At 37.9% G+C, this 72089-nt stretch overlaps 1 protein-coding gene and 1 long non-coding RNA gene across 2 annotated transcripts; one reads left to right on the forward strand and one right to left on the reverse strand.

Moving 5' to 3' along the window:
* Positions 1–8898: 8898 nt before the first annotated feature.
* Positions 8899–24313, forward strand: LOC132492003 (uncharacterized). The gene is made up of 3 exons (XR_009532775.1): positions 8899–9401; positions 22577–22660; positions 23848–24313. It is a non-coding gene; the product is annotated as an uncharacterized LOC132492003 (long non-coding RNA).
* A 5947-nt stretch (positions 24314–30260) lies between these two features.
* LOC132491680 (putative spermatogenesis-associated protein 31C1) lies at positions 30261–33780 on the reverse strand. The gene is made up of 3 exons (XM_060100513.1): positions 33684–33780; positions 32619–32679; positions 30261–32390 (listed from the first exon to the last, which is right to left on the reverse strand). The coding sequence occupies exons 1-3, from the start codon at positions 33778–33780 to the stop codon at positions 30368–30370; spliced, it is 2181 nt and encodes a 726-aa protein (XP_059956496.1). The 3' UTR covers positions 30261–30367.
* Positions 33781–72089: the final 38309 nt, after the last annotated feature.

Raw genomic sequence — 72089 nt, forward strand, 5'->3', positions numbered from 1 at the left:
TAAGAAGGAAGTCATTTATCCTTCTTTTTGAATCAGACATTTCTTTTCCTTAATGGTTAAAGCAGATGTGCTGTGTGTGTTTGACAGGCTCTTTCAGTTCACACAAAGTTTACACTGAACCATGTATAAGCCTAAATGACTTCCCCATACCTCATTACGTGAAAAGTTTCTCCCTCAACACTATAATTTGGGGCTTGACTAATCTTGGCGATAAACCAGACCCATAATACCCTCAGCTCTCTAGACCTCTCCACCTGCAGATCCTGCTGTATCCTCCCCCCAGGTCACAGCACCACAAGAGGGTGTCAGGTGAGGGGTTTGGGACTCAGAGAATTGACTCCCGAAAGTGTTTCTGTTTTCCAAGATAAATAACAATACAGTTTGGATTCTAAAAATCTTCCAAATAAGTGAAAAAAAAATGCTAGACCAACAGTGAATCACAGCGTTTTTCATAAGATAAATGAATGTTATATAATGAAAGAGTAAATAGAGCCCAGAGGCTTTAATATGCAAAATTAAAATGGAGTTCAGTAGTGTTTAAAACACATCCAAAGGTCATATTTATGAGCTGCACGTCCAGCTGTATTCCACAAGAATTTAGGCAAATGCATGAAAGATGAGTTATGAGTAAAGCACTATCCCCAAACCGTGGGTGTGGGGAAACTCATCCTAGCACTTTGTGCAGAACAAATACATTGCAACCATATCAGGTTTCAAAACTGATACTTTCTGCAACTAAAAAGGCAGAAATAAGCTAAATAAGCTACCTATCCCCCCTCTGTCCTTCAGTTATTAATTAAGACTCCTATTTCTTCCTCTCTTATCTATTTTTTAAATTCCAATTTCAAATGCCAAAATATTCAGCTATTATATATGTTATTGTTCTCTTAATTTAGTCTCTACACAGCCTGAAATTTCTTTTTAATTTCCCTATTATATAATTAGTTTTATATTCATCAATTATGTGATATTTCCAGCAGGTACTGAGATTTTATGCTCCAAATATATGCCCTTCCATACTTTAAGGCACATAAATATACTTTATACTTTACATCAATTTAAAAAGTAATCTATTGAGTGCAAATTCTGTCTTCACTATTTTGTTGGGGTCAGCAGTGGGGAGAGAAAATGTAGAAGAAGGAAAAGACATGGCTTATTGTTCTTAAAAGAAGTTACAGAGAAACCTCTGACTTCCTTATCAAAAGGAGGCCCATTTCTTTTTCAATGTCTTTTTTAAAATTTTTTTAAAATTAATTAATTTATTTATGGCTGCATTGGGTTTTCGTTGCTGCACGTGGGCTTTCTCTAGTTGCGGCAAGTGGGGGATTCTCTTTGTTGCGGTGTGAGGGCTTCTCATTGTGGTGGCTCCTCTTGTTGCACAGCACGGGCTCTAGGCTCATGGGCTTCAGTAGTTATAACATGCAGGCTCAGTAGTTGTGGCTCGCAGACTTAGTTGCTCCACGACATTTGGGATCTTCCTGGACCAGGGCTTGAACCCGTGTCCCCTGCACTGGCAGGCAGATTCTTAACCACTGTGCCACCAGGGAAGCCCTCAGTGTCTTTTCTATTGACTTCAAATCTATCGGGTTTTAAAATTATTTGTGTGTGTGTGCTCATATTCTGACTGTCTCTCATAGCAGATTGTGAGTTCTGTGAAAGTGAGGCAGGAGATAGATGGGCCCCAGGGTAAGCAGCAGGAGTTCATTCCCTCTGGACAGAAACTCCGAAATATCAATAACAGTGCAATCGAGAAAGGAGGCTGTGCCCTGCCCAGATAAGAGATAAAAGACTAGATGTTCCTCATTCTCGTAGTCAAGGAGACCTTCCCAGCTACACATGTGCAGAAGGGTTCCTTGGAGGTCAAAAAGGGAGAGGGCACCACCCCATATAAGTGATGTCAACTACCCATAGGCCTCTTCGCTAGAATCCATCTTGGCTAAGAGATGCACATGAACACGGGAGGAACCTGAGGTATACCAAATATGGACTCAGAACCAGGCAAAGCAAGATGATTGGTCAAAGGAAACCTGGAAGAAATTCCCCATAAAAGTGATTCAAACTACCAAGTGAGCGCAACTCTCTCTCTGAGCCCACCCATGTGTCTAGCCACATGTATTCTTTGTCCTCCTAATAAACACTTTACTTCTTTCACTACTTTCCATGTCTGTGGAAATTCATTTCTACACAGCAGACAGGCCAGGAACTTGTCACTGGTCACTAGTCCCTGGCGGTCTAGTGGCTAGGATTTAGTGCTTTCACTGCCCCAGCCTGACTTCAATCTCTGGCCAGGAACCAAAATCCTGCTTCAAGCAGCTGCAGGCTGAGGCCACCTGAGATGAAAACAGGGGCAATGTTTATCTTGTTTAAGATCATGTCTTGTTAAAAAACAAAGTTCAACTGAGTAAATTTGAAAATCTGATTGGCCTTATTTGATGCTTTATGAATTGGGCAGCATCTCATCTAGTAAATAGAAGGGCACTTTGAGAAGTTATACAGAGTGGAAGGTTTTTATAGAAAGGAGGGTGGGCAAGAAAGTCATTAGCAAAAGAAAAAAAGGTTATTTGGGACCAGTACTATCTTCTCTTTGTAGGGAAGGGAAGCCTTGAGTTTATCATGCAGATTGCCTCTTCTTCTTGGTTTGGGGGAGATGGAGAGGGCCCCTGTGATAGATTACCACATTGGTGCTGACCAGAAAATTCCAGATTTCTGAATTAAGATAACATTTCTGGTGAAGGTCGAAATTGCAAGTAGGTTAGGTATTAAATATATGCGTGGTATCGTGGGCTTCAGCACAAATGAAACCATTTTGTGTCAGTGGTTTTCCTCCTTAATAGTCCCTAATGCAGAACTAGCAGAAACACAACAAAGATTTGTGAAAAAGGAAATGAGTGCCTAACTCAATTGGTCAACTTGTGTAAAGAATGTGGCATAAGAATAAAAAGATCTAGAGAGCAGATGAAAGAAGCTTTTGTTTATATTTTTAAAAGGAATGTCTTCTGTGTTTTCAAATTACTGCAAATCTAATCAGCAATGTTGATGTGACTTAAAAATGATGCTTTTTGAGAGGTTAGAGAAAGGAAAAACAAGAAAAAAATAAGGATATTTGGCATTCTGGATGTTGGCTAAATGGCAATTTAATCACTAAGAACATATTTTATTCTATTGTCATGATATATATGTAATATATGTAAACATATATTTATATGTCATACATAATATATATTTCCTTTTAATCACCCCTATTGGGGTACAATTTACATACAACTAATAGCACTCATGTTAAATGTATAGCACAGTTAGATAAATTTTGACAAATATGTACAGTTGTGTAATCACTACCACAATCATGATACAGAAAATTTCCATTACCCAGAAAGTTTCCTTAGGCTGCTTTGTGGTCAATCCTCACCTTCCTACAAAAGTGATATGATGATTTGCTTTCAGTGACTATAGTTTTCCCATTCTCAAATTTCCAAAAGTAGAATCTAACAGTGTGTATTTGGTTCCTGTTTTCTTTCACTCAGCATGTTTTGAGATTCATCCATGTTATGTATATTAATATTTCATTCCCCTTTATTGCTGATGTGAATTACTCATTCACTTGATGATGAACATTTGAGCTGTTTACAGTTTGCAGCCTTAACCTTTATGAAACCATCGGGATTTCCATTAGAATTCTTTAATTTCTTACCCAATTCAATGGTATGATTTGAAAGTTATCAGAAACCTGCACTTGTCAGAAAGTCTTTAGTATGAATCTTCCTGAAGATGAAGCATTTTTGCAAAAGCATCTATGAATGATAAAAAGACTTAAAAAGACACAGTTAAAGAGCTGGTTAAAATGCAATTGACAAAAAATTTGTTTACTTCTGTAACATACAAATTTGACATATTCAAATTTTAGAAATTTTATTTAATTTCATATAACATAAGAATATCTATATTAATGATATTTAGTATAATCTAAATGGATAACCTAAGAAGGTTGGAGATACATTTATCTCTAATCAATTGACAGTGCCTCCCATAACATACCAAATCATCCTAATTAGTTTAATATCTCTCTTTGAGATGACTTAGGGGTCCTCTGAAACATCCCAAAGGTATCTAGAGGTCAAAGTATCTTTCATTAGGATTCTATCCTTGAGAAGTTTATCCAAAATGTTAAAAAGTTTCAAGACACTTGGTCAAATAGGATTACAGACCACTGTGAAACAATGCTTATGCATTTAAGCAAAGTTACAATGAAAGATTTTAAAAGCAAGTACAGAAAGTTATAACAGATTATTTAAAAGGTAAAGAAAATTTACAATCTTAATCAAAAGCAAATCAATATTCCAAGAAAACGTTTTTCTCTTAAAAGAGAGAGAAAAAAATTTTAAGTTTTTGTACCACTTTACTTTTAATCTTAAAATTCATTTACTCAATTAAATTCATTCTAATCTTAGTGAGTCCTGACAACACATAGAATTTCTTTCTAAAGATTACTTTTTCCCCAGAAATCTACAACTTTCTATATTCATATTAACTTGCCCTTTATTTTATTTCCTCTTTAGAAATAACCAGCTTTAAGACAAAATTACTTCCTTTTCCTTTAACAAAATAAATTCCTATTCTTCATACCTTCTTTTAATGAAAACACACATCCTATTACCCTGTATACGAAAATGTTCTTATTATTTCTAGTGGCTTTAATTACATATTTAATTAGAATTCTCAAGTCTTAAAAACCTAAATTCCTAGTGAAAATTAAGAAGTAGGCAATTATGAGCTGTTCTTTACATTAGCATTCTGTAGATTGGCAAATTTATAAATAAATGCTATTTATAATTTCTAACATGTACTTTCTTATGGAAAATGTCTCAGTGTGACACCAAACATATTTATTAATAGTCTTAAATATCTTTACTTTCTCTGTAAAAGGAAGCCAATGTTTAGTAATTAATATTTCAGTATATTATTTTATTTGGAAAAGACCTTGATATTCAATGAATTCTCATCATTTAGCTTAATTTAGTTAAACTCTAAAATTTCAAGTTACTAAAACTTCCAGAAAAGCTATTTTTAAGTAGACATTCCTAAAACATAATTATTCCCAGAGTTCACCTAAAAACTCTTGTCTCATTTACCTCTATTTTATTCACTTGTTCTCAAAAATTATGTTTAGATTACCCAAGAAAACTTTATGAGACATTAGACCAAGTCAGCCATTATCCCAAATTTAATATTGAATATTTTTCAGATCACATGAATCTGAAATTCATTCAAGTTAGTTTCTTTTATATTTCTGAGAATTTCTGTAAGTGCTTAATTTCCTTTAAGCCAATTAAATAGAGCTCATTTACAAACTAACTTTGATAATACCATCCAAAGGAAAAGAGATATATTTATAATGTACACATGGACATACATACATTCCAGACAAACAGAGATCTCACAGTTTCCCTGCCTGAGTTTAAAAAGGACTCTTCTCCCTTTTTTTCCCCCCTCAGTCTCAGGAATTGGCGATGGTATAGACAAGAGTGAGTGAGAGTACATTAGAGCCCAGGGTAGAACATTTACATTTCAAAGGCACAGGGAGAAAAATGTAAGTTCCTCCTAGTAAGATTTGTTTCCTTCTGGTCAGAAGAGTGAAGAGATACTTTTAACAAGCCAGCTTTTTCGTATGCAAAAACAAGATTTAGAATGTCAAAAAGTGCCCCATCTGGGGCATTATTCTCCAGAGCCTAAAGAATACTGTGACCACATGATTTTAGAAAAAATATCACCTTCTCCTTTTCATGGGTATGAGCCCGTGAAAGTAAGACCTAAGAATTTCCCAATTCTGCAAAATACACCGTAGGGAATATAAGATGAAACAGAGCTCTGATTACCCCTTCTCAGTTGTTTATGGCTGGTAATCTTAAAATCTCAAACAAACAAACAAATGTAGTCTCTCAGGGTTTCAAACTCCTAAGCCCAAAAGGGAAAATCCCAACAAATGTTTAGCCACTGACAGACCCAAATGGCTAAGAGAATGAATACCCTGGTATTATCACACACAAGTTCCACTACTTACTAGAGAAATCTCAACCAGCAAAGCATGTGTCTTTTTCCCTTTACCACAGGAATCAAAAGTGCCATGGGCCAATGATGCCTGGTCAGTGGCAAGTGTTCAGGGCCATCTCTGAGACAAAGGTGCTCAAGCAGCTGCTGAGTAGTATCCATGAGCTGCCACTGGTCAGGGGCCAGTGTGCTATGGTTGAGATGCCCACTAGGGATGGTGGCCCCTTCATGGTTGCCCAAATTATTGCCAAACCAAACACAGATTCACTCACCCAATGTAGAGCAAAGCCAATCTACTGATACCAGTTGTGGTGAAGGAAAGTACAGTGTTTATTTGCAGGATGCGAAGCAAGGATAACAAGCAGCTAATGCTCAAAAGACCCAAACTCCCTGAAGACTTTTGGGCAAATGTTTCTAAAGACAACATTAGGAGTGAGGGTCTCAGGGTGAATTATCACTTCATGGACATTCTTTTGATTAGTTGGTGGAGAGGTGACAGGGTGATGTTTTGGGAACCTTAATCATCAGCCTTCTTGTTCCAACCAGTCTGGGACCTACATGCTTGTGATCAGCATGCAGTCAAATCCTCCATCAGGTGGAGAGCCTTAGTGCCTACAGAAAACGCTCAAGTGTCGTGGTCCATACGTGGGTTGGAAAAGAATTTCCAGACACAAGGCAGAACGTAAAGAAGATAGAATTTATTAGAGGAAAGTGTCTCTGCCAGAACAGCAGGCTGACTTTCTAGTAGTCTGGGGGAGTGGACCCCAAACATGTGCTATTGATCAGTTTTTATAGCCAGAAAACAAAGGAATGCTCCAAGGTGAAAATTTCGTTTACTAATTGGTCGAGGCACATATACTTTCCTTCTATAGAGTGGCAGTGGGACAGGGAAGATGCCTTTTCTTATTTGGGACAGGTCTCATCGCCCAGCTGGGCTCAGGAATTTCATAACCATCACAACATGGTGGGGAGGGCAATTAAGGGTCTGATAAGGGGTGTAACGCTGACACTTTTTCAGAGAGGGTTGTCCTTTGTCCTTGAAGCACCATTGTCCTTGGAGCACCACATCAAGGATATGTGTCAGACTGTTATCTATAGCCCTTGAGGAGAAAGGGATAGAGACAACACTGTTTTTCAATCTATTGTTACTTTTCTTGCTTGACTGCTTTTCCTTTGTTTCTGAATTTGGTCAGTTCTATAATCATTAACTGCACTTTGGAAATCAAGGGGGGCCTAGGAGACTAAAGCTTTGTTCTACAAACAAGAAGCAGGGAACACTGGGAGTCTGTCACTGGGAAGGCCCCACAGGATCCTACTCAGTTTCACAATCATGAATAAAGTTGTTTCTATGAACGTTCATGTACAAATTTTGTGTGGACATATTTTTCTCATTTAAATTCCTAGGGGGTGAAATTAGGGGGTTGTATTAATGCCAAACTGTTTTCCAAAGTAGTACATCATTTCACATTTTCTTCAGGAATGTATGAGACTTCTGGCTGTTCTCCATCCTTACTAACATTTGATGCTATCAATCTTTTTAATTTTAGTCATTCTAGTAGATGTGAAGTTATTTGCATTGTGGTTTTAATTTTTCTTTGATGACTAATAATGCTGAACATTTTAAAATGTTGCTTATTTACCATTCATGTATCTTCTTTGGTTAAGTGTCTTATTAAATTTTTTGCCTAATTTAAAATAAATTGTTTGTCTACTAAGTAGTGTTTTAGTAAAAGCTGCAGAAGAAGCAAGTTTGGCTGGATTACAGAAAACAAGGGGGAGAGTGGTAGGAATGAGGCCAAGAGAGACATGGGAGAAGGGGAGAACAGATCAAAAAGGACTTTGAGGCCTTGGTGAGAACTTTGGATTTATTGTAATTAAATTGAATTCACTGGACGATTTTGAGTATAGAGTGGCACAATCAGGCTTAAATTTTAAGGGACCACTTTGGCAGCTCTGTGAACAGGCCAGAGGAACAGGAGTAAACACAGGATAGACTAGGAGGTTATTGCAGCAGTCAGAAAGAGAGAAACTGGTTAGCTGCAGTTCTGAATGAGCTTTCCCCTCACTCTTGTTCCTGACATTCCAAACTGCATAATATCAGATGTGGAAGACTGAGAAATTTCCTGGCTTTTCTCAACAGAATATTGACTTACTCAAGGCCTTTAAGTGGAACACACTCTACTGAGGGTTGAGAGACAGCTGACAATAGTGGCTTGCTTAGCTTAACTCCGTGGTTATGGTTGTTAGTTGTGGTTGCAATATTATGGTTGTGTGACTCTTTGGTTAGTATTCACTTTCTCCATCTTGGAATATACGTTTGATGAGGATGGAAAAATGATCTCTGCTTTTAACTGTAGCCTCAGTTTGAGCACAGTGCCTGCCAATTAGCATTTAGTCAATGGGTTTTTTTGTAGGGGAGTGAATGTGTGTATGTGTGAGGGAGAGAGAGAAGAGGGGCAGAAACAGAGAGGGGAAGAGACAGCCATAGGGACAGGGGAACAAGTCCATATTGCAAAAGAACAGGACAATATTTTCTGTGAGTAGAATGCTCAGAGCCTGTGTACTGTGTTCTTTTCTACTTTCTCAGGTTAGATTTATCACTTCATACATTTTCTTTATCTTATCCAAAATGAATCTACATTTTTTTTTCTTATAAGTATAAAGAAAAAGATGTTTTGGGGGGGAAAATTTTTAATGTCTCACTACAATTCAAGTACCATACATGTCTCTTTCTATTATTTGTATATCTTGAAAATATACCAGCATTATTGTCTAACACAAAGGAGGCACTAAATAAAAGTTTTTCTTTGAAACATTGTTACTATAAATTATAAGAGACAGGAGCCATGTTTTCACAGCTCTGTTTCTTGAGCACCCAGCCCAACGGTATTGTGGAGATGGAATAACAATCACCATGAGCACAGGTCACTGCTGACAAAGGGACTTGCTTTCTCTCTAAACCATTTGACTTTGTTGGTGCCCAGGGCAGGATGCTCCAAAATATGCCTCAGTGGAATATTACTTTGAATTAAAGTTACTGAAGAAATGACTGATGCAAGAGAGACACACTGACCTTCCTATCTGTCTCCATGAAAGCAGGAAATTAATATCTCATGTGAATGGTGCCCTCCCTGTAGCAGGAGGTAGAAAGACATCATTAGCACCAGAGATAGGGAATGCAGGGTCAAGAAGGCTGTATAAACCTTGTTACTTCTTTAACTCAAGAAGGTTGGCAGGGACATTTCTTCCTCCTCAACAGCTGACAAGACAACCAGGAAGCTGGCTAAACCCTGCTTCCCACCACAAGACGGCTGCAGTTGAGAGATCCTAGGACACATGACAAAGGCCAGCAGAAGGTAAAATTTCTTATCTCCTCAACTTCCCAGGCCTGTAAGGTCTGGTGGGTGGGAAAGTGCTTAAGAGTCTCCTTTTCTCTATCTCTAAATTTAGATTAGCAGAAGAAAATACTTATGGAGCAAGATCCTTGTGACATAGAAAATCTGGTTTTTGGAAATGAGTAATCTCGTCTCAGTTTTTCTTAATCCTTTCCTCCCAGAGATAGTCACTGTTTTTCTTTGTCTCTGTCTCCTGAGTCATGTTTCATAAGAAGAAAGAACCATAGGGCAGAGTACAGGCATAGGCCCTATAAGTCTGCTGTTGGAGACAGCCTCACAGACTGGTGAGTTAACAGTTCTCTCCAGTCCAGTGCCTATTAAGACAAACTTTGCTGTCAGTCCTCTAGATAAAAACTGGATGAGATTTTTCCTTCTGTATTTTTCTATGTCCTGAGAGTTTGGCTTTTTGTCCAGTGAGAATATTCTCTCTGGTCTCCACCATCTGGATGGTGTATTTACTGGGGTGCATCTGGTAACCAGTTGAATTGACTGGGGTTCTGAGACGCAAAGTCATAAACAGCACACTCTAGTCTTGTCGTGCCAGCTGTCAGAGGAGTTTGTCCTAAGGGGACCCAGTCCATAAGGGGCCTTTGTTGTTTCAACCTTCATTACCTTGTAAGTGTTGGAAAAGTCCCATTCCAGCAGCATATGCCTGATGTCACAGATTAGTAGGTTTGGGATCAGAGGTGCCTCAAATTCCCAGGAGAGACCAGGGACACAGTTTGCATTATACCACCCTTACTGCCTGTGCAATGAAGGCCTTTGCTTTCTTAGATTATCCTTGGAAATGAATTTTCACATTATAGGGGCTATACCATCCGTGCCCTCTCCATCTGAAAGTATGCTTATTTCATCTATGGTAAGGATTTATTCTAAGCCTGAAAAGTTACCTCTGGGTCGTTCCATAAAAAGCCTTACTGATTTGAGTCACTATTTGAAATTAATGAAAGGTCTTACTCCTCAATGGCCAGATGATGGATCCTTTAAATATGCTGTATTTAAAAGATTACCTTTTTGAGAGCTCTCATCATAAACAGCTGTCATATTGGTATTTATGGAAGGATCAAATTGAAAGGAAAAATAATGTATAACAGCTAGCCTTAGGGAATCGTTATTAAGATGAAATAACAGAAATTAGACTTAAAGATCCAACGTGAATTCCCCTTTTTAAGAAAAATTTTAAAAATTGCCCCATCTCCTCAGCAATTCCTTAGGCCCTCCTACAAATAATTAGGAAAAGATCAGTTGGAAGCCAATATTCAAGAGCTAATAGAAACAATTATCTTTGTCTTCCAAATCTCTACAAAACCAGAAATGCAACTTAGGAACAAGTCAAGGCCCATTTATCTTCACCAACCCTGAAACCTATTCCTCTCAAATTCTTGTAGATATTATAAAAGTTGAGGATAATTGGAGCAAAATTGTCCTGTACTTAAGAAGAAAAAGTTTTTAAAATAATAATTACCCTGAGACTTATGATAATAGAAAAATACACTCCAAAACTCACAGAAGAAAATTTACATTTTTTTCTCTGTCCCTTAACGTTATAAATCTTACCATGTCTTTGAAATGTAAACACAGCCACATTGCCTGAGACTGAGCCCAGATTATCTCAATTGTTAGAACCTGAAACTAAAATTTAAAGAAAAAAAAGGAAAGAGGTTTTTTTTAAACAAAAACCACCAAAAAAAAACCCTCTCTTGCTCAAACTCTAAATCACAGTCTCCTTAAAATTGTTTATCAAGGGCAAGTACACTTAAAGGGCAAGAAGACTTAAAAGTCTTCTCCATAACTAATAAAAGACTGTAGCTATCTGAGTGAGTAAACTTAATTTATTCCAACAAGCAATCTAAAAATTCTCAAAAATATAACAAAAACGAATACAAATATTTTTCAAATTCACATGATCTTAGATAATTTTTGGTAAGCAAAATCTAGTTCAGGTTTAATGGTTTAATTAATACAGACATATCTTAAGAGTTATCAGCATTAAGTATAATAGCTTTATGCTATGTAGTTTTACTAAAAGTCAAATAAGCTCATGTTATCTCTTTTAGAAAATTTCTCAGAAAACAGTAATAATAATAATAATTTAAGATGATGGCTAACACTACTTTAACATCTTATGAAACTGTCATGAGTAATCTGAGTGATTGTTAAGAACAAATTAATTAAATAGACATAAGATAAGAATTCTTTTAGGTAAACTTTTTTTAGCAATAATTGTTTTTGCTATGTCAACTTAAATAGTTTTCTAAATGTCTTTGATAAATTGTACCCTTAGAGTTTTGCTAAGTTAAATTAAATGAATTGAATGTCTAGATCATTTCCAACTAAGACAAAATACTGAAATATTAATTGCTGCATGAGTCTAAGTTTACCTACTTTTGACCTCTTATTACACACTAAATATGTTTGGTTCTATTAGTAAACATGTCTTGTGCTTCATTAAAAGCTTGTACTATGGGGCTTCCCTGGTGGCACAGTGGTTGAGAATCTGCCTGCCAATGCAGGGGACACGGGTTCGAGCCCTGGTCTGGGAAGATCCCACATGCCGCAGAGCAACTGGGTCTGTGAGCCACAATTACTGAGCCTGCGCGTCTGGAGCCTGTGCTCTGCAACAAGAGAGGCCGTGATAGTGAGAGGCCCGTGCACCGAGATGAGGAGTGGCCCCCGCTTGCCACAACTAGAGAAAGCCCTCACACAGAAACAAAGACCCAACACAGCCATAAATAAATAAAAAAAAAAAAAAAAAAAAGCTTGTACTATGAAGTCGAATATGTTTCTAGAAATTATGAAATGTATTTATAAGTTTGCCAAGCCACAAAATACTTACACAGTTAATAATTTTTAACTTTATCTTTACAAAAAAATTAAAGCTTCAAAGGATTAAGAATTGTAAATAATATATGTGGTTAAAGCTACTAGGAATTATAAGGAAATTAGAATATGTTTTGGGGTAAGAAAAAGTGTAAGCTATGGAGATGTTTTTGTTCATGTAAAAACTTTGTTAAGTGATTTTTGTCCTAAAGCTGGTAACTTCTAAATGGGAAAGAGAACAAGGGACAAATCAAAATGGGCAGAGAAAGTTGTAAGAGGTTTGTTAAAAAGGAATCTTTAGAAAGGAATTTTATGTGTAGTCAGGTCTAAGATTGGAATGAATTTAATAAAGTGATTGAGTTTTAATATCCAAAGTAAGCTGGTAGAAAATTAAAATTTGTTTTTTCTCTCTTTTTGCAAAATTTTCTTAATTATTGGTCTGCTCTTAATGAGAAATTGTAAACAAAGACTTTTTTTTACATTTAATGTAATCTGTCTAGCAAAACAAATATTGCACATTTTGTCTTGATGAGTCTGATAATTTTGAAGAAAAACTGAGTGCTTTCAACATTAAAAGAGCTAAGTCTTTTTACACTATTTAACTATCTGTATTTACATGTGAATCTTTGTCACTTTGATTAAATTGATAACTAAATATTAATTCACAGTGACATATGATCATATTTGACAAAGTGTTTTAAAACATTTTTATTTTTGAAAAAGTAGATTTTCCCCCAAGTCAAATTCAAAATGAAGTCTTATTGACCTGGAAATAATGTTCAGGTTTTCCAGAGGCCCCTTGGAACACCCTCAAAGATTTGTTTTATCTTATTAGAAAAGAGAGCTATGAAACTCATTAGGCTTATTTGGTATGTTACTTACATGGGAAGCATTGCTAAATAAATGATCATAAACTCTAGGTTATATCATAAGGGTGAATGTTATTAATATAAATGTTCTAGAAAGTATATGAAATTCCTAAAATTGGATATGTCCTAGTATAATGTTATCAGTCATAATTCTAGTTATTATCTTAAATGTTTTGTGTCACAGAGATAAATTTTCTTGTCAATTCCATTAGAATGAATCAAATTTTTAGTAATGGATATTTGTCTTTTATTACTTAGACAATGGTTTTACTCAGATGCTTTTACAAAAGCTTACTGAAAATGTGTTTCATGTTCAGAGAAATTCATGGAAAAGGATCTAACAAGTATTCTGGAACACAAGTTTCTGATGAATTTCAAATCATTACACTGAACTGAGTAAGAATTTACAAAACCCTAATGGAGAAATTGACGGTTTCATAAAACTTCTAACAAAAGATCAAACAAAACAAGAAGTAATTACATGGGACTAAATAAACTGAAGAAGATGGTTATAATATTTTATGATTTTAAAAATAAATTTATTTAGTTTATTTATTTTTGGCTGCATTGGGTCTTTGTTGCTGTGTGGGGGCTTTCTCTAGTTGCAGCGAATGGCAGCTACTCTTCGTTGTGGTGCGTGGGCTTCTCATTGCAGTGGCTTCTCTTGTTGTAGAGCATGGGCTCTAGGTGCATGGGCTTCAGTAGTTGTGGCTCACGGGCTTTAGTAGTTGTGGCTCATGGGCTCTAGAATACAGGCTCAGTAGTTGTGGCACGTGGGCTTAGTTGCTCTGCGGCATGTGGGATCTTCCTGGACCAGGGTTTGAACCCATGTCCCTTGCACTGGCAGGCAGATTCTTAAACACTGTGCCACCAGGAAATCCCCATTTTATGATTTTTTTTCGTGGTACGCGGGCCTCTCACTGTTGTGGCCTCTCCCGTTGTGGAGCACAGGCTCCGGATGCGCAGGCTCAGCAGCCATGGTTCACAGGCCCAGCCGCTCCACGGTATGTGGGATCCTCCCAGACCGGGGCACGAACCCGGGTCCCCTGCATCACAGGCAGACTCTCAACCACTGCACCACCAGGGAAGCCCTATGATTTTTACATTTGAAACATTGCTGTGTTTTTTTTTTTAAGTTTTGTTTCTCCAAATGTCGGAAAATTTGTTTTTCTCTCTTAAGCTTAGAGCAGTTTGGTAAATTATACCCTTGTAAGCAAAATTGAATCATTTGTATTTTTCTCCCTACCCGATTCCTCCAGAATTCAGAAGCTTTCAGTGAACATTTTTATTTTCTTGGCAATATAGTTATTTGCATAATTTCAATAAGAATCTGTTCTCCTTATAATAGCACATAATTGCAAACATTGATTATATTACTAAAGTTCTGCCTAGAATGTCATAGTTGAGAGAGATATACATAAACTTAGGTTTGACCAAACAGCTTTAAGGAACTAAGGTTGACTTCATGGAGCCTATAAAGCCCCTTGGGAAAATAGTGTGGTACCTTGCTTAGAGTTCCCAGCAGCCTTACTAGCTGAGTAAGGAAGGTCACTTCCTGGCAAATGCAAGAACCTCAGAATATTTGGGGGACATTGAGGAGAAGAATTCACCCAAATCTATAGATGTCAAATGATTGGCTTGGCTTCTTAGCCTCAAGGGACTATTAAAAGTTTAATCTGGCGATTCCTTATAAAAAGTTCCAGCAAAGCAGATTGAAAAGAGCCTATATGGGAGATTTCCCTCTAACCTTGGAGATATTCTGCAGAGATAGTGGTTGACCAGAGGTAAAACCTGAAGTCCTTCATGAATTTCAATCAAAATTGAACTTTAAGAAGCCAGAACTCCTCACAGTGACATTCAGGAGAGAGGGTAGAGAGAAAGATGGCAGAGTAGAAGGACGTGAGCTCACCTCCTCTCATGAAACCACCCAAATCACAACGAACTGCTGAACAACCATCAACAAAAAAGACTTGAACATACAAAAAAGACACTCTACATCCAGAGACAAAGAAGAAGCTACAACTAGATGGTAGGAGGGGTGCTTTTGTGATATAATCAAATCTCATACCTGCTGGGTGGGTGACCCAGAAAGTGGAAAATAATCATCATATCACAGAGGTTTTCCCACAGGAGTGAGAGTTCTGAGACCCACGTGAGGCTCCTCAGCCTGGGGACATGGCAATGAGAGGAGGAGATCCCAGAGCATTTGATCTTGAAGGCCAGTGGGACTTGAGGGCAGGAGCTCCACAGGATTGGGGGAAAGAGACTCCACTTTTGGAGGGTGCACACAAGGTTTCATGTGTACTGGGACTCAGGGCAAAGCAGTAACTCCATAAAAGCTTGGGCCAGACCTACCTGAGGGTCTTGGAGGGTCTCCTGGGGAGGAAGAAGTTGGCTGTGGCTCACTGTGGGGGCAAGAACACTGGTGGCAGAGGACCCAGGGAATATTTTTTGGTGTGAGCTTTCCTGGAGGTCACCATTTGGGCACTGAGACCTGGCCCCACCCAATAGCCTGCAGTCTCCAGTTCTGGGATGCCTCAGGGCAAACAACCAACAGGGTGGGAACACAGACCCTCCCATGAGCAGACAGGCTGCCTAAATTTATTCTGATCGCACAGCCGCCTCTAAACACCACTTGACACAGCCCTGCCCACCAGAGGGAGAAAACCCAGCTCCACTCACCAGTGGGCAGGCACCAGTCCCTACCACCAGGAAGACTGCACAAGCTCCTGGACCAACCTCACCCATCAGGGGGCAGGCACCAGAAGTGAGAGGAGCCAAGATCCTGCAGCCTGAGGAAAGGAGGCTACAAACACAAAAGGCAGAGAAATGTGTTCCAGATGAAGGAACATCATCAAACTCTGGAAGAACACCTAAGTGAAGTGGAGATGATAGGCAATCTTCCTGAAAAAGAATTCAGAGTAATGATAGTAAAGATGATACAAGTAACTGGAAAAAGAATGGAGGCACAGACCAAGAACATAGATGAAAGTTTAAACAAAGAGCTAGAAGTTTTAAAAAACAGAGATAAACAATAACTGAAATGAAAAATACTCTACAAGTAATCAATAGCAGAATAAATGAGGCAGAAGAATAAATAAGTGAGCTGGTAGACAGATTGGTGAAAATCACTGCTTTGGAACCGAATAAAGAAAAAACATGAAAACAAATGAGGACAGTCTAAGAGACCTCTGGGACAACATTAAATGTGCCAACATTCACATTATAGGGGTCCCAGAAGGAGAAGAGAGAGACAGAGGGGCTGAAAAAATATTTGAAGAGATAATAGCCAAAAACTTCCCTAACATGGAAAAGGAACAGTCACTCAAGTCCAGGAAGCACAGAGAGTGAAATACAGGGCAAACCCAAAGAGGAACATGCCAACACACATGAATGAAATGGACAAAAATTAAAGACAAAGAAAACATTAAAAGCAACAAGAGAAAAACAACAAATAACATACAAGGAAACCCCAGTAAGCTTATCAGCTGATTTTTTCAGCAGAAACTCTGCAGGCCAGAAGGGAGTGGCCCAATATATTTACAGTGATGAAAGGCAAAAACCTATGACCAAAAGTACTCTACCCAGCAAGGCTCTTATTCAGACCTGACAGAGAAATCAAAAGCTTTATAGACAAACAAAAGCTAAGAGAATTCAGCACCATCAAACCAGCTTTACAACAAATGCTAAAGGAACTTCTCTAGATGAAAAAGAAAATGCCACAACTAGAAAAGAAGAAAATTATGAATGGGAAAGCTCACCATTAAAGGCAAACATACAGTAAAGGTAGGAAATCATCCACTCACAAATATGATATCAAAACAAGCAATCATGAGAAGAGGAGAGTACAAATGCAGGATATTGGAAATGCATTTGAAATTAAGAGACCAGCAACTTAAAGCAACTTTTCATATATATATATATATATATATATATATATATATATATATATACATTCTGCTATATCAAAACCTCATGGGAAATGCAAACCAGAAATCGACAATAGATACACAAAGAAAAAGCAACCCAAATGCAACACTAAAGATGGTCATCAAACCACAAGGGAAGAGAACAAAAGAGGAAGGGAAGAAAAAAGAGCTACAAAAACAAACCCAAAACAATGAACAAAATGACAGTAAGAACATACATATTGATAATTACATTAAAAGTAAAGAGACTAAATGCTCCAACCAAAAGACATAGACTGGCTGAACAGATACAAAAGCAAGAACCATATATATGCTGCCTACTAGAAACTCACTTTAGATCTAGACACCCACACAGACTGAAAGTGAGAGGGTAAAAGAAAGGTATTCCATACAAATGGAAATCAAAGGAAAGCCAGCGTAGCAATAGTCATATCAGACAAAATAGACTCTAAAATAAAGACTGTAACAAGGACCAAGAAGGACCAAGACACTGCATAATGATCAAGGAATCAATCCAAGAAGAAGATTCAACAATTGTAAATATATATTCACCCAACATAGGAACGCCTCAATATATAAGGCAAATGCTAATAGCCATAAAAGGAGAAATTGACAGTAACACAATAGTATTGGGGGATGTTAACACCCCACTTTCATCAATGCACAGATCATCCAGACAAAATCAATATGAAAACACAGGCCTTGAATGATACATTAGACCAGAAGGACTTAATTGATATTTAGAGAGCATTCCATCTGAAAGCAACAGAATACACATTCTCCTCAAGTGCACACGAAACATTCTCCAGGATAGATCACACGCTGCGCCACAAAGTGAGCCTTGGTAAATTTAAGAAAATTGAAATCATATGAAGCACCTATTCCAAACACAATGCTATGAGATTAGAAATCAACTACAAGAAAAAAAACTGTAAAAAACACAAATACATGGAGGCTAAACAATATGCTATAAGCAACCAATGTATCACTGAAGAAATCAAAGCAAAAATTAAAAAATACCTACGAATGAAAACAAAAACATGAAGATCCAAAACCTATGGGATGCAGCAGAAGCATTTCTAAGAGGGAAGTTTATAGTGATAAAATCTTACCTCAGGAAACAAGAAAAATCTCAAATAAACAGCCTAACGTTATACGTAAAGCAACTAGAGAAAGGAGAACAAACAAAACCCAAATCAAGTAGAAGGAAAGAAATCATATAGATCAGAGCAGAAATAAATGAGAGACAAAGAAAACAGTAGGAAAGATCAATGAAACTAGAAGCTGGTTCTTTGAAAAGATAAACAAAATTGATAAACCATTAGCCAGCATCATCAAGAAAAAAATGGGGAGAGCTCAAAGCGATAAAATTAGAAATACAAAAGAAGTTACAATGGACACCACAGAAATACAAAAGCTCATAAGAGACTACGACCAGAAACTATATGCCTGTAAAATGCACAACCTAGAAGAAATGGACAAATTCTTAGAAAGGTACAACCTTCGAAGACTGAACCAGGAAGAAATAGAAAATATGAACAGACAAATCACAAGTCCTGAAATTGAAACTGTGATGAAGAAACTCCAACAGGGCATCCCTGGTGGCGCAGTTGTTAAGAAACCACCTGCCAAGGCAGGGGACACGGGTTCGAACCCTGGTCCAGGAAGATCCCACATGTCACAGAGCAACTAAGCCCGTGGGTCACAACTACTAAGCCTGCTCTCTAGAGCCCACGAACCACAGCTGCTGAGCCTGCATGCCACAACTACTGAAGCTCACGTGCCTAGATCCCATGCTCTGCGACAAGAGAAGCCACCGCAATGAGTAGCCCATGCACCACAATGCAGAGTAGCCCCTGCTTGCCACAACTAAAAAAAGAAAGCCTACATACAACAACAAACACCCAATGCAGCCAAAAATAAAATAAATAAATAAATTTACTCTTTAAATTTATTAAAATTTATTTAAAAAAAAGAAGCTCCCAACAAACAAAAGTCCAAGATCAGATGGCTTCACAGGTGAATTCTATGAAGCATTTAGAGAACACTAAACACCTGTTCTTCTGAAACTATTCCATAAAATTTCAGAAGAAGAAACATTCCCAAACTCATCCTATGAGGCCATAATCACCCTGATACCAAAACCAAACAAAGGTACTACAAAAAAAGAAAAAATTAGTCAATATCACTGATGAACATAGACTCAAAAATCATTTACAAAATACTAGCAAAGTGAATCCAACAACGCATTAAAAGGCTCAGACACCATGATCAAGTGGGATTTATCCCAAGGATGCAAGGATTTTTCAATCTCCACATATCAATCAGTGTGATACACCACATCAATGAATTCAGTAAAGTCACAGAATACAAAATTAATACACAGAAATCTCTTTCATTCCTATACACCAAAAACAAAAGATCAGAAAGAGAAATTATGGAAGGAATCCCATTTACCATCACATCAAAGAGAATAAATACCTATAAATAAATCTACCTAAGGAGACAAAAGACCTGTACTCTGAAAACTCTAAGATGCTGATGAAAGAAATCGAAAGTGACACAAACAGATGGAGAGATATACCATGTGCTTGGATTGGAAGAATCAATACTGTCAAAATGACTATACTACTTAAGGCAATCTACAGATTCAATGCAATCCCTATTAAATTACCAGTGGAATTTTTTTTTTTAGATTTTTTTCATGTGGACCATTTTTAAAGTCTTTATTGAATTTGTTACAATATTGCTTCTGTTTTATGTTTTGGTTTTTGTTTTTTGTGTGTGTTTTTTTGGTTGCATGGCATGTGGGATCCCAACTCCCTGACCAGGGATCGAACCTGCATCCTCCTCATTGGAAGGTGAAGTCCCAACCACCGGACCGCCAGGAAAGCCCCCACCAATGGCATTTTTCACAGAACTAGAACAGAAAATTTTAAAATGTGTATAGAAACACAAACCCCCAAATAGCCAAAGCATACTATGAAAGCAAAATGGAGCTGGAGGAATCAGGCTCACTGTCTTCAGGCTATAATACAAAGCTACAGTAATCAGTATGGTACTTGCACAAAAACAGAAATATAGATCAATGGAACACAATAGAAAGCCCAGAAATAAACCCACACAACTATGGTCAATTAATCTATGACAAAGGAGGCAGGAATATACAATGGAGAAAAGACAGTCTCTTCCATAAGTGGTGCTGGGAAAACTGGACAGCTACATGTAAAAAAATGAAATTAGAACAATTTTCTAACATCACAGACAAAAATAAACTCAAAATGCATTAAAGACCTAAATGTAAGACTGGATATTATAAAACGCTTAGAGGAAAATCCAGGCAGAACACTCTTTCACAGCAGCAATATCTTTTTGGATCCACCTCCTAGAGGAAAGAAAACAAAAACTAAAATAAACAAATGGGACCTAATCAAACTTAAAAGCTTTTGCACAGCAAAGGAAACCATAAACAAAACAAAAAGACAACCTACAGAATGGGAGAAAATATTTGCAAATGATGAGACTGACAATGGAATAATCTCCAAAGTATACAAATAGCTCATGCAGCTCAATATCAAAAAAGCAAACAACCCAATCAAAAAATGGACAGAAGATCTAAATAGACATTTCTCCAAAGAAGACATACTGATGGGCAAAAAGCACATGAAAATCTGCTCAACATCGCTAATTATTAGAGAAATGCAAATCAAAACCACAATGAGGTATCACCTCACACCAGTCAGAGTAACCGTCATCAAAAAGTCTACAAACTGTAGACTACAAAAATGTTGGAGAGGGTGTGGAGAAAAGGAGTCCTCCTGCACTGTTGGTGGGAATGTAAATTGGTTCAACCACTATGGAGAATATTATGGGATTCCTTAAAAAACTAAAAATAGAACTACCATATGATCCATCAATCCTACTCTTAGGCATGTATCTGGAGAAAATTATACTTCCAAAAGATACATGCACCCCAGTGTTCAGTGCAGCACTATTCACAATAACCAGGATATGAAAGCAATTTAAATGTCCATTGACAGATGAATGGATAAAGAAGATGTGGTACATATATACAATGGAATATTACTCAGCCATAAAAATGAATGAAATAATGCCATTTGCAGTAACATGAATTGACATAGAGGTTATCATACTAAGTGAAGTAATTCAGAGAAAGACAAGTATCATATGATATCACTTATCTGTGGAATCTGAAAAAATGATACAAATGAACTTAATTACAAAAGAGAAACAAACTCACAGACTTAAAAAACAAACTTATGGTTACTAAAGGGAAAAGGTATGGGGAGGGATAAATTAGGAGTTTGGATTCACATATACACACTACTATATATAAAATAGATAATCAACAAGACCCTACTGTAGAGCAAAGGGAACTCTACTCACTATTCTGTAATAACCTATATGGCAAAAGAATCTGAAAAAGAATGGATATATGTATATGTATAACTGAATCATTTTGCTGTACACCTGAAACTAATTCAACATTGTAAATCAACTATACTTCAATATAAAATAAAAATTAAATTAAAAAAAGAGATGAACAAAAGAAGTGTCTTCCAATGCAAGGATCAGATCAAAGAACATGAATGGAATATTCCTACTGGGACGATTAGGAGGATAACACATCCTTGGTAGGTGCAGAGCCTGTTCACTTATCCTCTGACTTTCCTTGTTCCCTTTCTCCACTACATCCTATTAAGCAGATAAAAACTTTGAGAAAGCTGCCTCTTCCTTCACCAATGCCAAGAAGGACAAACTCAAAGAGCCATTTTCTGTCTGTCTTCCTCTGATGTTGCTTCTTCATGTTTGAGCTATTGGGAGGAGAGAGAGGCAATAAATTCTCTTAATAAAAGCAAAAAATAAAAATAAAAAATAAGCCTATATGGTCAGTCACAATCCTTGCTATACTTATATAAATAAGACCAAGTTTATTGAATCTAGACTTATTTTGCAAACAAATTTGTCTTAATTTGGCTATCTTTGATAGAAATGAGGGTGATTTTAGAGAGAAAAATTATCTTTCGATAGAAACCAAAATACGTATTGTGGATATTAGATTCTAGTGCTATTCATTTTCCTTGAAGTTTTGTTAATTACCTGAAAACTGGACTGTGTCCTGAATTTTTCTAGTTTCCTCCACTACCTGACTACAGCTCTCCAAACTAGCGTTTCCAAATTTTCTCCCACCCTTTTAACTTGGAAAAATTGAAACTAAAACTGCCTTTTTTTCTGAAGTCCTGCATACTGAAGGTAGATATCTTAATATAAACTTCAGAGAAATCTCCACAGCAGCTCATGTTTAGACAGTCTTCTTCGTTCCTGTTGCTATATGGACCACTCAGAAAGTTTACCTGAACATCTGATGGACATTCAAACTACAAAAGATGCTTTAACCCTGACATTTAGAGATCTTCTCAACTGTCTACCCTCAGAACTCAAAAACTGGTATGAAATTTGCCTCCATTATTAACCATTGTTTTTTTTGTCTCCATAGCAATGCCTCTTATTCAATACCTGATTGCTTGTACAGTCAGCTTAACTTCTACTTGGAAATACTGCTTTGGAAGAGAAAATTAAGGTAAAATGATCATATGGATGGACTCTAATCCAAGATGACTTGTATCTTTATAAGGGGGGAATACTAGAACACAGACATGCACAGACTGAGGGGCAACCATGTGAGGACACAGCGAGAAGGTAGCCATCAAAGGAGAGAGACCTCAAAGAAACTAAACTTGATACTTTGATCTTGGACTTCTAGCCTCTAGAGCTATGAGAAAATATATTTTTGTTGTTTAAGCCACCTAGTAGCCAGTGTGGTATTTTGTTATGGCAGCCCTAGCAAACAAATTCAATCACTATTAGGGAAAAAAAAAATCATGTGCTTTGTTATTCCAGTAGAATGATTTTAACACTGATTACTTCTTACCTTGAGATTATAAAAGACAGTGATAAACATTACTGTAGAGTATATATGAGTTGTGTCCTATGAAACAAAGGTAGTTAACAAACACCTCTCAGCTGTAGATGATGCCCTGTGTTCATCTGATCAGCAAGAGGACATGAGTGGAAGGGAGAACCTTTTCTGCTTCAGACAAGCAACTTCCTGGGTTACCCTGAGTATGACAAAGAGGGCCATTGCTTGGGGACCAGGTCTCCAAGCAGTCACAACAGGCCTCAGGAACCCACAAGAAAATTGTGAAGGAAGAATATTACTAGCCAGGCCCATATGAATCTTTTCCTCCGATCACTGCTCTTTTGTGAAAAGTTCTTCCAAATACACATTTTTGTCCCAAAATATCATGTTGGATGCTCGCTACTAGGAGCAAATTTTTCTAGCATCTCTGTTGGATGAATTTTCACACTTGCAAAATCACTCAGAAAAGAGTTCATCCTCCCAACACCTCCCCTGCACCAGTGTCCCCCTAAACAGCATCTGACCACAATATGAAGGAACTTACCTCCCAGGTAAACAGGTGCTTGAATGTGATTTAATTATCTCTGCATCCTCTCCCTGGTCTCCCTGTGAAATCTAGTCACCTCTTTGCATTAAAGCATTTCTGTGGGAAGACCTGTAAGGTGCTGGCTATTCTCAATTCTGTCCTGCTGGTTTCTCTGAAGTGCCTAGAAGCTGTCCTCTCCACACACAAACTGTTCTGACAAACTTCATTTGAATGATTTGGATTTTAATTCTCAATTTGCTTCTGTTCCTAAGCCTTAAGGTTTTTTTTTTTTTTTTTTTTTTTTTTTTTTTTACCAATTCAGAAAAAAGCATCATTAAAAAAAAGACAAGGTTGGGCTTCCCTGGTGGCGCAGTGGTTGAGAGTCCGCCTGCCGATGCAGGGGACACGGGTTCGTGCCCCGGTCCGGGAAGATCCCACATGCTGCGGAGCGGCTGGACCCGTGAGCCATGACCGCTGAGCCGGCGTGTCCGGAGCCTGTGCTCTGCAACGGGAGAGGCCACAACAGTGAGAGGCCTGCGTACCAAAAAAAAAAAAAAAAAAAAGACAAGGCTACTCGCAGATCTAACATGCTAAGCTTTAACTTAGTATGTTCTTAGGACTGATGTTTTCCAAGGAACAAACTTTCTTGTTTCCTGTGCAATAATAAAGGTTTGTTATAAAAGTTAAGTACAAAAAGTGAGAAAAAATAAAAATAGTGGTATCTTCACAGTTGAGTTCTTAACATATTTTCTGATATATGTAAAAAGAGAAAAATTGGCAAAATGAGTACCAACATTTTAAAAAATAATAATTAAGCCTAAATCCCTGGATTTACCAGTTTTATAAAATAAGAAAGTAACATTTTATAAAATACAATTTTATGAAATATGATTTTATAAAATTTGTTTAGCTAAGTAACAAATGATTTGCCCACAAAACAGATTTAGCAGGTGGAGTCCAGGGGGCACATTCTACAAAATAAATTTATTGACTCTGTAAAGGGTTACTAGCATAAAATTGTGGTGGGAATAAAAAGGGCAGTGACCTTCGTCCTGAAGTTTAGGAGTGATCCCTGAATTGAGAGATATCTGAGTTGAAGTGGTCACTGGAAACAAATGGTAGAGACAAATCACAGAGAGCACACTGTATCAATTCCAGCTTCTGGACTCAGAGAAGGAAGGAAGAGCTTCAGATTTCATTGCAGAGAATGAGGCTGAGAAACTTTAAAATCAGATGCTTTTTCCCAGATCCAGGGGGCCAGCTAATGCACAAAAATGCTTAAAGCCACATAGGTATGCCACCTTTATTTCCTAGAGAAGATGTTAGCATTTTCTAAATCCTCATCTACCGTGCCTGGCATGCATTATTTTATAGCTTTCTGGAAGTTTCATCAGCACCACTTGTATATTTGTAGTACGATGTGTCTGTGGAGAGTAGAGAATGCAGGTCCGGGCTGGGGGCAACGGACTCTTCTAGCTACCACAGTGAGTGGTGCCCCTGCAAACCTGAGTAAGGAAGACAACTTGCCTTTGGGTGGGTAGTGTTACAATCTGCATGTCTAGGGGCACAAATGTAAAGACCGACCCTGTTCTGGGAATGATTATGATTCTGACTGACCTCAAAGGGGTAATGATGAACCCCCTGGATCATCAGGATCTGGATGTTCCCTACTTTTTCCATGGTGTGATCATGACAGAAAGTGTGGCTGTAGATATCTGGGAACATTTCCAGAAATGGAACTCCTGTAGGAGTTAACTAACTCCTGTAGGAGTTAATTATAAAGTAAATGTGCATAAAAGAGAAAATAATATTGAAACCTATCAAGGGGAGTAGATCTTAAGGGTTAATATTGTAGATGGACTACTTTGGAAAAAATCTTTTTCCCTTGGAGTATTAAGAAGTCATCGCATAATTGCCATCTCTCCACATTTTGTTCTAGAGTGCCTGGTTTCTTGATATCAGTGTGAGACCTGTTTTAAATAAAAATCTATTTGTAAAAATCCAGATCTGTAATATGTTCTAAATATCATTATAGTGTCTTTTAACTATAGATTAAAAATCACTTCATTTTCAACAAAATATTTCGATGTAAACATCAAATGTTTTGAAAACAAAGGGGATCTGTTTTTGTTGTTTTCTCTTTTATCTAATTTTTGTATCCATTTTGTCTGGGCATATTAAATGGTAAAAATATTTATAAGATTTGCACTAGGTGAATCTTCTTAAAAAGAAAATACGGAAGGCCACAGAGTCTGGGAATATTAATATCTTTTTAATAGATTGATCCCCCTTGATTTCTTATTCTGGAGTAAAGGTACAAGTTTTTCCATGAAAATTAGACACACAAATCATCTGACACAATGTATGACAGATGGACAATGGTTGATGGGAATTTTGCTTTAATGCACATTGTTCATTGTAATTTTGCCCAGCTTAGTGAACTGTGAATTAATAATGAGGAGCAACACATTCAACGTATTATAGTAATAAAGTGCTTTTATGGACATTTTTCATGTTTCCAGACTTTCTTGGCCACCCTGAACAATTTTAACTCAAAGGATTAAAAAATAATCACTTATTTAACTGTGTTAAAATAGTCAACTTTGAAAAGGATATTTTCCTGTATGAACTTTTTCCTAATTGATTCCATTTTGTTCTGATCAGTAAACTTACCTGAGTAAGCTGCACTATTAAAAAAAAAGTGATCTGATAGAGTATTAGATGACATACATGACCATAGTCCATTGTTTTCTGATTCAATGACATAAAGGAGTAAAGGGAAAAATTAATAATTATACATTTTTTAATTAGGAGAATAGAAAAACGAACTTTCTTGTAGAAATAAGCCCAGAGTCCTCGTGTCAGCCCTGTTCCTCTTAAGACCGTGACGCTGTAATACTAATGGATAATCTGGGAGACAACCAGCTGTCATTAAGATAGATTTTACCAAGGCAAGGGCAATAGGTTGCTTATTAGCAGTGAGAAATCAGTAGTCTTTTAGAAGTGTACCCTTTGGAAAGTGTGAGATATATAATAAATGAAAACCTTTCATTATTCATTGTTATAAGCCAAATGTAGATTAAATGTACACTACCTTCAATTCAGATATTAAGATACCCTTCCCTCAGTAATTTTATGAGGTAACATGTAGAATGTCAAGCATAGGCTAAGTCATATATTTTATAATCTTTCAAAAATTTTTTAAGCAATGTGTTAACCCTATAATGAATATAAAGTGGATCCTAACTGCATGTCTTAGAAAATGTGCATTTCATAGAATTATTTAAGAATGAATCCTTAATAGCCCATCTTTTTAAGTATGTTAGCTGAACGTTATGATTGTGTAATATCATTTTAGGGCATTACCACATTTTAAGAAATAAAATAATATTCAGAAGCATAATTTTGCCAGAATGTAAAATTTAAAACCAGAAATTTGACTTGTGAAAAATCCTCACATGATTATTGGCCTGTTCAAAAATAAAGCAAACCCCACAAACCTGATGCAAGCTATTATGTGCAAAATAATGTGCTAGTTACACAGCCCTCTGGGGAGTGAATGTGAGTCCGGATGCTTCTTTCTTGGTTTATTTCATTCCTAGAGTACCTTTGTTGCAGGTTTTTCTTATGTTCCCAAAGGAAACAAGTAAGCCATCTCAAGTTTAAGTTCTGTCCTCAATAAAGTAAAAAATGTGCCAGATACCATTTGACTGGATGATAACTAAAACTGGACAAATATTTTCTCTCACTGGAGACTGACAGTGTTTTAGTTGTGCTTAAAATTTGTGATTCTCCTAAAAAAAGGGTACAAATGAAAACTTATGGTTACCAGGAGATAAGGGGGGAAGGATAAATTGGGAGATTGGGATTGACATATACACACGACTATATACAAAATAGATAATAATAACCTACTGTATAGCACGGGGAGCTCTACTCAATACTCTGTAATGGCCTCTATGGGAAAAGAATCTTTAAAAAAAGTGGACATATGTATATGTATAACTGGCTCCCTTTGCTGTACACCTGAAACTAACACAAATTTGTAACTCAACTATACTCCAATAAAAATCTTTTAAAATAAATAAAAATAAAATAATGTAATATGTGATTTTCAAGCTAATGAACACCTAAGAAAGAAATTTGAAAATCTACATTTGGAATGTATAATTCTTTTGTTCAGAGGCAGTGACATTCCAAAAGAACAAAACTTCTCAAACATGTCCCCAATTAGAGTAATGCTGACAGTGAGTGTCTGGTGGATCTCAGAGGGGCACAACTGATAATATATTTATCATGCTGCCAGTTTGCTAAGTGGTTTCATATTCACTAAGAAAGGCTTGTCAATGGATACTGAAGAATAGATGTGAGGTCTCTGTGAGGTCTTTGTGCCAAGTCTCTGTGTGTTGTCTCTGGGTGAGATCTCTGTGTGAAGTCTCTGTATGAGGTCCCTTTGGAAGGTAGCTCTGGGAAATCTGTTAAATCTGTGCTAGGTTTCTGTCTGAGGGTCTGTGAAGCAACATGAGGTCCCTGTGTGAGGTCTCAGTATGTGATCTCTGAGAAAGGTGTTTGTGTGAGAAGTCTCTCTTGAGAGGTGTGTCTGTGAAGTCTTTGTGTATTGTCTCTGGGTCTCTCCATTTCTTTTTTTCTTTTGGTCTCTCAATTTCTTGTCTTACTGTACCTTATGGAAGACGGAGCAGCAAGAGAAAGGCAAAGGGACTTGATTCTTTCTGTTTTCTTGCTGTTCCATCAGCATCACCTGTCTGTGGCACTCTCCCAGCAGGAGCCAGCGGGGTCCAAGTCCAGCTTCCCCATATTCCCAGAACTCACTTCTGGGTGCCCCTGAGAGCACCCAGCAGCAGCCAGGCTCAGGTCCCAGCCCTGTCAACTCTTTCCTCTGGGTACCGACCCCTCCCACAAGTCCTGGCTCCACTCTCACTGCTCTGCCCATTCTGGAGGCTGCCTTGGGAATTGGGGCCCAGAGGTAGGGCCTGGCTCCAGGGAGAAACCAGGGGTGTGAGCAGTCCTGTGCTCACTCTGCCCCCTCCACCCCAGGTCACAGCATTTCCACGTGTTGAGGGGCCTGACAGGGATGGGGGATGGGGTCCATTTCTGTTGTCATCTGGATCAGGGGCATCAGCTGGAACAGAAATCTCCACAATGAGAAACACACCACCTGGAGCTGTGTCCACCATGCGCCCTGCACATGGCAGAAAGCACCAAATCACTCTAGAGAAATTCTTCCTCTTCTCCCTGCTTTTCCACATGGATGGGGGTCAGGAGACAAGAAAAGCTGTGCTAGAAGCAGATCAGTGGAACACCCCTGGATTGCACCCTGCCCCATCCATTTTGCCAGGTCACCTCCACACCACCACAAATCCTGTCTGATTGCTTCTTCACCTGCCAGGCTCTGGGGTGATCAAGGACTGGGAGACAGGCAAGGCTTACTACACAATCACAGGCCAGTCCCCACCTCTCCCCTGGAGCAGTCCTTGGGCCATGTGTTTATGTGAAGGTCACCAGACTAGGAGTCACATCCCAAGTTCCCTAGTCCTGGCTTTTACACCTATTGTTAAGTTATCCTTCCTAAAAGTCAAGAGGTGATGATGTGTAAGCTTATTAAATATAGTATTAAGAGATTAACCTTCCCTGACTTGCTTTACTTCTATAAGTTTGACCTTCTGTTTTGACCTAAAGGTGGTTTCTCTAGGTCTGTGATCTTAGAGTTGGAATAGGGTAGAGACCCTGGGGTGGGGTCATGATGAGCTACTGGACCCTTAACTTTTCCTCCCCTTGAGGCCTTTAGATGGTGGTTGTATGTCAGGGGGCTGCTCTTTCAGAACTGCACATTTATGGGAATCTGGTACCACTTTGCCTCCCTCCTTCGATCCAGGGATTTTTCTACACCTACGTCCCACCCTAAGTTCACAGTGTTTGACCATCAGATAGTTACTACCCACAGTCACACCCCTATTCCATTCATCCAAAACTCCTTCTCTGGGGTTAACATAGAGTGGAAGGTAGGTGACCCATGAACATAGCCATTCATTTATATGGGGCTGCACTCAACACAGCCCTCAGCAGCCTCCCTGATACTCCCCCCACCTACACACACAGAGCTGGAAATGCCATCCTTGCTGCTGCTCTAAAGTCTAGGAAAAACAGAGGTGGGGGAGGGTGATGCTGTACATTTTATTATGCCTAAGCTAAAAGGGGTTCATAGGGCATATCTCAATCCCAGCCTTCATCAGAGAGAGAAGGAACTCTTAAGAGCAGATGTTGGATATTCCCTACCAAGAGATCCAGGGGCAAGATTTCTCCTGTTTCTGAACTCAGAGCCCATACTCTATTCCCCCCAAACTTCCATCCACTTGGCTCTGACACTTCCTGGAGCCTGAATTGCAATGTCCGGCCCTATCGTGTAAACCTATCCACTACAGTTGCCTAAAGTTCAAAGTAGCATAGAAGAAGGAGAAAGACTGGTTGAACCAGATCCTTGGGTGTGGGCTTCATAGGTTTTTCCCATCTCATTGTTAGAGTAATTTTGGTTTGTGTAATGACAGTATCATAAGGTGCAATGAAGGGACACGAGACAAGGAGCAAGCTTGTGATGCTACTGTCCACCTCCCTCCATGCCCCTCCCTTCTAGAAGACAAAGTGCACAGCACAGACAGCAGCCATTACACTATGCTTTTATTAGAAAAAATATATGTATATATATATATGTATTGGGGAACATTAAATATCTTGGATGTGCTAATGAGAAAATCATTTTCTCTACATGGACTGAATTTTTACTTGGAGACATGTCTTCCTACTAAAGGGAAGACTAAAGAAGGATTTTACTGTCGACCAGGCAAGACACCTCCCCAAAGATGACAATGCCTTGGACAGTAGTGTTGATGGCGGGCTGGGGCACCTGGAATCCTTGGCCCATACTGGCAGGTACTAACTGGAAACAAACTCTTCTTGGGGGGCAAGGATGGGAGGCACCTTAGGCCCAGCTGCTCATCGTCGAACCTTACACTTTTCAAACTATGTTGGTGTCTGACTTCCCTTTCCCTGATAGGACAACTCTGGCCCTTGGAGGTGGCTTCATGACTGCAGGCTGTAGAACCCATCATTCTCCCTTGCTCTGGGTAGGGGGTAAGCCTATGGCAGCCGAAACCCCCACATACTGGGACTTGGAACTCCAGTCTGTGTTCGTTTAACTTTGTGGCATGAAGTCCATGGTGAACTGCTCTGTTTTCTTCTACGATCTGTCCAACAGCTGTCATGCCTGCCCGACCCTCAGCAGTCCCACTCTTCAAGGTTGATCTGCTTTTGACGGATCCGTGACTCTGGGCAGTGGCTGATATGGGCTTTTTTTTTTGCAGAGCATCTCGACCATTGACTTTTTTCTTGGGGAAAATCCACTTTAAAAATAGCCTCATCCTTTTTCTGAATAGGCTTTCTGGAGGGCTATGTTTCTTCTCTGGCATGAGCTGGAGACATCTGCTCCCAAGAGAGTCTGTTATTCCCCTGACCTGGGCAGGGTGGCGCATACTTCCAGCTTGAGAGGTCCCTAATTCTTTAAACCTTGCTTCATGCTCTCCTGGTTTATGCCTCCTACAGTCCTCTCTTTTGTAAGTAGGGGCAATCATCTTGCTCTGGCTCTTCCATGAGTCTTGGAGTTTTGAAGTTTTGGGCTCCTGCTGCCCTAGGTGGCTCCTTTGGGCTTCCACAAGGCCACTTGGCTCCTGGGAAGCTAACCTGTCTCTGGTGGGGACTCTCTGGGGATGGCACTGAGGCACCTGAGAAGCCAAGTTGTCTGCAGCAAGGAACCTGTGTTTGGGAAAGTCCTGAAGCTGGTTGTCTGACTGTACCTTTACTTTGGAGTTAAACTCACTAGCAACCTCCATGTTAAGGCATGGCTCACCTGGATGTTGGAAAACAGACAGTCTAGGTAGTAGAAAACTTCTACTGGCCCCTGGTGCCTCTAAACTCCTCATATGTACATTTGTGGTTTGGGATTTTGTCAACACTTTGGTTTCCAAGATAACACTAGACTGTGGTTGAAGAGCAGGAGACTCCTTGGCCTCCACAGCCTCCCTGGCCTCTTCACCTCTCAAAGATTGGGATCCTAAGTTCACCTCCATCACTGTTACCCTATGGCAGGGGTCTCGTGAGGCCTGACCACCACTCTCCTCTCTTGGCTCATTCCTGACCGTTGCTGAAATTGGACCTGGCTCTAGGCTGTCCCTCTTGACCCATTCCACACTCTCACTCTTCCAGGTTCTGCCCACAAGGCTGAGTGTGAGGGACTGAGAAGGTGGCCTGCCCTCCTGTCCAGTCAGAGAAGCCTTTGAGGGCCCATGGTAGTCAATAGATGGAACCGCTCCCAGGGTACTCTGGATTTCCTTACACACAGTTGAGGGGACAAGGAGAGGCCTCTTCAGGGTAGGAACTGACTCTTCTGTTATCACCTTATCTCCTGAATGAGCCCGAGGAGGTTTCTCCAGGAACTCAGCAAACTTGACTGTTGAGTGGGACCCAGACACACAGGTGGCTGAAGGGGAAGTGGCAAACTGCAGAACGGTGGAGGGTTGGCACTTTTTCGACTTAAAGAGATTTATGGGCTTGAGGACCTTGAGGGGTAGGGTCCACCTGTGCTTTACCCAAAACCTTTTAATATGTGCTTCCAGCACCTCTCGAGTGTCTGGATCAAGGAAGGAAACCCTACAGCAGGTGTTCACGCAGGGTTCCCAACCCTTCAAGCAGTAGCTTCCACAGGCTCCAGCAGGCACGGCTTTGCACGTCTCACCAGGAGGGTCTTGACATGAGAGCTGATGAAAGTTGCCCTTGCCAGGAAGCCTCCCCAGGCAGCTGTAGGAGAGCAGATGGGGCCAGGATGGCCGGACAGGACAGGCAGGGGTGGGCACCTGCAGCCCAAGAACCCTCCTCTGCCCCCACACTGACTTCATAATGCTCCTGCTCTCCCTCACCCTAGGGCCTTAGCCACACCCTCCCATGGCTCCCCCTCCCAGGGCTGGGGTCACATTATAGGCTCTGGGAGGAAGGACGACCCAGGAGAGAAGGGGAAAGGTTCTTTACCTTTGCAGAAGTGAAACCAGGTCGTGAGTCCCCTCCAGTTCTTCCAGGCAATCTCTGCAAGCTGGAAATCAGGAGACTGGGTCATGGTGGTGAAGGCAGAGGCCTAAGAGTCTTTCAGGAGGCTGAGTGCAATGGCCCTTTAAGGGAAATCTTTGGAGGATTAGACTCTGGAGCCCAAGTATCAGTGTCCAAGGCCACATGTCCCTGACAATGATGGTAAGTCTCACTTGAAAAGGGTTTGTCCTTTGCAAAGTGCTTCCACGTTCATTAGGCTCTGTTAATTAGGCTCAGGCTCTGTTTCCTGAGGAATAAGCTCTGCCCCTGGCATCCTCAGAGACCGTGAAGCTGGGCCCTCAGGATTAGGAGAGATGGAAGCTAACTCTCGGGTCGCGCAGGGCTGAATGGCAAAGGCTTACCTTTCAAAGATCTACTTTTCTTCCTACTCCTGCTCCTCCCCTTCAGCTTTACTTGATGCTGAGAGATAAGAAAAAGTGAGGGGCTAACACCCAACTCTCACTGTCCTCTATCTAGGCAAGCTGTGTTCATGAACAACATGACTTTCTACATTTAACTAAAACTCTGTGGGTTTTTTTCCCCTTTTACTTATCTTTAAAGTGGATAACAATATTTTCAGTTTTTCTTCTTTGAAGAGTGCAAAGAATTTTTTTTTTGGGGGGGTATGCGGGCCTCTCACTGTTGTGGCCTCTCCCGTTGCGGAGCACAGGCTCTGGACGCACAGGCCCAGCGGCCATGGCTCACAGGCCCTGCCACTCCGTGGCACGTGGGATCATCCCGGACCGGGGCACGAACCTGCGTCCCCTGCATTGGCAGGGGGACTCTCAACCACTGCACCACCAGGGATGCCCAAGAAGGATTTTTTAAGTTTTAATCACCATAGATTTCTTCTGTCACTGTTCCTCTGATCAAGAAACACACACATTCTCAGACCTAAATGCCCACGTGAGCTTTGTCAGATAGGATTCTGCTTCCCAAGGCCAGACCTCCACTCCAGCCTCTTCTCTCAGGCTCTCAGGGGCTCAGCCCCAACACAGAGGAAGGTCTCACTTGAGACACCCGCTGTGGGAAGGTGGCTGGTGAACCAGGGCTCAGGGGTCAGCCTTCCTGCAGAGATTGAACTCTTCGTAATCCAGTCCTTAACCATTAGTCACTGCATTTGGGACTTGCCCTGGAGCCCTCTACCATACCTGAACCCCTGGTCTAAGATCTTAGGCTAGAAATCCTCATGCCCACTCTAACCCCTCTCTGGCCTGGCTTTTCCCTAGAAGGATGATGTTCTATACTTTTCTGAGAGTTCCCATCTCAGGAGTCTCTCTACGTGGTTTAGAAAAGTGGAAATAAGAATAAGAAAAAAAGAGAGAATCTCTGCTGGGATTAAGCCAAAGGTTTCTTACCTTCCTGATGTTTCTATGTTTCCTAGGTGGTGCTAAGAATAGATTACTCTGGAAGCAGTGGAGTAACATTAGGAAGAGCCCCAGTCCACACAGGAACCCAAGGATGATATCAATCACCCAGGAAGTTGGGCTGGATCTCAGCCAGATCGCAACAATGTCTTTCAAAGAAAAGAGATTCTCCATCTTCTGAACTGCATTGCTGCCCTCAGGCAACAGAGCACTGGGAGTTCACTTGATGGCAGAACCCCAGGCCTGCATCACAGAGCTGTGGCCTTGTCACAAAGGGCTCCTGAGTGTGGGGGGAGGGGCAATAAGAGAAATAGGCTGAATCACTGCCCCTCCTTCCCATCCACACCCACAGACACCTGCACCCTCCTGGGGCTTCCAGATCCCTCCTTCCAACTACTCTCATCCTGTCAGAGAGACCTTAGCCAATTTTCTCTTCATTCCATCTGGAACCTGGTTCCTTCATCCATTAGAGACCTTTACTTGAGGCCCACCAACTTGATAACTCTTGAACATCTTAAGCTGACCCTGGAAGACTGGCTGTTTCACAGACATTTTTACTCAGGATTTCCTTTGTCCTCAGTTCCAACTTTCCCACATCATGTATGTGTCTTGTGTAAACCCAGGGATAGAACTTGAATTTCTTTTACACTTATTTAGTTTTGTGAATTTTGAATAGTGTATGTTTTGCCTCATTTTCTATCAGAGGGAACTACGCACAAAAATTAAAATAATTTATTTTTCAAAATTCATAAGTATGAAAGAATTATAAATAGTTATGTAATAGGGAAGAACAAATCTGCCTCCACATGAGATCTTTTTTACTTTAATCTTTATGCTTTGTTGCCTGAGCTAACTCTGTCCATCCCTGTGATCCAGGCTGGCTCTGCACTTTTTGTAAAACAATGTTGCCTAGAGCCTGAAATATACAGGATAGACTATTTCTAAGGCTCTGACTTTTAAGAGCCCATTCATGGAGATAAAAAGTTGCAGAACAGAGAATAATAATTGTTTTCTTGGAGGTTTACAGGAACACATGACCTGACCAGGATCTGACCCATCTGGCCAGCCTCTAGAACAAAGGATCCAACACCAAGATATTTGCAACAATTAGTCATGCCCCTCCCTCACCTTGCCTTTAAAAAGGCTTTGCTGAAAGCCTTCAGGGAGTTTGGGGTTTTTCCTGGGCATGAGCCACATGTCTTCTTGCATGGCACTGTGTAAACCTTTCTCTGCTTCAAACTCTGATGTTTCCGTATTTAGCCTCACTGTGCATCAGGCACACAGACTTGCATCTGGTAACAGTTAAACCTTCAAATGATGTTTTTGTAAGTTTGTAGTGTTTATAATTCTGGAGTTAGTAAATCTTTAAACTGCACAAAAACTTTTGGGACACACTGCAAACACGCACACACACACGTACTCATGTTCCTCAACCAATCTAGTACTTTCAAATCCAATAATCCATAATTTTCTACTTAAAAAAAAATCTTTCATATGTTGTCTCAACCCAGCTTCTTAGTTTGCAATGATAAGACAGTCCCCACGCTCCAGATAAATTTTGAAATATGTGGTCTTAGTCCATGAGGGCTGCTATAACAATATACCATAGACTGGGTAGATTAAAGACAACAGACATTTATTATCACAGTTCTGGAGGCTGGGAAGCCCAAGATCAAGTCACCAGTATGGCCACCCCGTAGTGAGAGCTCTCTTCCTGGTTCACAGCTGGAGCCTTCTCTCTGTATCCTCATATGATGGGAGGAGGCTAGAGATATCTCTGGAGTCTCTTTTATAAGGCACTAATCCCATTCATGAAAGCTCATAAGCACTTTTGCACGGCCCCGCCCCCTATCTTTAAGAGGTAGGATTTCAACATGTAAATTTTGAGAGAACATTAACATTCAGACATGTGCACTCATTCTATACCCGGAAGCTAGGAATGGGTTAGGGTGAGCCAAGGTCCTGACCCTAAAGGGCTGTAGGGTGAAGAGTAGGACTAGGGGTCAAACCCTTGGGGCTGAGCCAGGTCTTGAGCAGCCTCTTCAGATATTCCTAGTGTGTTATGGATGTATTCTCTTTTCTGAGTGTGCCTTGCCTTTCCTGCCCCATCCTCCCAGGCCCCTGAAGCTTCAAGTCCAGCCTGAACCATATAGAAAGGGAGCTTTGAGTCTTACACAAAATTCCCTTATGACATCCCTTAGCAGTAACACAAGATTCACTGAAGGATTCACATGGTAAATATGTCTTAATGCCCCATGAGGGCTTTAAAATAATGTGTATTCTCTGCTTGTTGGTCATAATTTTATACAGTTTTAGTGGGAACGTGGGCATGTGAGTTTATTTGGCTATATTGCCATGAATGTGCACTTTCACAAACATATCTCCTACATCTACTCTTTTTCCTACAGTCTTTTCCTCCCATATGATATTCTCACCTTAATTCAACCTTTTATCAAAATTTAGACCTAGGTCTGTCACCATGTGGACATGCTTTGTAACAAAATAGCTTCAACCGAGGAGGTCAGTGGAAGGCCTGGACCAGCTATCTTGGTTCCATGATAGTAAGCAAAGGATCGCAAACTACCATGTTAAGCTTAAGCACAAAGCAAAGTTGATTTAAGCATAGGTACACTCTCAGAGAGGGAGAGAGAGGAGAGAGAAAGAGCAGGCTGTTTCTGAGAACAGGCTATTTCAGCGAAGTGAAGCAAGCCCAAAGCAAAGTATATCGAAGCAAAGGTACACTCTCGGGATGGGGGGGGATGGGTGTACTGTTTCTGCAAATTGAAAGCAGCATTCCTATAAAGGCTTACAAGCGCTTTTTTTTTTTTTTTTAAAGAAGATGTTGGGGGTAGGAGTTTTTATTAATTTATTTTTGCTGTGTTGCGTCTTCATTTCTGTGTGCGGGCTTTCTCTAGTTGTGGCAAGCGGGGGCCACTCTTCATCGCAGTGCGCGGGCCTCTCACTATCGCGGCCTCTTGTTGCAGAGCACAGGCTCCAGACGCACAGGCTCAGTAGTCGTGGCTCACGGGCCTAGTTGCTCCGCGGCATGTGGGATCCTCCCAGACCAGGGCTCGAAACCGTGTCCCCTGCATTAGCAGGCAGATTCTCAACCACTGCGCCACCAGGGAAGCCCCTTACGAGCGCTTTTAAGGAGCATTTGGCAGAGAGGCGGGGGTGAGTGACAAGGATCATTATTTGATTGACAGTCCTGAGCTATGTAACAAGTTTTCTGCTGCGCATGCTCTCATCCTTGAATCCCCAAGAAATGCCTACTGGGTGGGGGGAGGGGCAAAACCACATGTAATTTATTGTAATTATGGTATAATGAGTTTGGATTTACTATAGGTTATACGCCTGTCTGGTCTGGGCATGCACAGCCTGGAGAAGTCCCCTTGTGTTACTGTGCCTCTCTTTATCAGGATAAGCTGCCCACCACCAGACCATAGTTTCTCCCGTTCTGGGTGGAGTCAAGGGAGAGTCCCCAGATGGCTGCGTGTGACTCAAATTCTTCTTCTTGTCTTTCTCACCACTGTCACCTCCTTGCTGCTAATGTCTGACTAACTACCTAACAGGTCTTCTTTGCATTCATATTTGCTCTCTAAATTTTCTCTATTACTTTATTTTCAATATGTTTTGTTTGATGGGGGTTTTTTTTGGAAATTTAAAAATCTTATGATAACATTTACCTTGATTTATTTAATTATTGTTCTACTGTTATTGATTTCTGCCATCTTATTTTATGCTTTATTTTCTACATTTTTTTTATTGTTTCTTTTTTTCCCTTCTTTGGCATCTTCCATTTTACAGGTCAAGGGTACTTATGTTTGTTTGACATTTGGGAATTTTTAATATTGTAATGGTTTTATATCTTGAATTATGTTAATTTTCTCCTCAATTTCTTACCCGTGGATGAAAAATGTTCCCTGCCATATCAGTAGACAAAGGATGTTGCAGTCATCAAGTCAGATGTCAAAGCAGGAACCCTCAACTGTGCACCTTGAGGGGATTCGGGATGGAGAAAAACAGGGTACTGATTCTAGAGTTAAGGTGCATATCAAAGGAATGATTTCACGGAGCCCAGATTCTTTCATCTTCTCATACATAGAAAAGTGCTAAAGTCCTTAACTTGAGATGTCTAGTTTTCTTTAATTAATAGTAACCTTCTGATGTTCTGACTACCTGGTTTTGGTTGACTCCTCCCTTAGGTCTTCTGAGCAGTTCCTCAGAGTGATCTGACAGGCTGTGTTCTGGGCTTAAGTCCTCAGAAAATCTGCCAAATAAAACATAATTCTCCTTTTGGGTTGTGCATAGTTTTCAGTCAGCAGTCTTGGCAACCAATGAAGGGGCCCAGAGCAGACTTTTCTTCTTTGCCTGAACTCTATGAGGATCCAGAGTCCTGGCACCAGCAGAGGCTTCTTGGGCCTGTCCACTTTCTCAGAGAGTCCAGACGAATTTGGGTGAGTATCTCCTGGTTCTTGGATCTCCAGTTTTGGTTGATGATCCTAAGTTTTATTCAGTGGTGTTCAACTCTTCTCTTGAGTAGTAGGTGTTATCCTTGAAACTTGGTTTCAAGAAGAAGTACTTGGGTCATCCTCAGTGAAAGACACGGGGAAGATTTTTACTCAGTTTAAACACTGAGAGCTTATCCTCAGTAGAAAAACACTGGGAAGACTTCTGCTCAAGTGGGTTAGCCTCACTTAAAAGACACTGGGAAGATCTTGCTCAGTGTAGACACTGTGGTTTATCCTCAGCTGAAAGACTGGGGAGGCTTTGCTCAGGTGAAAGACACTGAGTAAAAGTTGGACTGGGTAATTAGGTGGAAGACTAACCTGTCTTCCTTGAATTGGCTACTTTAATAGAGTTTGTCAAAATAAAAGTGATCTTCACAAATTGAACTCAGAATGGGGAACTTAGCTTTCAATACAAAAGAAAAAGGAACAACAGATTTCCAGCCTCCAACGGATATCCTGGCCAGGTTTATGTCCATACAAAATTTACATTTACAAGTGCTTACTTACTTGGGACTTAAAGAAAATCTTGCCCTAAAAATGACTAAGATAGGACTCTTTGATTGCATATGCAGTTAAGTTAGAAAAAGCTGGCTCGATAAAAACATCTTTTCAGAATTCTGACTTCAAAAAAACAAAAGGCTTTCTAGGGGAAACTTGCATTTCTCTTCCTGTGTCTTTGAAATGTAAGTGTTCTGATATTCTTCTCTCTGTGTGTGTGTGTGTGTGTGTGTGTGTGTTTTGAGAACTTGGTCACTACCATCCAAAAGTACTTATATGGTGTACATTTGGCAGCCAGTCAAATAGACTGGGATTCTGAGCAGTCTTTTGTCTGACTGTACAACTCTCAGGGGCTTTTTGCCATCTTAACCTTCATTGTGTCAGCCTGTACAACAAAGACCATTACTTTCTTAAACTACTTTTGGGAGTAAACTTTCTGGATCTTATTTAGACAGCATCCTTTACACTCTTTTGTGGGGAAGCCTCTTGCGTCTTATTGGTTTGAGTCACTATTAAGGTATACCTCATTTATGGCCAGATGATGGATCCTTCAAATTGGAGAAACTTCTAAATTGGTAAATTTTTAGAGAGCTCTCATTATAAACAGCTGTTTCATTGGCTCCTATGGGGGGGCAGAAATGCTGGAAATTAGTCATACAATGGTTAACCTAAAAACTCCTTTAGTTTCAAACAAACCCCCAAAATTGGTTTGGGAAACCTTATTTGTGGTCTCTGCTTCCCCTAAATGGGTCTTACAGATGCTAATAAAAACATTAGAATAATTATTGTTAATTAGGTTAAGTAACAGGGAAAAAAACTGAAGGAAAAGCCTAAAAACTTTTTCCCAACAAGGTGGAAATTTTAAAGGGACTTCTCCTAAATGAATAAGAAATCTTTAGATGGTTATTTTAAAGTGGGATAAATAAAACAGACATTAATGAGATAAATCAAAGATTGGATACAATACTACCTAAGATTGGATGGGCCAAAGGGATCTCCTACTTGTCATCAACATTAAAGGGCCAGACCCAAACAAGTCTGCCCTATTTACCCCAGTTTTAAATACGTATATTTTATTACATGTAAATTTTATACACGTAAAATTACACTGAGATACCTGACCAACAATTACTTGGGGCAAAAGTTAGACCAATTAATCAAGTTAAAAGATTGACAAAAGTGCCTGAGTCCCTTGGCTCAACCACTCTCTGGGGACCCCAGAGTCTTTATAAAAATTGGTATGTTTAAATGGGCATTGTGTAAGATAATTACCTCTCTTTTGCCTAATTATATTGTGTGGGATAGACATGTTTCACTGGGGAATTCTTCCCCTGCCTGATATTATAAGACGGCATATGAAGGAAATATTAATTAAACATACTAAAGGAAACCAGTGGGATTACCTGAGCCTATACAATATAAAGTAAAAACTGACAGCTAATATTTAAGGGATACTAAAAATAAATAATGGAGACTTTACTCTGGGTCTAACCCGTGCACTCAGAAAGAGGGTCTTTGTTGAATGCCTTAGGCAAGTTTTGAAGGTATGATCAATTAAACCATAAAGTTCTAGACTATAGAATTCTGAAATTTCAGTCTAGTTGGAAATCTTCTCACTGATACAGAAAAGCAAGTTAAAGAAAACATAGTTGGGCAAATCCATCTTTTAATATTATTTAGGTGACAGGCCAGTTCTTTGGGGAATTAAAAGCAACTGTCTTTGTCTTGCAAGTCGGTACAAATCAGAAATGTAAATACGGACCACAATGACCTGAGACTGAGCCTAATTAGCTAAATTAGGTAGAACCTGAAACCAAGGTTAAAAAGGGGGAAAATGTGGCCTTTTAAAACTCAAACTGCTGATTAGTCAGTCAAGAAGACGGAGGAGTAGGAAGATGTGGAGTTCATATCTCCCCACAAATGCATCAAGAATACATCTACAAATGGAACAATTCTCCCAGAGCACCTGGTAAACACTAGCAGAGGACCTCAGGCACCTGAAAGGACAAGAAAGATCCCCACGTAAGCAGGTAGGACGAAAGAAAGAAGAAGGGAAAAGGAAGAGCAGATGAAGTGGGACGTGACCTGTGACCCTGGGCGGGGGAGCGGAGCTGAAGGTGAGAAGAGGTTCCCGCATCTGGGGAAGCAGCGGGGAGAGAAGCTGGGGCAGAAGGAGAAATTTGGTGGCTCAGAGAACAGTGCAGCAACCAGTCTGTGGCAGGCAGGAGAGAGTGAGGCCTACACGAGTGGTCTGGCCACAGCTCTGCATGCCCCAGCCACTGGGGACCAATGGTGCACATGGGGGGCTGAGTGTTGGAATGTGGGGTTTGAAGAGCAGACCCAGGAAGGGGAATGATGTTGGCTGTGAGGAGACAGCTCAAGGGGATAGGAGTGAGGAGCTCCACAACAAGGAATGCTCCTGGAGGAAGCCCAGACCAGCATAGAAGCAAAGTGCCACTGCTGCGTGATGCACAAAGGCCGGGGCCCCCATTGCAGTCTCTCCTCACGCACTGGCCCCTGCCTCCACAGGCACTAGGAAGGGCCCCTGCCAGAGTGGCTCACGGGCCCCCAGCCATCATCACCTCAGCACTCTCCTGCTTGGGTGGCCCATTTGCCCAGCTTGCCACCTTGACTCCCTCCTGCCTGACAGGCTCGTACGTCCCATAGCCACCCAGCAACCTCTCACCTGGGCAGCCTGCCTGCCCTGATTGCCGCTTCTACATCCTCCTGCCTGACAAGCTCGTGTGCTCCAGCAGCCTTGGGAGCAGACGCCAGTGGGTGGCCCACATGCAGAGATGGGGCTGAAGCCACAGCTGAGTTCCAGGGGACATGCAACTAAGGAAGAAGAGCTGAAATCTCTCCTCATGGCTGTGCAAATCATGGCATTACCCTTCCTCTGATGGCTTCCTAAATTCAGCCCCTGGGAACATCCCAATGGACACGTGCTCCTGCAGCTGAGACAGGTCTGGCTCTAGCAGCTGTGGGTTTTGGGGGCACAAACATGCTGGGGTTTGGCCAGGCCAGCGTCTGAGCTGCCGCCGTATCTCACACAGTGGGTCCAGGTACATAATTCCTGCAGTCCTGGGACCTGACCTCAGTGGATCTGGGCCAGTGGCCTGGTGAAAACGAGGCCTGAGTCACCAGGGCCAGTTGCCGCCATAACCACGGTTAAGGTGGGACTGAGAGCAGTACCAACAGCAGCGTACTTTGTAAGCCTACACAATGGGCGGAAAGGAGACAAAACAGAGCATACCCACAGGTGAACACCTCCAGAGGAGGAATACTCAATGGCTTCTATCCCAGTGGGGGTGCTCCAGTCCTCCCGACCTCACACCGCAGATCAGAAACACAGCTAAGAAACAGACCTGGGGGCCTCTGCTCCAACGACTAGGGATCAGAACCCAACCCTGACAAGGCAGTGACAGCCACAGAGGAAAGGGAAACTTCTGCTGAATAAAAATCAAAATTAAGAAAATCAACAGGAAAGATCAAACTTGGAAAATGTTTGCAATATCAATATCTGGCAAAGAACTCAGATACAGATGAAAGAATTTTTACACTTCAAAAATAAAAAGACAATCCAATGGGAGAAAATGGCAAAAATATATGTATGGATATGTTATATATATAAATGTAAAGTATATGTATCCATGAATATATGCCTATTGGCTATTTGCATGTCTTCCTTTTATTTTTAAGTGCCTAATTACATTTTATATATATATACACACACTATTATATATAAAATAGATAACTAATAAGAACCTACTGTATAGCACAGGGAACTCTATTCAGTACTCTGTAATGACCTATATGGGAATAGAAACTAAAAAAGAGTGGATATATGTATAACAGACTCACTTTGCTGTACAGCAGAAACTAACACAACATTGTAAATCAACTATACTCCAAAAAACTTAATTAAAATATTTACATATATTGTATACAACATATATATTAACTATATATTATTTATATATATTAGAGATTGCTCCATCAAAGACGTACAAATTATAATTATGATGAGATACCACTACATACCACTATAATGTCTAAAATTTAAAAAACTGTTAATATCAAGTTTTGGTGTGGACCTAGAGAAACATGAATACATTGTTAATGGGCCTGTAGCATGAAAGCTTTAAAGTTAAATATACATTTACATATGACCAAGCAATTACCTAATAGTTCATACTTATCCAAGAGATATGAAGTCTTAGGTCACACAAATTTGTTCACAAAAATGTGTAACACCATTATTCATAATAGGTAAAACTGGATATGACCAAAATATCCAAGATTTTTTTTTAAACATCTTTATTGGAGTATAATTGCTTGACAGTGGTGTGTTAGTTTCTGCTTTATAACAAAGTGAATCAGTTATACATATACATGTTCCCATATCTCATCCCTCTTGCGTCTCCCTCCCTCCCACCCTCCCTATCCCACCCCTCTAGGTGGTCACAAAGCACCGAGCTGATTTTCCTGTGCTATGAGGCTGCTTCCCACTAGCTATCTATTTTACGTTTGCTAGTGTATATATGTCCATGTCACTCTCTCACTTTGTCACAGCTTACCCTTCCCCCTCCCCATATCCTCAAGTCCATTCTCTAGTAGGTCTGTGTCTTTATTCCCGTCTTACCTCTAGGTTCTTCATGACCTTTTTTTTTTTCTTCTTAGATTCCATATATATGTGTTAGCATACGGTATTTGTTTTTCTCTTTCTGACTTACTTCACTCTGTATGACAGACTCTAGGTCCATCCACCTCACTACAAATACAGCAATTTTGTTTCTTTTTATGGCTGAGTAATATTCCATTGTATATATGTGCCACATCTTCTTTATCCATTCATCCGATGATGGACACTTACGTTGCTTCCATGTCCTGGCTATTGTAAATAGAGCTGCAGTGAACATTTTGGTACATGACTCTTTTTGAATTATGGTTTTCTCAGGGTATAGGCCCAGTACTGGGATTGCGGGGTCGTATGGTAGTTCTATTTTTAGTTTTTCAAGGAACCTCCATACAGTTCTCCATGGTGGCTGTATCAATTTACATCCCCACCAACAGTGCAATAGGGTTCCCTTTTCTCCACACCCTCTCCAGCATTTATATGGTACTGGCACAAAAACAGAAATATAGATCAATGGAACAGGATAGAAAGCCCAGAGATAACCCCACACACATATGGTCACCTTATCTTTGATAAAGGAGGCAAGAATATACAGTGGAGAAAAGAGAGCCTCTTCAATAAGTGGTGCTGGGAAAACTGGACAGGTACATGTAAAAGTATGAAATTAGAACACTCCCTGACACCATACACAAAAATAAACTCAAAATGGATTAAAGTCCTAAATGTAAAGCCAGACACTATCAAACTCCTAGAGGAAAACATATGCAGAACACTCTATGACATAAATCACAGCAAGATCCTTTTGGACCCACCTCCTAGAGAAATGGAAATAAAGACAAAAATAAACACATGCGACCTAATGAAACTTAAAAGCTTTTGCACAGCAAAGGAAACTATAAACAAGACCAAAAGACAACCCTCAGAATGGGAGAAAATATTTGCAAATGAAGCAACTGACAAAGGATTTATCTCCCAAATTTAGAAGCAGCTCATGCAGCTCAATATCAAAGAAACAAACAACCCAATCTAAAAATGGGCAAAAGACCTAAATAGACATTTCTCCAAAGAAGATATACAGATTGCCAGCAAACACATGAAAGGATGCTCAACATCACTAATCATTAGAGAAATGCAAATCAAAACGACATTGAGGTATCACCTCACACTGGTCAGAATGGCCATCATCAGAAAATCTCCAACAAGATTTATATGGGTGAACCAGTTGTGGTATATCCATACAATGTCATATCATACAGCAGTAGAAGGACAGAATTATGAGGAATGCAACAAGGATGAATCTCAGAAACACTATGCTGAGAAAAAAGCTAGACACACAAGAGTATGTACTTTATGTTTCTGTTTATATGACTTTCTAGAAAAGGAAAAATGAATCTATGGCGACAGAAAACATATCAGCAGTTGCCTGTATCAAATATGGAGTAGAGAGTGACTGCAAAGAGGAAAGGGAAAACTGCAAAGGGGGGTAATAGGAAAATTGTCTACCTTGATGGAAACAGAGTTACAAAATATTTACATTTGTCAAAATTCATTAAAGTGGACATTCAAGTTAGTATATTTTTTATATTATACCACAATATATTTCTTTTAATAAAATAATTATGAAGAGTAGGTAAGTGGGCAAAGGACCTGAACGCCAGCTTTAGCTATGTTAGAGCTGTCAAATCAAAAAAAGATCAAGTTGCCCCTAATTTAAAAACCAAGAAAATGCATAGAAGTTGAGGAATAGAGATTTTAACTTATTTTAAGAGTGAGTTTTCTAACAATTAGAGCTTCCTAAAAATGAAATAAACTTATTTTGAGTTGGCAATTTCTTTCTCAGTGAGGACATTCAAGTACAAGATGACGATCATTTTTCAGGTATGTTGTAGAAGTGCCTTAGAGATTGAAATTTGCATTAACCAATATTTAAGATGATTCAATAACATCAGAAAATATGCTATATTTATATATGCTCTTTTATGGTAGAGTTCTGTCTATAATGTTTTCTAAAATATCCTTTGAATTAATATTTCAATAGTAGTCTCCAGTGCTGCAAATGTAGGCCAGAAAGTTAGATCTGTGCACAGTCGATTTTTTAAGAAGCTTGTAATCTGGAAGAGAAGACAGACAAAAATGTTGTAGCAAAATGCAGTAAGTTTCATAATAGAGATATCCTCATGCTCTTATATGACATGGAAGCAGTGTCACATTCTTAATATGTCATCTTTTTCTGAAATACTTCAGTATTAATTTCTAACAATGATAATAATTAATTAAGGCATGAATTATTTACGGAGAGATACTAGTTATTCCTAAAATATTTGGAGATTGTTTTAACATGAAGGTATTTCTTAGAATACCTCCAGTAAAGTTCCAAAACGTGTCTTTCAAAGCCTAAATGTGTTTGTACGATCCTGAAAACCTCAAGGAAAAATGTGAATGTTGCCGATTATCCACCATTTAAAGTTTTCTAGGCTTTGGCATTTTTCTGTAAGTATAAATAATTGACTATGAACTATGCAGAGAGTTGTTTTACCTGAATTTCTTTGAGATCCATCAGAGGTGGCCATTAAAATGAGCCAATCTCCTCCATTAAAACTACTCACTGTGCAGGCTTCTAGTCAAGCATTGGTGGAGATAGCGCAGCTCAATTTAAATGTAAAATTCAAGGTAATGTAACTAAACAAGTTAGTCCTATCCTTTTCCCCTTACTTTCCCTTAGAGAGTTTTTGAAGTTAGGGATTTGTAAAATGAAAATATTAAACCAAATTTAATAGCAAAATGTCATTGATATCATTAGTGAAACCAAGCCCAGTTTCCATTTACCCCAAAGTATAAATTGCCTATCTGAGAAGCAGTTCAAATTTAAGTCATGTCAGATTGGTGGTCTTTCTGAGTTTCAGTTTGGAACTCTTATTTGAAGTCATTGTTTCATTCAAGAGCATCTCAATATCAATAGCAGGTTTTCTACTTCAGCAAAAGCCTTGATGTACATCGGTGCCATTGGGTCCAGAGGATAGCCTCTTTGTACGTTTTTTTCTCCCAGTCTCACTGCAATGTTAAAGTCACTGATATCACAGAGCACATTTCTAATCCTAACTATATGCCCTAATTTTGGCAGAAATCCACTCCTCCACTTTTATGCAATGTATTAACAACCAGAAATTTAATTGTATTTGTTGAGACTGTAATATCAACGTGAAGCATTCCTGTTTTGAAGCTCAAATTCTTAACACTTGCTTTCCCCTTTGCAAGAAATACTTACTCCTTTACTTCCTTGTCCCCTTAGGCTACCTACGTCATACTTCAGTTAAGAAGACATTTCACAAGGGATGCCTTTCCTCATCCTTCCAGGTGAGAAAGGCTCCCTGTTCCATGGCTCATAGTACCCTATCTATATTTACTACAATTAGTAATTCTTCTTTAGACTGCAGGCTCTAAGAAATATGGACAATGCTTGCTTTTCCACACCTTGTATTACCAGCACCTAATGCAGTGCCTGGGACCTAGTAGAAGTTCTATTAATATGTAATGATTGCTGAATGAATGAATGAATGAATGTGTTAGTAACAAGATAAATGCATAAATCGTATTTGTAAAGCACAATACAAAGTAATTTCATTAATATTCACCCACTTATTTGTACCTTTATACCCTTCTCTTCATTTATATATCTTAGAATTACTTTTATCAGCAGGGATACAGGATTTAATGATGAAATTTTGAGAAAATGTATTAGAAATATTTGTGAGTGAGTAAGCACTATGCCATGGTGAGAGAGAGAAAAAAATAAAAGCTATTGCTATATTCTTGACTCAAGTCATACTCAATATTATTTGTTACATATTATATTACACACACAAATGCATTCTCACTGGCATGGTATCACCTACATTATTATAATTTCCATTTCCTTCCCAATCCCTCTAAAGCCCATACCTGACCCTTAGACTTATTAAATTGCATCGTTTTAAACCACTTCTCCAATTTGTCAAGGTCATATTACGGTCATGTTGAATTTTGATCTTGACAAAGTATTAATCAGTCTTATCAACTAAAGAGAACTGTAAATGACTAAATCCACATGCTTTTCTATCATCCTAGACTTGATGAAAATATTAAATAGCCTCTGGCCCAGGATTGACCTCTACATATAAAACTTCTGTCCACTTTGGTTGAGGAGGAACTATAAATGAGTTTCATTGTTCTACCTACTTTGTTTCCAATAAATAGGTCTCTGGTGCTGATCTATTTTTATAAATTTGTGAATGAATTCGATTTGTAACATTTTTATAATATTAATATTTAATGTCTGATTTCAAGTCGTGGATGAAAAAATGCTAACATCAATGAAAACTACTACTTGCCCAAATAGAGTAATAATAGTAAGAACAGGTAAAGTAGATTTAAAACCTACTGTCATGTTTATTTACTTTCCTGAATTGTTCCCACTGTGCCACTTCCTTACTTTCTGAATATGACAGGTTCATGCATGACGTCCTCCTCTAGATGCTGTGCCATTAAGAAATCTCACTGATTATAATAGGTGATCATCTATGATGGATAATAAATATGCTTGTGCATTTTCAATCACAAATGCATGTCTTGCACACTGAAATGATTTTACTTGTTGCTTGATCACGGGGACTTCTTCCTCTGAATAAATAAGACTTGACTTTGCCTCTTTATGCAGTCATCTGTTCACAGTTCTGCCTCTCTCCAGTAGACTGTGTCTCCTTAAAGACAAATGAATATTCATTCATCTTTGATCCCCTTTGCTTAGCATGCATAGTAACTGTTCAACAAATATTTGTTTAATAAGTTAAACACCAATATGCCGTGAAGTAGGAAAATCTGGAGATGTGAGTGGTCAAGATGGGGGGTGTGATTAAAGGACCCCTCTGAATTCTAAGAACAACATACTTAGGAGGGAATGCATGAATAATCAACGGGGCTGACTACTTGACAACTAGTATGTATTCAACTTTCAAATTCTATATTATAAGCATCCCTGAGTGTAATTTGAAATGGATAGACAGGAATTTTTATTTTATTTTTTCTAATGAGGAAGCAGTGTAGGTCTCTATTCTCATGGCCTCTGTTGCTTCCTATGAATATTTCTCCAATATCTTGACATAATCATTTTCAGGAAGCCAAGAGAGTCCAAAAGAAAATGACAAACAACAGAAATTGCTTTCATTTTCTAGTGTTTGGAAAAACATAAAAATAGGTTTAAGTTTTTCAAACATACTTAGATTTCATGAGATTTTACTTGGTTTATAATCAATATGATAAGATGCATATATATGTATATAGAATCATCATTCATTTTAAATTGGAAATAATGTGTATCCCCATGGCTGATCTGCAAACTGTCAATAATAAGAACCAAGCTTATGTCCTCCTAAGTCTTTTGTAGCCCCATTTTAACACATTTTCTGAAAGTTATTTCACTTCAACCACTCTAGATACTTTCTAAAAAAACAATAGATGACTTTTTAAAATTTTCCTTTCAAAATGAAAATATTAAAATATGCTACAAATGGGTGCAATAATGGAAGCTACAACTTACCATGTAAGTTTGTTTGTAATTGAGCAAAATATGTTCCAATAATTTTTGCATTGTATTTGCCTTTCTCTCTGTAATTACTAACCCTTTTTCTTTCACTATGGAATGTGAATTTTGATTTCTCATCTTCAAATTTGCCTTTAAATACATTTCTACCCTTATTTTTCTTCCATCTGGAAGCTAAGTTTTCAAGAGAAAATTTCTTGCCACAAATATTGAATGTCTTCATATTAGGAATAATTCTAATGCAACTACTTTGTACTTGGAAATGTGCCACTGTGTTTAGGAAGGCTAAACACATACTTTTGGGTAAGTTCAAAAAAGATTACTCCAATGATTCAACCAAGTATATTTCAAGCATATTGATAAGAAATTTCAAACTAATTGTGTGTGATAGCCATCAATTAAAGACGTAAAATGAATGCCTGCTATTTTAAAACATAGTTAAGCCAAGGAAAAGCTGTGCATAACTAGCATGTTCTGTAAAGATAATTGGCTCACTAACTAAATTCTAACAGCCCATTCACATTTCTAGATTTTAATTGAAGAATGGATGGAAATAGTAAGGTGAGCTCATTGCCCAATACACATAAGCATGTGACAATTTTAATTTCTGCAGAGATGCCCATATTGTATGAAATCTTATTAATATTGTGATGGAATACAGTGAATCATGCTGTGAAAGAAGCACATATTTGTTGTACATGTGTTCACACACACACACACAAACACACAGATACACACACATTTCTTTTCTCTCCTCTCTATTCTCATTTCAGTCCCATTTTTCCTCTTCTTAGATAACTGGTATCATGAATTGAATATAAATACTTTGAATCCATGCTTGAACTTTTTACTATATGCAAATGAATCCATGAAAAACACATGATTGCTTTGAGTTTTAAAAATCTGTATACATGTCATCATGCCAAATATGTAATCTTAAAAATCATTTATCATGTATATAATTAATTATTTCGAGTGAAGTATTGCATTGCATCTTAAAAATAGTTTATATATGTCTTTTGTAAGCAGCATAAACTGGAATTTTAAAATTTATTTTTATTGTCTCTGTGATCAAATGTATGGTGATTATTGATCTATTTCTCCTTTATTTTTCCATGTTTTATCCCTCCCGGTACTAACTTCGTTTAAACACATTTTTCATTCTCTTTTTATGGTCTACCTTTTAATGAATCATATATGAAGTATTCATTTTTAGTGTTTTCTGAAAAATTTGACATATATTTCTAACTTGAAAAAGTCTAAAACTAATTATCTCATCTTCCTCCTAAGCGGTTCATGGACCCCTCAAATTTTAAATCTGATCTCCAGTATTTCAGTATATTATCTAGTGTTTTAGTTTTACTTTGTACATACCCCCATTGGCTATTATTTTTTACACTCAACCGTTATTCAGATTCATTCCAACATTACAAATTTCTTTGCTGGTCACTGTTCAGTGCACCTTCCTACTTCTTTTTATGCTTATTTTCTTTCTTACTGAAGAACATTCTTTGTACAATGGTCTGCCTAAAACACATGAGAATTATGTGAGAACTTTTTAAAGCTCCCATTATTGAAACAGCACCTAGATCCCTTTGGTTAAAAAAAAAAAAAATCTCCAAGTATTGGCTTCAGGCATCAGAATATTTTTTAATGCCTTCAGACAATTCCAATAGCTGCTGCTACTGCTTTAGTCATTTTGTTGTTGTTGTTGTTACAGTTTGTGGGTGGTAATTCCTCTTTGTCTATGAATGAAAATTTCTTTACTTCTTGTTCTTGAGTAGTTTTTTAAAATGAGGTAGAATTTTAATTTGGACAGCTATATGTGCTCAGTACTTTGAAGATATTATTCTATTGTTTTCCAGCATCTACCTGTTTTCTGATAAGACAACAGCATCTACCTGTTTTCTGATAAGACAACAGATATTTAAAGCCAGCCCTCAAAAACAAGGCTTATTATTTCCAGGGCCCCCTTGAATTTCTTGGTTTCAACTCCTCCTCACTATTCTAATGTTGAATTTGTTTTTTCTCCTTAAATCCTGAGACTGGGGATCCCCCCCATTTTTTGTAAGCTTGTTCATTTTCTTTTTATGTGTTGCTACATGTAAAAGCAACATATAAAAGAAAACACAAGTATAACAAACTGTGTGTTCAGATTGCAAGAAAGGATTCTCAATATCAGTTCAGCCTATCCTATTGACTGAAAGCATTTACCTTGTTTCTTTTACAACTAACTTGAATATTATAAGTCTTACATCTAATATACAGTACTCTTCACCCTTCTTGGAACGTCTATGCTCAATAAGGACATTAGTTGATTTGTCACTAATATTGCTTTCCCTACATGTGAGTGCATTCAGAGTTCTATCCTGTCCCATATACATAGCATAATCTTATATTTTGTATCTAACTGGCATCAGTTTTCCTTTTTTTTTTTTCGATTTACTTTTAAGGTTTACTTTTAGCAGGACTGTACTGAAACACTCTTACACCTTAATAGATCTAATTGTCTGGACTTAAAATAATAGATTTCTCTATCACAGGGGCATTTGTCTGTACAGATACTGATTTCTGTTCTCTGCACATGTTTTCATGTTATATGCCCAGTGTAATATGAAGCGAGTTAATTTATTGTGTTGCATATAGTAAAGAATCCAGCAGAATAATGTTATTTAGGGTTTTTTTTTTTCATTATTTCTATGAATAACAACAACATCAACAATAATAGTAATAGAAAAGATAATTTCTACCTATAGCAAGTCTCAGTTTTTTCTTAAATGCAGTAGAAGGCCCTTCACACTCTATTTGTCAGCTTGGCTTCAGGTTTTCATATTGTTGGCTAGAAGACAGATAAAGGGGATTATGGACAGAACTGAGCCTGGTTTCTGCTAATCTCCAACTTGAATTCTTTCAAGGGTTGCAAAATATGATTCAAGTATTTCACAGGCCTTTATAACCTTTGTCATCTGTCTGGTATATGTGCCATCATGGGTGGATTTGGAACTGACATTTTATATCTCTGATCTCAACTGTATAAATATTTGTTTAGACTGACTATCAACATAGAACACAGACATTCTCTTCTGATGTATGGATGATAGAATAGTCCTTAACTGGGCCCCTAAGGATGGGGCAGGCACAAACTAACAGAGGGCAATGAGGCAAATTTTCAATGAACTCAGATTTTATATTTTCCTTTAGGTAAAAGAGTGGTTGCTTCTATACCAAAAAACTATTTCTTATAATTTGGGTTACATTAAAAATATCTCATATATACAACCATTTATCTGAATCTATAATAGTGACTTGGTTTTCTCAAATACATTATATATGGAGTCCTTTAGACTGGAATTAAATTAATCATGGTTGTTTTTTTTTTTTTCTATAGACTTCCCAGCTATTTTCCCCTAGGAAAACTCTCTTAAATAATCAAGAGAAATATTTTAGGCAACATTATGTAAATCATCACCCTTATTAGATGAATTAATATTCTTGAAGTTATAGCTCATTTCATGGAAATCAGATTAACCTGATGTTATGGGCATTGTCATTTATCAGTAAGTTATTTGTTAATATGCTCAGTATGTGACATAAAATATGTAACTTTAATAAGAGAATGGATCACCTCAAATAATTTAGCAAATCTTGAAAATGATAAGGATTAAAATTGTGGATGTATAAAGGACACAGAAGCTTGGAGAACTTTAAAACCATCTACTTCTCTCCTGTTTCCCTCACACAAGGAAATGAAGGCTGACACTTTAGCATGGTTTGGAAATCCTTCTAAAAATTATCTGACTTTCTCTTAGAATTAACAAGTAATTTAAAGTTTTAAGAACTGCAGAACTGATCACATGAATTACCATAATTTAGTCAAGAATTTTTTTGAATATCCACCTTTTGACAAACATTGTACATATATATACCAGGTTGTAGAGATGAATAAAATCATCCTTAGTCTCAAATAACTGAAAGAAAAATCCCCCAATATTAGTGAATACTGAGGAATTAAGGATGATGCTATGAGAAAATTTTTATAATGTGAAATTTATTAAGTTAAATAAAATATTGTGCTTTTGAGATTAGAATGACTTGGTTTTGTTCTAATGATACTGATGATAGACAGTGGTTGTATTTTGCAGAAGTTTTATGGGAGCAAAATAAAAACTTGATAATGTGATATAAATTTGGTCCCCCAAGGCGATTTTTATTGTTATTTCTATTGGTGTTGTTAATGAGAGAAATTTCTGTGAGCTATTAGAAAAAAAAAATGTGGATATCAATATCTAATCAAAAAGAAGGACAAAATAATGGATAATTAGAGAATATATATAACCAGTAAGTTAAAAATATACTCACATGCTAAGGAAGCACAGTGGTGGAAGTTTTGCTCATCATAAAGCTTTAACAGTGAGTAGAAGGTATCTTGGTGTCTTGGGTGTGGGAAGATATGCTAACAACCAGTGATAGATCCGTTGTAAAATTTGGAACTGTTTCTTTGGTATTAAATTTCACTTAAGACCTGTGCTTCTGGACAGGATGGAGTAATAGGAACTGGATTTACTCTCCTGGCTTAAACTGCTAAAAGTAAAAAAATATATATATTAAACAATACTTTTAGACATTGAACAACAAACAGCACAAGACAACGGTTGTATAAAGCTGTTAATTATAATGATAACCCATAAAAACCAGTGGCATAATGTTTTGTGTAATACAGTTAAATGTTGGTGTTTGAACAAGTCCCTGGTCACCTGTGAAAAATAAAGGTGGATTCTCTTTTCATACTTATTAACAAAATGAATTTCATAGGGATCCAGTATTTAAATATGTTAAAATACTACAATTACTAGAAGAAAACATTTTTGTTTTATTTAATAAAAGTTAATTTTTAAAAATTTTTATATTTTTATGTGTTGCATTTATTGCTTTAAGATTATACAAATATGTTTTGATATAATTTAATACATGCAGCATCAACTAGAGTATTCAGTACACAGAGTATTCAATGGGTATAGGCTTAGTAGTGGGACCAAATTAGCCCTAGACAAATTGTTTCACTTGCAGCCTAATAAGGCTTACAAGGAAGCCTCAAAATGATCAAACTATTTCTTAACTACCTCTTTGAGCAAAGTTACAAATATTTAAAAAAATACAAATACGCCCTGCAACCAGTCAAGTAAAATTCACAATATCTGACATGCAATCTAGAATTACTAGGGATGCAAAGACGAAGGAAAATATAACCCATAACAAGGAGAAAAATTAATTAATGAAAACAGACTGAAAAATGGTACAATCAGTAAACAAAGACATTCAAACAGTTATTATAACTAATTTTCATAGGTTCAAAAAGTTTAAAGGAAAGCGTCAACATCTTAAATAGACATACAGAGGATATAAAAATAACCCAAATTGAGTTCCTAGAGATGAAAAATATAGTTTCTGAGATGAAAAATAAACTGGATGGGATTAAAAGAGATGAGGCAATGCAGAAGCAAAGATTGACCTCCCTGCAAAAGCAAAATTTTGTTATTATAATCTGTCCCACTGAGTAGTCCAAATATAAAGTCTGAAATGCAAAATGCCAGCTTGGTCATCTTTTTCCATTTCAAGTTTGCTTTACCCTTTCTGGTTTGTGCTTCCAAAAATAATTAAAGTATAAAATTATGAAAATTGTATTCAATGGTATTAATATTAAGCATCTATCCATTTTATGGATTGCCCTGCATAATGCAAATATCTAAAATCTAAATATTATGTGTATATATACATATATGTATACATACATATATGGATATATATCTCACTAGCAGAATGAAAAGAAAATATGAAAGTACAACACAAGTTGTGGAGGAATATAGTAAAGGAAAGTAAAATGATAGTATTTTTGTTTTTAGATATAGTTGCCCTACGCAGTGGAAAAAGGATATACGGATTAGCATATTTTATTTTCTGAGAAGCATGAATCCATTTAAAAGATGAAAGGGCAGATGAATTTAAAGAATCATTAATTTAAATACATAATCAGTCTTCAGTTTTTTTGTTACTGACAACATCCCCTTTAAGATTTTCAAAATGCTGAAAGGTGGGATTCCAAGATTTTTAGTTGCTATAGAAGCAATTATTAGCAAATCCTTTCTTCTAATCTCATTACAGAAAATAGTGCCCTTTGTGCCCAGAGAACTCCCATTAGAACAGATAGCTAGTGGGAAGCAGCCACATAGCACAGGGAGATCAGCTGGGTGCTTTGTGACCACCTAGAAGGGTGGGATAGGGAGGGTGGGAGGGAGATGCAAGAGGGAGGGGATATGGGGATATATGTATACATATAGCTGATTCACTTTGTTATAAAGCAGAAACTAACACACCATTGTAAAGCAAGTATACTCCAATAAAGATGTTAAAAAAAAAAAAAAAGGAACTGCATTTCGGAGCAGCTCAGAACATAGGGTGTACCACTCTGGAGCTATCCTACATTTCCTGTGTCTGATTAAATATTGTGTATATATGCTATGTATTTATATCTCCATCTAAATATACATCTGTATCTCCTAAAATGCTCTCTCACATATAATGAAGTCACAGTTTCCAGATAGTTGTTCTGGTAGTCATTAGACAAAATATAGTCTCATTTATCTAAAAAATGTGAAATGAGAGAAATGTATGAAAAACTTGATCCATCTTCTGACTGAATTTGTGGTATTGGTACCTTCAGAAGAGGAAATAATTAATTTATTGTAAATTATTTTATTCCTCGTTTATTAGAGAGGAAATTTATAAACTGAAACTGTTAGGGCTTAAAGGGTTTTTTCCCAGAAGATAATATCTGTGGTTCTCACCTTACACTGAGCAGTATATCACTAGTAAACAATCAGAGAAATATGTACATTATTAAGTTATTTTATTTTCACCTGGCTTTTTAATACTATCATCTGATATACATCATATTAATTGACACTGCAATTTCTTCCTTGATTTGTATATTTTTTTCTACAAACACTTTGCATTCCAACTTCCACGTATCTGATTTACTCATCCCTGTGATGGTCTTCATCTTCAGACATCTTGCTGTCTGGGCTGTTCAGCCCTGTGACAGTAAAAGCACACTCACTAGGGACTAGGAGTTTGAGAAGGACTTAGAAAATTGTTTGGAACCTGAAAAAAATGGCTCCAGAATATGAAAACAAATCTGCAAAATGGAGATCAAAACTTGTGTAATTAATATTTTCAACTAATATTACTACAACAGCAATGTTACTCAGCTTTCATATAGTTATCTATAAATTATATTGGATATGTGACTTGGGCACATTTTAATGCATTTGATAACATTTAGGGTAAAGCTTCTAAAAGGGCAATTGCCTAGGACTGAGGAAGGTTTAAAAATGGCCCTGCACAGAATGAACTAGAAGTGACTTCAATGGGAGGCTGAGGCAGAGATGCTGGACCCGGAGAGTGACAGAGCAGGCGTACATTGGAGAGAGCTTTCCTATATAGGAGAGCCAAGAATGTGTTACTTATTGAGGGGGGAGCATGAAGGTAGTGGACCCTATAATGAGAATCCTAGGATTGCTCCTAGATTTCTAACTTGGATAAATGACAGGACGGTACTCTTTGGTGAATACTAAAGGAACAGCAACAGCAGCAAAAGTCTAAGAATGGAACTTTAACATATCACAATGCCACCTTTAAAGTAAATGTGGCATTCTTCCCTTTTTGAATGAATGAAAATACATTAATTAAAGACATACACGGGCTTCCCTGGTGGCGCAGTGGTTGAGAGTCCGCCTGCCGATGCAGGGGACACGGGTTCGTGCCCCGGTTTGGGAAGATCCCACATGCCGTGGAGCGGCTGGGTCCGTGTGCCGTGGCCGCTGAGCCTGCGCATCCGGAGCCTGTGCTCCGCAACGGGAGAGGCCACAACAGTGAGAAGCCCGCGTACCACAAAAAAAAAAAAAAAAGACATACACATTCACACACCTGCTAATATCTGCTCTTCTGCAATCGTGTTTTCTGTATAGTGTCTAAACATCTATTCCAGTTGAAGTAGTGCTTAAACACTTCAATATGCCTCTTTTCAGCCAAAAAGAAAAACTGTCTATGACTGTTTCAACATATTTTAAATATATGTATAATCATTGCCAACTTGTCTGCTTTGCAGATTCTAGTTTCCTATACAATATTTAATATCTCCCTTTATTGAAAATGTCATTGCTCAGTATTATGACTGTTTTTCATTTTTATTATATGTCTGAATATTAGAATTATTGATTAATCTCTTTATTAATGGAATAATCTCAGCACAATGTTAAATACACTTCTTCTCTACCATTATTATATGTTATTTTAAAGATTTTCCATACAGTTACTTTAAGTGGGATTTTCAGAGTTTTCAGCCTTTTTTTTTTTTTTTTTTTTTTTAGTTTCTGCTTTATAACAAAGTGAATCAGTCATACATATACATCTGTTCCCACATCCCCTCCCTCATGCATCTCCCTCCCTCCCACCAGGCTTTTTGAAGTCAGTAGGATAGGCTCCAGTGAGTAAAAGAAATGCTGAAGAACAACAATATGAATTAAACAAATTTTAGTTAAGAAAGCACTAATCTAGTCATTGAGAAATGTATACTAATATTTACATAGTATGTATATATAAATCAATAGTTTCTAAATGAGATAATCTACTGAACAAAATTTCTTAAAATATGAATGAAAAGATGTTGTAAAATCTCTATATGATTAAAGTACAAAAATTTTTATAAGCTTGGAATATAAATAATAAGTGCATTTTTGTCTGGGAGACAAGTTGTTATCTGGGAAACCTCAAGACATTTTGTAGATTATTGAAATCACTTTACTATCAATCTTGAGCATTTCTCCTATCAACTTTATAATTAGTATTGGAAATTACCATGATGACTCTATTTCACTATCAGGAACACTGAAGAAACTATTTAAAGTGCCAAACATTGGTTTTAACAAATAAAAAACAATTCATCTGAAGAAGATGTTACAATGAGCTGAGGAATTAAAAGATCTCAAAGTAGAGAAATTTCACTGACTGCAGTATAAACAACTTGAGGGTAGAGAGTGTCTGTTTTTCCTGTTTGCCCTCCAAATTTGGGAACAGTTTTATATGCACGGTGCAGGGTAATAAGCAAATGTTTAACAAATGAAAAGTACTGAATTCATTACCTTGTGGTACAAATTAGGATTTCTTTTGTACTGTAACTAGAAGATTTTAACTTCAGCATTATGAATTATTAATGTCTTTATCTGATTCCCAGTTCTGTGTCAACCAAACTGATTTGAGTGATAATGAGAGGACTTCATGTTTATCCTGTCTTCTAGGATTTCACTTTTGCATATCTGTTAATTCATAATTTTGACATTTTTATAGCACAACCAAAGACTATAAAAACACACAGAGCAAGCACTTGCCAAAGAACTCTAAATAAAACACATCTCAGATATGAAATTAGATCCATGCTTGGTTATACTTCTAAGTGCTTCATCTAAAGAGAGACGTGCAACAATGCTGCATGAATTAGTCACCTAGGGTGACTTTTAAACCTACCAACAGCTGGCCCCTCTATCATATCTGATTTTATTCAATAGTCTAAGTGATAATAATTTTTTGATCAAGAACTTTATTTTACTGGTTGTAAAGGTGGGCACATGCACACGCACACAATCCCCAGTGCTTTTAAAAATTGTGGGACAGAATTAATCATAACTATTGAGTTTAAATGCCATTTATCAACTTATTAAAGTGCAAGCATGCAGGGAAAATAAGCTAAAGACAAGACTTTCGTTTTTCAATTTATTTTTTAAAAGTCTTGTAGAAATCTTTATGAAATTAACACAAAATGGTGGTACCAAAAATCTTTTTGCTTTGTTTATTCCCTAGTCTGTGGCAATGTAAAGAGTGGAAGTTAACCCGGAATTTAAGTTAAGGAAAGCTATATTGTATTAAGTTTAGCCAAAATTCTCTAACTTGCCATATTTTTTCAAATAAATAAACTTTCTATTCTCTCCCCTCTCTCCTCATCTCCCTTAAGGTATGTCAACTCTAACCCCGCCCCCCCATACACACACCTTATTGCCTCTGATATTATCTCCTCTGCTAGAGGCGCTTTTGTACTTATTGCTACACGATAGTTCAACAATAAAATGTGATAAATGCAGGCAAAGGTGTTTCAAGAAAGAAGGTAAATGTCCTTACACATTTTCAACATAGAAACAAAAAGTTTACAAAACAGCAAAATTTAAAAAAAAGTTATAGATAAAGTTTGCAGATAATGTTGTCATCCCTCTTAAAAGAAGAGGGATAAGGCACAGAAGAAATGTAGTGTTGAGGACAATGAAAATCAGCAGTTATTGCAATCTATTTATGCTGCATTCAATGGATTTAGAAGACAGAGGCTTGAGTGCTGTCGTTATTACTTGTTTGCCATTTGATGGTGGGCAAAATATTTAATTTCATTGGGTTTCTCTTTCTATGCCTCTAAAATGTGGATTCCCAGGCTAAGAAAATATTTCAAATCTTTTCTAGGTCTAAAAGTCACAGACCTTAGTGTACCCTTTATAAAGGCCACATTTTCACAAAAGATAGCATTCTTGTAAAACACCTTTATAGAAAGAAAAAGCTATATTTAGAAAGCCCACTCAGTGTCCAGGGTTTTCTGAAGTCGTACTGCTGTTTGTAACCAGGTGTAGGCCAGTAGGACAACACATTTGCTTTAATAACTGTCCAGATTTCTTGGAGTTAAAGGTAAGTTTTTCATTATTCTAAGTGTTGACCTAAGAAATTATTGAAAATAAGAATTGTTCTAATTCACTTCTTGAATTGCCCAGTTCTTACATGGCCTGACATGAAAGGCGATTTAAAAGATTGCATTTAAGTTTGGACATATAGCCTTCATCCTGCTGTTTCATCACAGACCTCTTACAAGATAAACACGTGCAACCATTTTGAGTTTCTGAATGGGAGTGCTCCTTATAGTATTTTCCCCTTATAAATTTCTTGCCAACTTACTCCAATTTGAATGCAGGTAGAAATTTATAAATTTCTCCAAGAACTTATTTTTATTTTTATGAATCTTACTGATTTTGTGTTAATACTGAGGACTTTATCAAATTCATAGACATTTGATAGAATAAAAAGCAAAAGCATAATTCGGAAAAATCCAAAAACCTCAAATAGAAAATAAGATGCTATGTTGTTAGTAACAGAAATTAGCACAAATAGACTGAAAAACTGACCAACATTGTAAACTGAGCTTTTAACTATGGCAGTCGCCAGGAAAAGGAGGGTTACTCCTCTTTTTTTTGCCTTCTTTTAACAATCTCGAAAATTAAAGAAAGATTGAAATGACAATAAAAATAATTTATTTCCCAAACCATTTGAGAGTAGTTGCTAACACAATGCAATGTGTCCCCCAAATCCTCTAGTATTTCCTACAAACACATATCCAAATATAATCATGAAAATAAGGAAATTAACACTGACACATGACCACAGAGCTACTAATCCTCAGACCCCTTTCAAGTTTTGTCAATTATCCCCATCATGTCCTTCATAATAAAAGGATCAGCCCAGTGTCACATGTTGCATCTAGTTGTCCTGTCTCTTTAGTTTTTTAATCTGGAAAATTTTCTCAGGCTTCCCTTGAATCTCATGAACTAGAAAGTTTTAAAGAATATGGATCAGTTATTTTGTAGGATTTAGCTGTTTGTATTTGTCTCATGATTATTCAGGACATGTGTAGTTGGCAGGAATAACACAATGGTGAAGCTCTGTTCTTCTCACTGCTTCCTATCAAACAATTTTGGCAAACTTTTAACCTGTAACCTTACTGGAATATCATGTTACTCATTTGATTAAGGTGTATCACCCAGTCTTCTCCATTGTAAAGTTATTTTTTTCTCCTTCATTATTAATAATTTTTGTGGTAAGGCACTTTGTAATTATGTAAATATCCTGTTCCTCATCAAACATAATTTACTCAATTTAATTATTTAAATCAGTATGAACTCATAATAGACTCCTATTTTATTCAATTGACTATAATATGTTTCTGCCATTATTTATTTTGAGGCTGAGATTGTTCAAGATTTGTCCAGTGGAAACCCCTTCAGTTTGGCTTCTATATCCTTTGATGTTTCCCAATTATTCTGTGATATCTCCCTTCTTTTTTTTTTTTAACATCTTTATTGGAGTATACTTGTTTTACAATGGTGTGTTAGTTTCTGCTTTATAACAAAGTGAATCAGTTATACATGTATCCTCATATCTCTTCCCTCTTGCATCGCTCTCCTTCCCACCGTCCCAATCCCACCCCTCTAGGTCACAAAGCACCGAACTGATCTCCCTGTGCTATGCGGCTGCTTCCCACTAGCTATCTATTTTACGTTTGCTAGTGTATATATGTCCATGCCACTCTCTCACTTTGTCACAGCTTATCCTTCCCCCTCCCCATATCCTTAAGTCCATTCTCTAGTAGGTCTGTGTCTTTATTCCCGTCTTACCCCTAGGTTCTTCATGACATTTTTTTTTTTTTTTTAGATTCCATATATATGTGTTAGCATACGGTATTTGTCTTTCTCTTTCTGACTTACTTCACTCTGTATGACAGACTCTAGGTCCATCCACCTCACTACAAATAACTCAATTTCGCTTCTTTTTATGGCTGATCCCTTACTTCTTGAAACAATAATATGTTCTAGGGTCATCTTATATTTTCCCTGTAGTGGTTCTAGAATCAGCCATTTCTCCAAAGAGCTTTAGTTCCTTCAGTTGGAGAGCTGTATTTAGAAACCAAGATCTGGACACTAGGTGTATTCATTGCTCTTGGGAAGCAGTGGTCCCAGGTACTCTCAATAGGCAGAGCTAGGGGATTTATGTACATATATACATACACACATAGGAAAACACATATTCATAACCATTTACACATATTCACAAACACATTCATAAACATATGCATACATATAGTCTAGGTTTTTTCTATAATGTCTCTATATTGAAAATCATGTGTTCACATTAACATCCTCCATTCCCTTTCAACACCCTTTCATTCTAGTTTTTGCCCTTTTCATATTTTAACTCCCTCCACAGATATTAAAATAACACTGATTACCATATTCTTAATATCCTTAATTATCTGATCAATCTTCCTGTATTTAAGTAAATTCTTGTAGCTGCCACTTTCCCATCCACACATTTTCTCCACCTGGCACGGGTTAGGACAGTCTGTACAGAGTGGTTGCCAAGGCCACTTCCTCATGTGGATGCCCTTTCACACGAATCAGACTTCAGCAGTCAACTCCAGGCTCCCTTATGCAGACATCCTCTCCCCTTTCTCAGACTCTGAGACCCAATGCCAAGTCATTTGGTTCCTTGAATGCCCACCTCCCCCATGCTGACAAAGGGTTATTTTACCTCACTTAATGGACTAATTTGTTCAAGAAGGGAAGGGATCACAACACTATAAAGCAGTTATACTCCAATAAAGATATATAAAAAAAGGGAAGGGACAAGGAAGGGGATGAAGAAAGGGAGGTGGACAGGGATGAACAGGTATCTTTCCTTTCTAAACAATATTTGAAGAGGCCCTTCATTTAGAAGTTGCAAAGACATTATGAAGTATCAGCTGAAGAACTGAAACAATGACATATATTTGCACATCTGTATCCCTACATCTATGACACACAATGTACACCTAATTTTATAGCAACCAAAATATAATTTAACAAAACTTATGATGCTTAGCCATACACTTTAATACTCAGCAACTTAAAAAAAATGTGCAGTGCCATTTGGCTGTTAACTATCATCCATTTATATGAATGGATTTGTAAAACTCCTAGCCAAGAGTGCTTGGGATAGCGTCTCTACTGATCCTTACTGGATCCTCTTCTTCTTTTGTCACTCTTTTCAGTCATTTGTTGATTCTCGATTGTATCTCATTGGTGACTTGCATGACCATTGGTAATCATATCTGGGCAAATACCCCAGCTTGGTGTCTCTCAAAGGGCTGACTGAAAACCACCTGCAACAGAATCGACTGTGGTACTACATAAAATTCAGGTCCACAGGCCCTGTTCTGATTTCCTGCTCAGAAGCTCTTTAGAGAGTAATGAGTATTTGGAAAATACCTTAGCTAATTCTCACACATTAACACTGAAACCATGGTGGAGTTTGCATGTCTACAATTCCTCAAAGTTCACGGTTTAAAACACATAGGTCTCACCAGCTACAGTTCTTTTATTTTAGCTTCATCAATTCACATTTGTTATTTAACCAACTTGGAAATTGCCAGATGTGTGAATAGCTGCCAAAGTAAAATGTATCTATCTTTTGCAAAAATGTCTGCTACCAAATGTCTCTACAAAATGAAATGTAAATACCTTCTAAGATCTTGCTTGGAGGAATCTTACAGATTTTTTAAATCTTCCAGGTTTTAGGGAATAGCAAGTGCAAAGGCCCTGATGTTGGGAAAGCCACTGCAGAAAGAAAATCTGGATGTGTGTGTGAGAGAATAGTAGTAGTAAACGAGCTTGGAGAGTAGGGCAGAAGAGATACTGAATAAAGCATGTGGGACAGGTAAAAAGTTTAATTTTTATTCTAAAGTGATGGGAACAGGTTTTGGGAAATAATGTGATATGATTCATGTTTTTTTGTGATTATTCTGGCTATTGTATTGGTTATAGACTATAGGGATTGGGGCAAGAGGGGAGGAAGCAAGGAGGTTGTGGAAGAGGCTGCCTATTGCATTAGATGAGGCAAGCAATGATGGCTTGGAGTAAGTAAAGACGGCAAGAGTAAGGTGAGAGGTAGGTGGATTCAGGATGTATTTTCAAGTTAGACTGGCAAGAATTTCTGATGGACTGGACACAGGAATTGTGGGAAAGTGAGAGTTTAAGGATGAATCTAACATTTTTGGCCTGAGCAACTGGATGAGTTATGGAGCCAGGAAAAACGGGAGTGCAATGGATGGATCAAAGCAAAATATTTAGTTATATTTGCTAAGTTTGAAATGTCTATTATGCATAGATGGGAGATATTTAGTGGGAAACTGGAATTAGGAGTCTGGAGGTTAGGTGAGTGCTTAGGGCTAGAAGTACGAATTGGGGAATCATAAGTCATCTTCCCATTAAAGTAATGGGACTAGATTAAAACTCATGAGTAGTTAAGGTAGATGGAGAGTGAAGGGGGCCAGGAATGAGCCTTAGGGCATTCTAAAAGATGTTGAGGGATGGGAGGCATCACCAAGGGAGACTGCCAAGGAATGGTGAGTGAGGAGGGGAGAAATCTAGGAGAGGATGGTGTCCTGGTAGCCAGTGAAACAAAATATTCATTCTGGAAATGATGAGGTTCATTTCCCAAAGTTTCTTGAATTGATGATCATTTGAAACTTGGTATTTTAAAAAGAGCTTTAGCAAACAGAAAAGAGAATAATTTTCTATCATGAGTGATTGATTGCAGTAGCATGGGGAATGGAAAAGTTGTGAAAAGGGAATCAAGAATCTATGTAAAAGACAATTTTAAACAAAAGTATTCATTTAAAAAACAAGTACAGGGCCTCCCTGGTGGCGCAGTGGTTAAGAGTCCGCCTGCCGATGCAGGGGATGCGGGTTCGTGCCCCGGTCTGGGAGGATCCCATATGCCGCGGAGCAGCTGGGCCCGTGAGCCATGGCCGCTGGGCCTGCGCGTCCGGAGCCTGTGCTCCGCAACGGGAGAGGCCACAACAGTGAGAGGCCCACATACCGCAAAAAGAAGAAAAAAATAAAATAAAATAAAATAAAAAACAAGTACACAATATTTAGACATTATATTTTGTCTTTGTGTCAACAGCAGCTACAGCATGCTGTAAGTGAAAGATGAAGGATTACAGTTTAATATCAAATCAGGGAAAAAGGTGAAATAGTTGAATTCTTTGTAGATTTTTAATAGATTTCAAACCTCTATTGGTTTTGAATAATGTCATATTTCAAACATAATTTTCTAAATAATCATAACAATTTTAGAATCAGAATAAACCTTATATAACCTTATATAAAACTTATTTAAATGCACATATAGTTCATTTTTACAGGTAAAACTAGGACTCTGGTCTTCTGATTACCAGTACTATTTCTTATTGCAACACACTGTTTAAATGTATAGATGATTGAAAAAAAGAGCATACCAGTGATCTCTTAAATGTTTTACAAAATATTAAGTAATTACAATTAGGGGAAATAAAGCTCATAAGGATTAAATTACAGGAAGAGTTTATAAGAGGGCAAACAAGTAGGAGACGTTTTTCCACACAGATAAATATGAGGTTTTAGTAGACAATGACCAAAACTGCATTTATAAGGTCATGATACTAGCTAAATGAAATAAAGACAACCATCATGTAAATAACATATAATTTTGAAGGTGAATTTTGAATATGGAGACTGATACAGATTAACATCTGATTATAATAAAAATCAGACAGGCAGGGTAACAAGGTCTTCTTCATCCAATCACAGCTTATCAGGAATAAGGGAACCTCTTGATACTTTGGTATGTGCCATTTTAGGACAATGAACTTGGTACAAAGTGAACACCTGATACAAGAAATAGTTTAGAAACATAAATATGATTCAAGAAATTCATGGATGGTGAAAGCTATGTTGGATTATTTCAAAAAGTTAGGGATGACTTGGTTAAGTAACTTCTCTTTTTAATAACAGAATAACTGTCACATAAAAGATCTCCCTATGCCATTGACAAAGATAAAATCCCGGGACGCCATGGCTTCACAGTCTAATAGTCTAGAGATACAATGTCCAGTATAGTGTCCATTAGTCACAAGTGGCTATTAAATACTTGAAATGTGGGCAAGTTTGACTTAGGAACTGAAATTTTAATTTTATTGAACTTACATTTAAAAATTTAAAAACACATGTGACTAATGGCTGTAGTTTTTGACAGCACTAAGAACATTTCCATTATCATGGAAAGTTCTATTGACCAGAGCTGACCCATAACCTTTTTACTTAATTTTACATTTATTCCTCTTTGCTCAGAAAATCCTCTCTCTTACTAAAAAACAATATTAGCAAGATGGCTAGATATAAGCTCAAGATGCAAAAATCTATTGGATTTCTATAATCCAGGAACAAAGAGAGAGCTTAAAAATTATTTAAAATGGAAAAAAAAACTACCTAGGAATAAATCTAAATAAAAATGTGCAAGACATTTATGGAGAAAATGAAACCTTACTGAAAGATAGTAAAGAAGTCTTAAATAAATGGAGAGGTACATCTTGTTTATGGATTGAAAAGACTCATCATAATGGTGTAAGTTTTCCCCAACTTAATTTATATAGTCAATACAATTACAATAAAAATACTTAATAGAGGTTTTACAGGATTGCCAATTCTGAAATTTATGTGAATGGTCAAGAACAGCTCAGACACACCTAAAAAATCCATTCATTCCAAAATGGTCCTGGAAAACTTAATTATTCATAAGAAAACAAAGAAATTGGATAATACAGACAAGTCGATTGTAAGTGCATTAATGGCTTGAATATAAAACAAAGATACACTAGAACTTTCAGAAGAAAATATACTATATCTGGGTAGCATTAAACTAGGGAAGGACATTTTAAGTAGAACAAAAAGACACTAAGCTAAAAGATAAATTTGATTTCATTAAAATTGAGAGCCGCTATTTATCACAAGACAACATTAAAAATGTTAGAAGGTATGAAATAACTTATTTGTGTCATATATAGCTGACCAAAGATTATTTGCTTGTATTTAAAAAACAATACAAATAAGTAAGAAAAAGATAAACAGTAGAAAAATGGACAAAAGATATTCTCTGGACTTCACAGAATAGGAAACATAGGCAACTGTTAAACAAATGAAAGGATTCTCAGCCTATCAGTAATTAGGGAAATACAAATTAAAATTGTTATGGACTGAATTGTGTTCCCTAAAATTCGTATGTTGATGCCCCATCTCCCAATGTGGCTGTTTGGAGACAGGGACTTTAAAAACATAAGTATGGTTAAACGAGGTCATAATGGTGGGGCCCTAACTGATATGACTGGTGTCCTTGTAAGAAGAGAAAGAGTTAAGAGGGATGTATACACACAGAGAAAAGGCCATGTGAGGACATAGCAAGGCAGCAGTGGTCATCTGCAAGTCAAGGGCAGAGGCCTCAGGAGGACCCAAAACTGCCAACATCTTGAGCCTGGACTTCCAGCCTCCAGAACTGTGAGAAGATAAATCTCTTGTTTTTTAAGCCACTGAATCTGAGGTATTTTGCTAGGACAACCTGAGCAGACTAATACAAGGAACAAAAGACTAGAATGGCCATTCTAACTGGTGAAGCTATAGAGCAAAAGGGCTGAAAATTGATTCCATAACTTTGGAAAACATTTTGACATGAATTTTTAAAGTTGAATATTTGAATTCCCTACACCTCAGCAATTCTACTCTTAGTATGTCTACTCTTTTACTTATGTTAAATCTTGCACATGTGTACCAGGAAACATTAAAATAAATGTTCATGGAAGTACTGTCCGTAATAGGCCCCAAACAACCCAAATATCATTAATAGAATAATAAACACATTTTCTTGTATTTATACAAGAAAATATTATACAGTAGTACAAATGAATGAACACTAGTTAAAGTAAAGTGGATGAACCTTAGAAACATAATGTTGAGTAAAAAAAGCAAGCACAGAAGACTAAAGTATGATATCAATTTTATAAATCTCAATAATAAGCAAAATTAGATAAAAATTATGTGGATGTTCAACATAAAGCCAAGATCAGAGTGATTTCTTTGGTGAAAGCAGGAAGGTGGGATCAGGGTAGAGAACAGAGAGAAGACTCAGCAGTTTTGATTCTAGTTCTTAGTTTTGGTGGTGTGTTTGCAGGAGTTTTTATTATTTCTCATAACTTACATACAATTAAATATATTCTTTTGTATATTATCTAATAATATTTAAAAAATCAAAATCCATTATATACCAAAGATAACCCCTAGACATTAATTATAGAGAGTCCACTTTGAAACAACATACATAGTTACTCATAAATCTTCTGTAGTTGAAAGCTTTTAGCTATGAAATTCTTCCCCCTTCATAGGAGGACTTTATGTTCCATAATGAAGGAAAATTGTTCCTACTTTAGGACAATTTGCCTTCTTTATTTAAGTGATACTAGTCCTTTGGCTGCCTAGAAATTTTAAAAACAACTGATAACTACATCTACTGCCTGCAAGAGAATAAAGGAAAAGGAGCATAGGAGGCAATCTCATACATTATTGATAAACACAAAGACAATATTGGTACAAAGCTATTTCTCCATATAGCAACTCTGAATTTTATTAATACATATATATATATATATATATCAAACATTAATAAAAGAATAAAATCCAATATGAGTACATTTGCTCTTTTTTTGCAATCAGTTCCAGGATTCTATTTTAGATTATTACTTCATATCTGCGAGAGTTGGGTGTGTGTTTGTGTGTTTGGTTTTATGGAAGTTGCATTGTGCTAAATTTTACATTTCTTTCTAGAATTAAATGGCTTTTGTTATCCCTTGGGAATACTGAAGATAGCAACAACAGATTACTACCTACCGGTGGAAAAGTATAAATAGCAATTTTAGCTGCTAGTGATTCTGAAATTGCCCTTAACTTTGTCCTTCTAAAAATGCTCCAAGAATTACGTTTTGCAAATCCACAGATTTACTATCCATATTCAAGTCATTTACGTGGACAAAGAATGTAGCCTGCGGTATCAGTACAAAGGATGTTATAGCCATCAAGCCATCAGCCACTGAAGCCACCCCCAATGCTGCACCCTGAGGGGATTCAGGATGGAGAAAACAGGATACTGGCCCTAGATAATTAAAGTGCATATCAAGGGAATGATTTCCATGAGACCACATTCTTGCATCTCACCATATATAGAAAAGTGCTAAATTTATTTAATTAAGATGTCTAGTTTCTTTAATTAACAGTAATCTTTTGATGTTCCAACTACCTGGGTTTTTTTTTTTTTCAAGAACCCCTAAATATCCTGTGCCCTCCCTTACCTCTTCAGAACAGTCCCTCAGAGTTATCTGAGAGGTTGTCTCCTGATTTAAGTCCTCAGTATGTCCTCCAAATAAAACATAATTCTCAACTTTTAGGTTGTGCATTTTTTTTCAGTCCACATTTAATTGTATGGCTCACGAAGGTACTATGCCTAGATGTAATGGGATGAGCTGTAAATTATTAAAACTAGATAAATTCTGTCAGCTCTACCACTAGCTGAGATCAGGCTTTCTTCTCTGGATACTTCTGTCATAGACCATGGTAGATATGGGGTCTGTGTTGGTCTTAAAATTATTCTTAGAATTGTGGGGACTCATTCATTCTTTCAGCAAATTTTATTGCTTATATTCTATGTGTCAGTTACAGTGCTGGGTCTTGAAATACAGAAGTCAACACACGAAAATACAAGGATAAAACACATTTTCTACCATATTAACTTTTTTCATTCATTAATTCATCCCTAAATCATTCAACACGCATCTTCTTATTGAATACTGATGAGGGGTCAAATGCTATGCTAAACACTGAGTATATAACTGCAAATGAGATGGATAGGCCCTGATTTTGATGTCACTACTATCGTTTGTCCTGCCATATAATGGCACAGCTTCATTATTCCCTTTACCCTAAGTTTTTATCACAAATTGCTAATGAAAATAAAACTGTTAGTGGAGTTTCAACATGCATAGGTAAATGAGAACACAGAACTCCCCTTTCGCATGCCCCATTCTTCTCCTAACTCCCTATGTGAACCCACTTTGTGCCAAGACCAAGAATTTGTGCCCCAATAAGAACCAAGCTGATTTCCTCACACTGACTGGGGCTATTACTCACTTAGAAGACATGATGCTTAATTTTGATAAGCAACTAGAAGACCATGGAGACAACCTATAAAAATGATTTGTCTAGGGAGAAAATACTAAAAAGGGTTAATGTGCTGTTCCACATGTCTAACCTCCTGGGATTAAACCACAGGCACCAAGATCACCAAGTGTACTTGGCAACAATGAGCTAAAAATGAAAAAAAAAAGCATCATACTGTTATTGTATTCATTTTCCCCCAAGGCACTCTCTGATAAACACCACAACCTCTAAGGGAAATGAGAACAGCTTCCTTGTGGGGTAGGTTAGATATGCATCTTTTTCCAAGCAGTTATATCATATCCAGCTATCAGCACACCTTATTTAAGGTGATTGTAATGTATGAGATTAAATGTTCCTACCTGATTGGAAACCTTCTTGTCCTCAATTCATTGGCTATACTGGATTATTTTTCTTGGGTCAGACTTCCAGAATTCTACCAGAAATCGTTCCTTTGGGGAAACCAGGCCTTCCCAGAAACTCAGGAAACTGAAATGGAGACAGCAAGAGAGAAGGAAATTATTTGGACATATAGACCTCAATTGTTTGGTTTTAAGTAAACGTCCAAGCAAACATCTTCTAAATGGTATAATAACTTTAGGGAAATTCACGGTTTATAAGTTTGTGTACTCATAAACTGAACATATTATGATAAAAGTACAGGTTGCATTTTGTGTCTTCAACCCAAGCAAACACTTCAAAAAAGGCCCAGTTATCCTTTGTTCATTAAGACACAAAGAGAGGGCAAAAAGGGCAAGTTTCTAAGTCTTTTTCTTTAAAATTTACTTCCTTTCTTCAGCCTTCATCAAGATCTTCAGGAAGTTAACTTTACTAAAGTTAATTATTCATAAAATAAACATACGAACCTGCAGAAAACTATTTCACAGAGACCTGTAATGTACAATATCCATCGCATACATGCACCATGAGCTTGTCTTTTCTAGCACTGGCATACACAAAACTCTGTGTGTGTGTATGTGTGTGTGTGTGCACATGTGTGTCTTTTTTTTGTGATGGAGCCATAGGGAGAAAATAAATCTATTGGCTGCAATTCAGTGATGTAGAAAGATTTAAGGGTAAAGGAAAAGGCTACATCAAGTGAAGCAATAAAGTCATGAGGTTGTGCTTCCATAATAATAACAATAGCAGTCTTCTGTAACCAAGGGAGCAGGCTCCTCAAATTATAGTCACACCTGTTAGACCATCTGCCCATAAATTTCACACTATCATTAATGGAAAACAAATGGCACTGTCTCTCCTTCCCTTTATCCATTGGCCATTCTCATGTAAACGATTTTTCTCTTCAAGGTCGTGCTCTTTCCTATCTGTTTCAAAATATTAGGATTTAGGAGGGGTGATATATAATGTGCCATGCCTTGGTACTTGTACCAGTGATGGCTCTGTAAGGAGCACTGGATTGTTAGGAGGCTATAAATTGAATTCCCCTAGAAGCAGAACCTGAGGCAATAATTTGAATGCAAACTGTTCATCTGGGAGGTGCTTCCAGAAAACTCAGAAGTGGAGTGGGAATTGAGAATGGAGGCATGGAAGGAAGCCAACAGAGGTGCGTTACTGAATCAATTACTCCTGCAGGAAACTGCTGCCAGTACTTCAGGGGAGTTCTGTGAAACTCTATAGAACATGTCTTAGAGTTATCCCAAGAATTGGTGAGAAACTTGAAGTACTTATCTTCCAGTCCCCTCTGTCCTTGGTTGAAAGCTACACCCAGATACATTAACTACTGTACATTTCTGGCCTGCCCTAAGGTGGATAATTGCAGGTGGTAGCATGAGTCTATCAGCATATACTGGAATGATGAGTGCTGGGGAGATGTGAGTGGAGCATTGAAACCATCTAATAC

Source organism: Mesoplodon densirostris, chromosome 6 (assembly GCF_025265405.1).
Source record: "Mesoplodon densirostris isolate mMesDen1 chromosome 6, mMesDen1 primary haplotype, whole genome shotgun sequence".
Lineage (NCBI taxonomy): Eukaryota > Metazoa > Chordata > Mammalia > Artiodactyla > Ziphiidae > Mesoplodon > Mesoplodon densirostris.

Bases quoted from the DNA above. Each gene is read 5' to 3' on its own strand.
- LOC132491680 (XM_060100513.1), bottom strand. From the start codon at position 33,780: ATGGTTAAGGACTGGATTACGAAGAGTTCAATCTCTGCAGGAAGGCTG. The intron at 32,680-33,683 runs GTGAGACCTTCC...CCTGATTTCCAG, and splicing joins TCCCACAGCGGGTGTCTCAA to CTTGCAGAGATTGCCTGGAA. The intron at 32,391-32,618 runs GTAAAGAACCTT...GCTCTCCTACAG, and splicing joins CTGGTTTCACTTCTGCAAAG to CTGCCTGGGGAGGCTTCCTG.